This window comes from Carassius gibelio, chromosome B20, assembly GCF_023724105.1.
Source record: "Carassius gibelio isolate Cgi1373 ecotype wild population from Czech Republic chromosome B20, carGib1.2-hapl.c, whole genome shotgun sequence".
NCBI classification, from domain to species: Eukaryota; Metazoa; Chordata; class Actinopteri; order Cypriniformes; family Cyprinidae; genus Carassius; species Carassius gibelio.
In genome coordinates this window covers 2671002-2729776 of record NC_068415.1, presented here as the reverse complement: position 1 = coordinate 2729776, position 58775 = coordinate 2671002, and the positions used below count along the sequence as shown (strand labels likewise).

Here is a 58775-nt window from a genome sequence, read left to right as displayed (position 1 = left end):
AGCACTGAGGTTTGTTGCCAAACCAAAGAAAAACAACAGACATAAATAACAGTCTGTACTTCTGTTGAATAAATGAAAACACCTCGGCCTGTCAAGCTGACACAAAAAGAATTAGATTAGTTTGTCATGAGTTTGACTTTGACAGTTTAAAAAAGAAAACTTGGCGTTGATGTTTGAATGTTTTAGAGGACTTGTGTGCTTTGAATATATTGGATGAGGTCGATATTATAAGGAAAGAGTTTGAGTCAGATCAGTTAGATCAGAAAAATAAAGCATTCATGAAGTCTGTTCTGAGTTTAGCGGATGTAGCTACAAACGACAAGATGAAATTCACTTAGGATTTTTCATGAGAGGTTTTATGGATATGTTGTCAAGCCAATATAACAAATCCTAAAAAAGTGAAATGAGCAAATGCATTAGTCAGAAAACAGTCATAAAAAAGAACATGAGTAACCCGCCAACACTGTGTATCCTGGGAAAATATGAAACTTTCAAGAAATGAAATTTTCATAGGACTTTTTATTGCATTGAGCTTGGGTAGTACATTAACTTTAAGATGTTACTTTAGTTGAGTTTCAGGCTATTTACTATTTAGTAATCGTGTGATTTTAGTTAATTTAGTAGCTGTTAGCCAGCACCCCCCCATTATGGGACTCACAGCTGAAGTGCTCTACCTAACTTATAATTGTAACAGTGTCCTATACTTCAGTGTGTTACAAACATAATTTTGGTGTCTTTGGAAATAAGACCCTTTTGGCTTTACTTTTTATCAACCAGATTTGATAATGCTCAAATATATTAAAAGTTATAGACATTGAAGTGCCTTGAATTTTTTTTTACCACACTTAAATCTTTTTTTATTTGCTATAAAAATACATGAAATGAGTCCTGGAGCGATCTAGAAAAGTAATGGGTTGAAAGCCACATGTCTTGCGAGTTTCTATTTCAAATCTGAATAAGATTTCATGAAAAATGAGACTCCTGCAAATATTTTTTCTGAGACTATGTCTAGACCCCCCACCCCCCAAATATAAGAAAATATATTTCCTAATAGGATTGAAGGCTTCTACAAACTATTTAGTCAGTAAACATACCACGGCATAGTTTTTTTTCAATTATAAAACACTAGACAGAAACGTAGTTATCATATAAGTGATTTATTTGAGCACTAGAAACATACAAGAATAATTTGAGTAAAAAAATAAATAATTTAACTTTGTTTGCCAATTACAGAAAATCCTGAGATTGCTAGAAATGCAGCATTAACAATGAATTACGATGCAAATAAGTGCTGATGTCCACTTATACAGATGGTAATAACACAAATGTGCCTAAGTAAATAATTGACTCTCTCTATTCATATAGAAACGTTCACTTTGATAGCCGTGTTCATACAGTAATAGCGAGCTGATTTGGGCTGATTTGCACTCAAACAGATGGCAATCATGCAGATACATTCACATTCAACATAAAACACACTCTCACATACATAAAAACTGTTTAAAAATAAAACAAACAAAGAAAAGGTGATCGCTATAAATTGCCGCCTGCATCAGCTGACAGGTGCGTCAGAGCGCGTCACGAGAGAGCGCCAAATTCAAATAAACTATCTTCCGCCTATTTTACATTCATTGTTTTTTCCGTTGGACTAAACGTGATTCATGAGATATCGTTCAGTGGACCCTTACTTTTCTAACTAAACCGGGATTTACAGCTTTGGTTGTGTTTATGACTCGTTATTACGACGGATCTGGTATGTACAGCGTTTCTAATGTTCATGTTTGTATGTGTACTGCTTACACAAATGTAGCAAATACAGTCTTTATAAGCTTTCCATTGAAAAACAGCGATCTGTCGTCGATGCTTGAGGCTTAGATCTTTATAATGATACATAGATTGTCAAGTTTAAATTTGTCCCGTTTCATTTAATCTATTCATAAACACTGACACGTGCAAATTTAGTTGTTTTCAGACGAGGGAGTCGGAGTGGTTAAAAATATTTTTTTCTTTTTAAAATTATTTAAAGTTAAAATAAAATGTAATGTGTTGCCTTGGCTAAATAATTGAAATGTAAAAAATAAAATATAAAAAACATATTTTTTTTATTTAATTTCAGTTAACATTTATTTTATCTCATAACGTTAATATATGTTCTGGATGGTTTTTAACTGTTGCTTGAGTGGGTTTGTTTGAATCACGGACTCCACACATGATCAATAGTCAAATTAATTCTAGACTTAGTAAACACCACTAATGAATAAACGTTGTTTTAAGTAGCTCATTAATAAAAATCAGCAAGTTTAATTACGTTTATTTTTCATTTTAGTTCATGCTTCTCATCCAGACAATTATGTGCTAATTAGCTCTTCTGTACAGTCATTTCTGCTGGAGCAGCTTGAGTTGTGTGATTTATTTAGGAGCACAATGCTTGTACAATTAAAAATTAAACCTGTGATCTTTATGCTAACATCACATTCATATCAGATTGCCTAAGCTACTTGTCCATCAGGTATGCATTAATTAATTTATATATATATATATATATATATATATATATATATATATATATATATATATATATATATATATATATTTGTTTATTTTTGAAGATAAGTGAATAAAGATTTTTGGATATGAAAGTCCATTTCTGAAATGGGATTTTAAAATAAATAAAGGTAATTGTGGCTTTTTTTTTTTTTAAATCTCACAATTCTGACTTTATTTCTCAAAATTCTGAGAAAATTATATATATATATATATATATTGCTCTTTCTTTGTAATTATTTGTGAAATTTACTATCAATTTCTAGACTAAAAATATTTTCTAAATAAACTGTATACAGTAGTAAACAAAAATAAACAACAGCAGATTAATATGAACGTAAAAGCAACTGAGACGACTAACCCCTGAGAGCAAAGACATGATCTTTCTATCAGTCATTAATCAGTGTGCTGGATAAAGTGATGAAAGTATCTGCTCTGTATTCACCAAACACATCCAGCTCAGATAATCACCCTCCCTCGCTCTCCAGAGCCTCAATTAATGCGTGGAATTGTGATTATACCAATCTTTCCACCTTCAGCGCTCACAGATTAACTCAATCAAGGTGAAGACAACGTCAAAGGATCAGTCCATTCCTGATAGAGCCGTCAGATCTGGGACCTGATGTTTTTTCGGACACACTTTTTAATGCCAGATGCGTACACCAAACCTCATAAACCAAGTTGGGATTTATCAGGAATAGATTAATCCTGAACAGTTTGACAGCGTCTTCACTTTTGCAAATGCTTTTTCGAAAGTTATTTTAGATCATATTTGGGAAAAAACATTTACACTATTGTTCAAATTATTATTATTTTTTATGTTTTCTGAATGTCAGTTCAGTGTCAATGTTTTCAATTCTCCTCAGTTAATTTTCTTTTTATAAAAACATGAAATATTATGATTTAAAATACTAGCATTCTTTTTAAATATATAGTAAAATATAATTTATTCCTGTGATGCGCAGCTGTATTTTCAGCATCATTCCTCCAGTCTGCTCCACTAACATTTATTATCAACATTTTGTTGAATAAGTTTAGAATTTGAAACCCTGATATATCTATTTTTATTTATTCTTTTATAAATTGACACATCAAAAGAACATCATTAATTAAAAAAATTAAAGTTATGTAATACAAAAAGAAAAATACTGTCACTTTTGATCAATTTAATGCATCCTTGCCAATTAAAAGTATTAATTGATAAAAATAATAATAATAAAAAAGATTGTATAAAGAAAGATCAGAATTGTGTTATAAAAAACTGCAATTACCCATTTAAATATTTTTTTCTGTGGCAGAAGAAAACTCAGAATAAAAAAAAAAAAAAGAAGAAATTAACTTTTATTTTATTATCCCATGGCTTGCTTATAAAACTGCTTTTATTTGAAATGGAAATCTTTTGAAACATTATAAATGATCTTGCTGTCACTTTTGATCTATTTAATGCATTGCTGAATACAATTATTCATTTCTAATTAAAATAAACATGTTGTGTATAGTACATATGCAAATTGTATATACTGTAAAGTGTTGTAAGCCTCATTTATGATATTTGGGAAGGCGTTGCATGTATAACCTTTGCTAACTGACGAAGAATCTAACGCAACTATGATTTTGTAACTCATTCGTGTATGTTTTTAAGATATTCCGAGTTTTATGCACGAGGTCTCTGGAAATAATGGCAAGCGTTAACGTACTTTAGAGTAGCGCAGGAGCAGCTTTTCTCCAGACGTCATTACCACTCCAGCTAATCGAATCAGATCAAAGTTTAATGTTTAATTCACATTGAGGCTCACGCTGTGCCCATGACAGTGACGCAGCATTACAAATCACACATTTACACATTTATTAACATCAATGAGCAAACGTGTCTCTGGACGAGAATCAGAATGCTAAGCGCTGTGTGTTTTCAAGGTCATCGCTGATCGAAACCAATCCAGACTGATGTAGAATCATGCTTCAGGCTGAAAAAGAAGCTGCTCTAACATAATAGACATTAATGTGCTTGAAACCTAACCATCTGTGGCTACGAGTGAACACTAGTGAAAACCTATTGCTGAAAAATACCAAGAGAAAATCATAAGTGAATGACGTTGTGACTTGCATGTTAATATTTGATGGTAAAAGCACTCAAATGAAAACAATTTTAAAAAATTAAATATAAACATTTATTGCCAGCATCATTTAAGTTGAAAAAGTCACACTAGACGCTTTTCTGGCTTAAGATTTGGAACGACTTTCCTTCTGTCAGTCAGCTCAACTCTACACATCAGGATTAAGACCAGGTCAATTGATTATAGACAATTACTGTGTGTGTTCATCCGCGTCTTTCACTGCTGGTGACAACTGAGGTCAAACGGAGGGTGGCGAAACGTATCTTGTGCCAATTTTAAAAGAAACTGCGGAAACTTTGCCAGAAATGTCTTTGGACGAAACTATACTTTTATGGGTGTAAGGATCTGCCAACAGCTGAAGAGGCAAAGTGCAATGAAGACTAAGAAGTTCATTAGGCAACTGAGAAGAAACTCTGACGAGGGATGTGAACTCAAGACTTTGATTATGCAGTATTAAAGCTGTTCACCCAAAAATTAAAATTGGCTGAAAATATCCCCACTCTCAGGCCGTCCAATTTGTTTCTTCATCAGATATGGAGAAATGTAGCATTGTATCACTTGCTCAGCAATGGATGCTCTGCAGTGAATGGGTGCCGTCAAAATGAGAGTCCAAACAGCTGATAAAAACATCACAATGATTCACAAGTGATCTACATCACTATTAACTGATGGACTGAAGTGCTGTGGATTATTGTGATGTTTTTATCAGCTGTTTGGACTCTCATTGTGACGGCACCCATTCACTGCAGAGCATCCATTAAGTGATGTAATGCTGCATTTTTCCAAACTGATGAAGAAACAAACTCATCTGCATCTTGGATGACCTGAGAGTAAGTGATTTTTTTGCAAATAATTTTTTTTTTGGGTGAACTATTTTTATAAAGCTTGATAGATTGTCAAATAATAATAAATCATCTTGTTTCCACACACAGGGACCGTGGGCCTGCTTCGGGCCGAGCTGGCTGCCAGCCGTCCCATCACAGCAGAAGCACAGAGCCTGGAGGAGGAGACAGGAAACACGACCCAGACGCTGATAATCAGAGACGCAGATGTCTCTCTTCAGCTGGAATTACTGTGGCTTTAGAAGGAATCAAGGACGTATAGGGGTGAGAGATTAAATCTGCATTTATTTGCATTTGACAGGAGACTGACGAGTGAAAAAGACTGAATGACCTGAAACTACCTTTCAACATTTGTATTTGTATTTTTTTTACTGTACTATTTAAAGCAGCAAAACACAGTATAAAGTCATCATGAATAAAAATGCAATTATAAAAAATATATGTTTAAAAAAATTAAAATTGTATTTTGCATCTGAAACATTTAGGGACCATAAAAAATTAGGGTTTATGAATAATTTTGAACTATAAAAATAAAAAAATATACAATTATATTTATATAATATATGTATTTATATATAAACCCATTATATGAAAACTTTAATATAAATATAATATAATAATATAATATATATAATATAATATAAATAGTTCACTTTTTTTTTTTTTTTTAAATGTTAAATATCATTTTCTAATTTTTATTATAATATTTGATATTTAATATGACAATATTTTTTTATATATACAGTTTTTATAGAATTATTTATTTATTTATTTATTTATTATTTATAGTAATGGTTTTAAGTAAGTACATTTTTTATGTAAAACATTTTTTTCCATTCTTTTGAATAAATATGACCCAGATACATTCTTGACAGGTTTTGTGAGAATCACCCTTATAGAAAAAAAAAAAGGAATCATATTAACATATTTTTCAATCAGCAAGCGACTAAGTATCGTCTGTCTTTTTCACACAGGGACGTTATGCAGCTTCATTAAATGGCTCACACTCCGTCTTTGTTTTTGATAATTATCTAAGGCATCAGTCATTAATTACTCGCTCATTTCCCAATCAAACGACACAAGCTTTCACGCGCTGATTCCAGTCGAAGCTGCTGAATCTGTGACCGCTCACATGCCATTCAGTGAATGCAGATTCTCCTTTTCTTCACAAATCAGTGGCATAATGAGGTGAAAGAGTGCTATTGCAAAGCTTTAGATGAGAGGAAAAAACTGCATGGAACTGAAGATGATTTTATAGACAGACACCTTCAACATGTCAACATGAAATAGAGTTATTGTAGTGTGCTGTGTTTTCAAGTAAAACAGAGTATTCTGAGAGCAACTGTGTGTGTGACTTCATTTAACCACCAGGAGTGAACAGAATAGTGAAAACTACACACACACATATAATTATTACATTTTGATTCAAATGTTGTGGAAGTTCTTGGCAAAAACTTGCCTCAAAGGCTGTATTTTTACATTTCTTTTAGTTGTCATGTCACGCATAATCATGATCGATAATTATGCCAACAAATAAGAACAAGCGCTTAATAGACTTAAATCCAAATACATTATCTTGGATATATGCCACATACAAAAACATCCCAACATGCACCTGTCTACTTTATTAACTCCATAAACTAGAGCGCCAATAACAAGCTAACAGAAGCTTATAAACAGTGGACATGGCAACCCTTTGAGAGCACACTCTGCGAAGAAGATTATGTTTGTTAAATCCTTCCAAACATAAACAAAACAAAACAAAATCTTTTGTTGCAGAAATATTTCTTTGTTTAAAAATCACAGATATCTAGCATGCAAGACATTTCTATCACAATTTGTAGAGCAAGTCCTATTCTGTACAAACAACATTACAATTTATGGGATTCATTCTTGTATTTTAAATGCGGTTGTCCAAATGAAACTTTACAGTGTAGCTTTAAAGCCTTAAGGAGGTTATTTACAGACTTTTTTATTATTATTATTCTTTAGAATAAAATTCTTTAGAACGTGGCTGTAGAACAATCTCGAGAAGAAAGATTAGAACATTCTTAAGAAATGTTTTGGGGAATACAGTCTGTTTTCAGATTTTGTTTATTTATTTATTTTATTTGTTTGTGTGTCCATCAAAAAATAACAAAGTATTTTTTTATTATCTGTAAGTTTTGTTTATATTTTATAAATTTTAATAGCGGATTTTAAAAAGAATTTACAAATGGTTTTAAATGTATTATTTTTATAGTTAAATGTAAAAAATTTTTTTTACTTAAAATTGTTTCAATTAAAAGCATGTACACATCTGCCATGCATTGCATGCAACATATATTATAAATAAATATACAGGTATATTATAAATTATGCATACTATTATTTTTATTTATAATATATCTAATAATATAGTGGCATGCATGAAGTGTACAGTAACTGGAATATTCCACATTTTGATGAGTGAGTTATTTCAGCTCGTTTGAAGAAAGTAAATCATTCCTATAATGAAGACATTAGCCAGTGAAGATCTCTGGGAAGAAGACAACGCATCTCTCTCGCTTTGATCTCTGAATCTACAGACGGATCTGGAGATTAAAAATGTCTTTCCACGAATCATAAATTATGTACATTTCCCCAGGAACTGACTAACTGAGCCATTAGATCTTTATGGTTGTTAATACTTTTCCCTGTGTATTTATAATAATAATAATTTGCTCCTGTTGAAAGCTGCAGATGAAACATGGGCTGGTTAATACGGCATAGTGGAGCCGATGACATTTAATGTCGTACAGCAGCATGTTTAATGAGCGTTATTCAGGAAAAGACATCTCACGCTGTAAACGGATGCACACATACTGTACATACACTGGACCAAAGGAAATGTGCATTAAACAATGTGATTCAGTGCTGCTTGATCAGGATTCATAACTAAGAGTGAAGTTATGTGTTGAAAAGAGTATTCTGTGTTAGTCTGCCAGACTTTATTAAATTGCATGTTTAATTAAGTAAGTGATGTTCATTTAATATCATGGAAATGACTAGTGGATTTGCATTACTTCCTATACATTTCGGATTAATTTCAATTTGGCTAATTATTGCTTCCGTTTCTTTAGTATCATAGTGCAGTATACAGTGCGCTTTGATTGCATACTCCACATTTTATCATGTAGATGATATGAGTGTTGCATGAATTCAGAAAGAGAATTAAAGGCCAAAAATGCTCAAATTTAAGAACTAGCTTATCGGATATTATATTTTATTTTATTTTCACTGACTAATGAACATTTGCTGAACATTTAATCACCCTCGGGCCATCCAAGATAGTTTGTTTCTTCATCAGATTTTGAGAAATGTAGCATTACATCACTTGATCACCAATGGATGCTCTGCAGTGAATGGGTGCCGTCAGAATGAGAGTCCAAACAGCTGATAAAAACATCACAATAATCCACAAGTAATCCACATCACTCCAGTCCATCAGTTAACGTCTTGTGAAGCTAAAAGCTGTGTGTTTGTAAGAAACAAGTCCATCGTTAAGACATTTGTACGTATCTTAAAATCATTGCTTCCAGCTTAAAATCAAGTCCATAATCCATAATAACACTTCCTGTTGTGATGCCTCATCTGAATAAGGAGAGAAATATGCACAGATCAAGTAAAAATGGTCCAAAATAGTTTTAAACAAATATGTGGGTGCATTTGATGTGAGAGGACAGCACAGGATGGACATTTTCATTGGATGAAGCGTTATGAATATGAACTCCTATTTTGTCCAGGAGTGATGGTTTAAAATAAAAAAAAATGTCTTAATGATGGATTTGTTTCCTACAAACATGCATCTTTTCACTCGACAAGACGTTAACTGATGGACTGGAGTGGTGTGGATTACTTGTGGATTATTGTGATGTTTTTATCAGCTGTTTGGACTCTCATTCTGACGGCACCCATTCACTGCAGAGCATCCATTGGTTAGCAAGTGATGTAATGCTATATTTCTCCAAATCTGATGGAGACACAAACTCATCTACATCTTGCATGACCTGAGGGTGAGTAAATGTTCAGCTAATTGTCATAGTAGTTATTCTAGTAACATTCGAGCAGATGGATTTGATCAGAAAAACACATGCACTAACAATCAACTGTAAATTCCTCACAGATTCGGCCAATTACACACAATTCAGCTGACACTAACAAATCATTCATCATCACGGCAGCCATCTCACTTGAGCGTGAGACAAATGCATGCACACGTAAACCTGTCGCCTTGATTAAATCGGGTCATTTCAGTCTGAAATCCATAGTAAATTACGCAGCAGACTTCAGTGTAATGTCATTGATTCCAGCCGTATTGTGATAAACTACCTGCAGAGTGATACCTTTTCTCCGTTTCTAACCAGAAATGCATCCATCTGCTCTGAGAGCTAGCAAGATGATTAATTGTTATTGAAAATATCATCTCTTAGTTACTGATTGCACGGTATTATTTTAAAATATAGATGTGAATTCAGTAACTAGATGTAGCTCTTTTGCTTTTGATAGGCCCTTTATTGGGACTCTTGTCTCGTAATATTGCATTTATTTATTAATCTAATTAATCTCACAGATGAATAAGCAGGTTTATATACTGTAATTAAACTTCTTTGAGATCTGAACAGAAGTGCACTGAAAAGCGGTTCTCCAGATTCACTCTTTCCCAGACGCACAGTTTTAATAATGATGAAACAGTGATGCACTGCAATATAATATATCTTTATAGGTAGTTACAGTAGGTAGGCAATGCTCTAGTATAGCACTGCTTATTTATATTCTATGCAAATGAGGCTCATTCTTGAATGTGCTTTATTAGCAGGCTTAAGCGAGTTTCACTTTTGACGAGTGTGAATTTGAATCAAGTTGTCTAGAAATCACAGAAAGTTGACTTGGAGTGACAGGAATAAAATACTGATTTGTAATTCAGCACAGGTTTTGTATTCTGGGAAATTAAGTGTTACTCAGCTTTTGTCTGCAAATGAATGTCTGTAAAACCTTTTAAATTTGCATTCATGTTACAAAGCTGTCAATTCAACTCCAAACCAAACAGTTAAATGTATTAATTGAGCTGAATTAATTTGACTAATTTATTACTGAAAGTTTACTGCACTTAATAGAAAAGTAATGTCAACTCAAAAACTGATTACTTTCAACAAAATAAAATGGAGAGATAAAATGTTAATTGTATTTTAGTAAATATTCTTTAGTGAACTCAAATGAAATAGGTTTAATAATAACTATTAAAATAAATTAGAACTATTGGTATCTAAACTTAAGAAATAAAATTAAAATAAGTTATCATAACCGGTTTTAAAGAGCAGTAATTTGGCATTTTTAAATCATTACAGTATAAAAATTGCATTTTTGATTGATTTATTGATAAATAATTGATAATATTTTGAGCTGGAGTTTTTATTTTCTCTTTCCATTAGTTTTAGAAATTGTTTAGTAAATATATATTTTAATATGTATAGTGTTTATTAACCTTTATTTATTAGTTCTAGTTATTTTTATACTTTTGTTAAACTAAACAAAAATGAGAGATGTTGCCTTTACAACTAGAAACCAGAATAATAATGATAACTGATTTTACAGTATTCATATTCAAGTGTATTAGTTTATTACTTACAGTAGATCATCTTGCATGTGTACAGAACATGTGCAAAGAGTAGCGTGGTATTTCAGCCACATAATGACACTTTATTCAATTTAATTGTGATTTTAGATGCATTCTCAGCCCTGTAATATCACTATATGACTGGATTACAGTGGTGTGTTGTGTATTTCTGGGGTCATGCACCATTCCCTCGCTCTCCAGGTTGTCTATTACAGATGAACTTGATTAGCACTCATTTTGTGGGCGTGTTTGTGCCATTACCTGATTTGCATTAGTTCCTCCAGTGACACAGACAGTGCATGGAAATACACAGCACAATGAATTCCCCCAGCGTGTTGTGACATTACCCCAAACGCGTCTGTTTACTGCTTATGCTCTTCTTTCTGTGTTGTTGATGAATTTACAAAGCTAGGGTTTGACATCTTGAGACATGATCCTCAAACAACACCTCAACTCCACAGACTGCTATTATTTCTGCCATATATCTTGTGCATTCATACGTGCCACTTACGAGTTTAGAGATGCTAAAACGATACCAACAGAATTGATTGTGGTAAAACGCAATGCATTCTGGGTGTTTATTTTCCTTTTGTCAAATTCAGATACGGTTGCACTGCAAACTGATCTGTACTGAAGAAAACATGCGTTTGAGACTCAGAATAATCTGATTATTGAGCTGTGAGATGCTACAGTTTATGTATTAATGTTTGTCATTTTTCAGAGGATAATGAATGCATTTACTGTAAGATGTGGGAAACACACATTTATATAAAGCACATACGAGTTAAACTATGTGGAGTTTAGGAGTTAATTCAAATGCATTTAACACACAGATGTTTGGGGTCAGAAAGTCTCTTCTGCTCGCCAAAGCTGTGTTTGTGATCAAAAAACAAACACCAACATCAACCATAAAAACAGTACAATTGTGAAATAATATTACAATTTAAAATAACTGTTGCATATTTTAATATCTTGTCAAATGTAATATATTCCTGTGATCAGAGCTGCGTTTTCAGCATCATTTCTCCAGTCTTCAGTGTCACATGATCTTCAGAAATCATTTTAATATGCTGATTTGCTGCTCAGGAAACATTTCTGTAACTGTACAGTATTTAAAACTACTCAGCATTTTCAAATACATTTTTAGCAGATCAAATTAGAAATAACAGATTATATTGTTTCTATTTTATTAGATTTTTTATTATATAAAATTGAATCATTGGATACAGTCTTTGATGTATCATTTATTATCATTGATAGACTACATTAGTTTTTATTAAATATTTTTGATATTATTATATAGATTTTTAAATACATTTTTATTAAAATAGGGTAATAATGTAGTATAATACGAGATTTATTAGCAATTTTTGTAGGCGGGTCATTTTTGACCCAGGTCAAAAAAAGCTGTGGAAAAATACCAAAGTGATTTAGTTAATGAGTTAATTAATTTAATTATTTTTTATTTATTAGTTTCAGTTTCATTTATGAATTAACTTTCCCTTAAATTATTTTCTGCTTATTTAAATAAAAATAGCAGCAAACCAAGAGCAATACATGTATTAAAAAAAATTCTGGGTTTGGTAAGTCACATTTGCTCACCAAGGCTGCATTTATTTGATCAGAAATACAGAAAAAAATTAAATAAATTGTAAAATGTTTTTCAATATAAAATAACTATTTCCTATGTGAACATACAGTAAAATGTAATTTATTTCTGTGCTGCGAGGCTGAATTTTCAGCATCATTACTCCAGTCTTCAGTGACGCATGATTTTTCAGAAAGTTATCAATTTTTAGTGGAAATTTTGGTGCAATTTATTTTTCAGGATTCTTTGAAGAGAAGAGAATGTGTTTCTGACCAATCACAGTGAGCCGAGGCCACGGCTGACAGGATGTTAATTTACATGACAACACGAGCGGCCAAAGAAAGTGTTAGCTACAGGAAATCAGTTAATGCAGAGCCTCTGACCTGAGCACGAACAAATGTTCTTTTGAGAGACTCACATAATGCTTTTAGAAATCCCTGTGAATATAGTTGACCTTTTTACAGGAAGTGGAAGTGAATTATAAAAGGGACAGATCCATACACGATGCTATGGATTACAAAAGACTCTTATCTGCTTAAAGAGGAGCTTGGGATACATGTTCCCATTCCCAGTGGAAATCTGATGGCTTCCTCGTCTGCTGGATTTGCAAACGCACGCATGTCAAGATGATCGGTGGTGTTAAAGTTAGAGAGGACAGCAGGCTTCACCCCACAGAGAGTGCAAATGGAGCTAAAATTAAATCACACACTTACTGTGTTTTATTGCAAAACCTCCTTGTTTGCAAGCTTTTATATACTGTATATTACAAGTCATTTGTACCATTTTGGATTAATGTGTCCTCACTCGATAAAATTATTATTATAATTTTTTTCAATAATGTAGAACTGTATATACAAAGTAAGCGTCATGTATTTCTATGTGCAAATCAGAGTCATCTGCTAAAATGCTAAAATGCCAGAGTGCTTTGAAATGCTTGTAGCAGGTGTGTGTTATTCTTAGTGAAATCTCTCCTGACGGCTGAACTCATGATGTGCTCACACTCTTCACCTCTCACACTGTTCTCCTGTTTCTCGTTCAGCCAGAGGACTCGGTAATTGGAAAGATAAAATCAATAACAATTGAGGATAGGATATGTGTACACACACACACACACACACACTCTCAGTAGAGGCAGAAACGAGCAGCAGTAGAACAGGACAGATGCACAGCAGTCTCTCTGTTATTCTGCTCAGGTTTTTTTTATGTGGGATTGTGAAAATTTTATGAATGGGTTCAGATGTTGGTTTCAATCACTAACCCCCAAATATTAATAATACTACTACTCTTAACAAACCACAAAATAAATGGAAATAAGTAGAACAGTTTTAAGTTGGTATCGATAAACAATATTGTAATAAAAATGTTTTATATGGTTTATTCAATGTCTATAGTTTTTATTATTTTATCTTATCAAGATTACTAAAATGTGTGTGTGTGTGTGTGTGTATGTATGTATGTATATATATGTATGTATGTATGTGTGTATATATATATATATATATATATATATATATATACACACACACATTTTTTTTTTCTAAAACCACACAAAACTGCTACTTGAAATAAATCTATACATCTTTTACTTTTAATAAAAAAAACAACAACAGCAACAACAAAACTAACATTTAAAGTAAAAATGCAAAAATTAAACATTCCAAATGTTTAAAAAACTATAATAATATCTCAATTGTACAAAAATAAGACTGTGGAGATATGAGTCTTTGTAAAGCAATCAAAATCAGTCTCTGATGAGGTTTCATTGCGTTAAGAGGTTTTCATAAGTTAAGACACTCCCTTAGAAGTCAGCTTAGTCTTGTGCCTTAGTGTGTGTGTGTGTGTGTGTTGTAGATGTATCTGCTGCTCTCACCACTTGATCTGATTGATTTCACATCACACAACTAATTACTGTGTGCCTTCAGGAAACCAAGAACTCCAGTACATCACCACTAGCACTTCCTGAGGAGTGTGTGTGTGTGTGTGTGTGTGTGTGTGTGGTTAACTTGATATTAAAGCTGGTGTCTTTGATAGTTTTGATGGTAAAATACTGTCTCTGCAGAGTCACCTATAGCAGTTTGACTTGAGCTGACTGTGGCTCTTTCAGAAAGTCTGTTCATTTGGGCGTTTGTCATGTCAGCTCGTGCACTGCTCTGGTATACTGTAGAAATCTGCGTTTTGTATTGCAAATGTTGTTGTGAATTGCAAAAAGCCCTTCTTAATCATTGGTTGCTGTGGATAAAAGCATCTGCTAAATGAATAAATGTAACTTCTGATTCATCAAATGACAGTATATTCTTGTAAATACAGTAGTACAATCATATTTTATATATATATATACTGCAATATGTGCTGTACTTTATATTCTCTCTCTTTGTCTCTGCAATTTTACGTATAATATTAAACCTTATAAATCTATCTATCTATATCTCTGTCTGTCTATCGTTCCATCTATCATTCTATTTGTATATCGGTCTGTCTATCTGTCTATGTAGAATATAATTTTAGAATATAATAATTCTTAGATAAGAAAGATTCTGACATTATACACACACGCACGCACACACACACTGTTTATTATACTGTCTTGTTTGCTTTACATTTTGGCAAATGTAGTGGTACAGTATTGTGAGTGTAATTTGCTGGGATGCTAATCTAAAGAGCAGTTAATAGTGTAGAAATAATGCTGCAGCTTTAATGTTGCATGTGCTGCTTCTCATCCGTGTGTTTTACTGTTTAAGATCATTCCTAACTTTATTTTTGGTATATGGGAACCGTACAGAAATGTGAAACGGCTGGTCTGACTGCATTGGCCTCTCATCAGAGACTCAGTGCATGTTTCACCTCCCATTGATCACAGATGCCAGTCTGATATTGATTGAAATAGAAGTCATTATGTCTGTAGAGATTGGGCTTCATTTGAGAGCGAAAGAGACTGAAGGAGGAAAAATGAGCAGAACTATAAGAATGCAAGAGAGCGGGATTTTTACACTGTCTAAAAAAAGTTTGTGCAAGTGGTTGCATATATTGGATTTATCAGATGATGTCAGGTATTTTTTATATATATTTTAGCTTTATTTTCATATTTCATATTTTCAATTTTATTTTAATTTTAATAATTTAGTTTTTTTTATAAAAAACAAATTCATTATTTTTCTCAGTATATTTTCTATTTAGTCATCATTCGTTTATTTCAGTTTGATTTAGTAATTAAAATACTTCAAATTAAACCTATTCATTTTAATTTGTTGTGAAGTAAACATTTCTAGTTTTCCTTTCAAACATAACTGGTTTTCCATCTAATATTTATAATTAATTCTATTTCAGCTTCATTTTAATTACTGAAAATGATATTTAATAGTTTAACAATAACACCACTGGGCAGCATTTAATGATTTTATCAGTATTATGCATGCTGTTTTTATAGTTCAGTTTAATAAAAAATATAAATGTATAAAGATATATTTTTCATTCTGTACATTATAAGGTGATGGACTTTTAGTTGAATATTTAATTTATTAATTGAAAATAAACTATAAGTGGTATTTGTCATTTATAGTGAGGAACCACAAATGCTTTTGGTAGATTTTACACTCTAGATTTTAATGCTCAGTGGTTTGTTCATATCATTAACTCTAAATATAATCAGCAGCAGTAGTAATGCTTGACTTAACAAACACCTCTAAATATAGAAAACTGAGCTCAAGCATCTTCCATGAAGAAAAATGTATTTGTAGAGAGTGGTACAGCACAAATCATGAGCACTAACCAACCTTCACACCGCCGTTACAGGCCACTGCAAGGTGAAATTCAGAGCGCACACACACAGTAATTAAACACATTCATTACACAAGACACACAGAAGCAGAAAACAGCATTATTGGAGTGGGATATTTTCCCTGCCGGCCTGGCCATCGCTCTTCATGCAGCGGGTCAATACGACGGGGGATGCTCTGATGCTCTGTAACCCGTCTGACCGCTGCCATGAGCAGCATTATCTCAGGGCCAGCAGCAGGACTGATGGGATTTCATTCTGCTCTATTATCTTGCTCCGCTTTGGCTTCTTGAATTAATGCGACCTGTTTATTTATTCTTGTTTCTGCCGTGTAGTTTCCTGGATGATTATTGAGTTTCTTTGCCAGTGTCCTCAAATTAAAATGCTAAGTGTGCTATATATAACCAGATTTGTAGAGTTCTGGAGGTGTTTTTCGGGTGTTGTGGGTGGTTGTTAAAGGCTCTTAAAAGTGGTTGTTTGTCATTGTACTAAGCTGCTTTGAAATAATCTATATTGTGTGTTGTGGGCACATATTGGTAGGTTTTTAGGATGTACTTGTGACTGATTTTGAGGGTGTTGTGAGTGGTTTCGGAGTGTTGTGTGTTTTTTTTTTTTTATTTGTTGTGGGTGGTTTTTAGTGCATTGTGGGCAATTGTCTGGGGGTGGTTTTTAAAGCATCATGTATGGTGGTTAGGGCATTTGGTTTTAGATCAATGTGGGTGGTTATGGCATTTTGGTTAGTTTTAGTAGGATGTTGCTGTTTCTATGGACAATGTGGGCTATTGTTAGTGTATGGCATTTGGGGTGGTTTTAAGGTAGGATGTTGTGAATGGTATAAGGAGTCGTGGGTGTTATTAGGGTAGAGTACTGTGGGTGATTATTAGGGTGTTGTAGGCTGTTATCAGTGCATTGTTATTGGTTTTTAGGGTAGGGTGCTGTTGATGTTTGTTATAGGGTATTATGGGATGTGTTTGGTGTTATGGGTGGTTTTTAGGGCATTGTGAATTGGTTTTGAAGGTGCACTGAAGGTGGTTTTTAGGGTGTTGTGGGTGGTTTTTAGATCATTGTCGGTGGTTGTTATGAAATAATTATTAATTGGTGTCGCCATTTTTTAGGGTATTGTGAGATATTGTTAGGGAATAGCAATGTGGGTGATTTTTAGGGTAGGATGTTGTGAATGGTAAGGAGTCGTACAGTAGGTGTTTTTGGAGTACAGCACTGTGGGTGACTCTAAGGGTGTTGTAGGCTGTTATAGGGTGTTTTTTATGGTGTAATGGTTAGTTTTAGGGGCTTGTGGATGTTTTTTAGGGTGTTTAGTGGTTTTTAGAGCATTGTGGGTATTTTTACTGTGTTGTGGGTGTTTTTAGAGTATTGTGGGTGGTTTTAGGGCATTGTGGCTGATTGTTAGGGGTGGGTTTTAGAGCATTGTGGGATGTTTTTGGGTCATTGTGATTGGGTTTTAGCGTGGGAAGTTATGGGTGGTTACTATGACATTGTGGGCTGTTGTTAACTAATGGTTTTGTGGGTGATTGATGAGTGCATTGTGAGTGTTGTAGGTGATTTTTAGGGTTGTAGGTGATTTTGCAAGCTAGAAAAAAAGAACTTTGTAAATACAAAAGATTACATTTTCTCTCACATAACTATATTTTTAGGTTAGGCCAGCGTTTTAATTGTAGGTGTTGGTTGTTGTTTGGGTAAATGTGTTTTTTTTTAGGCTTTAAGGGTGTTGTGGTTCGTTTTTAGGGTGTTTTGAGAGCTTTTTGGGTACAGTATGTGGGTGGTTGTTTTTATAGTAATTTAGTAAATGCTTGTAAATAAAGTTACATCTAGTAAAGTTAAAATTGCAGTTCTTCTGAAGTAACCTGAGGTTAAATGCAACAGTCAGCAGTTATGGCTCATGGACATGCAATAAATCCAGATAGTAGTAGAGTTGTTTACTGTTGTATTGAGCGGAGGAAGATCACTCTAATTGAGCGGGTCAGGCAGTCGTTATGTCCGAGTGCGATGGTCTAGACCTTGAAATGGCTCATTGTGTAACTGTGGACGCAGGTTTAGTGCAGGTGCAGGATTGGCAGACGCTGTGACGGATGCAGTAAGCAGCAGTTATCGTGCTCCGCCAGCAGGGCTGCTTCTAATCTTTTAATGCAGATTTGGGTCGCTGTAGAACCTTCTCACAGACTGGAACCCTGTTTTGACTTTCTGAAAGCAGGTGCCATCGTCTCCGTGGGGGTCTGCAGTGTCTGTTTGCCTCTATTTGTGCAGAAGAGCCAGCAGCCCTGGAGGACGTCCTGCTACGCTGGCAGAGAAGCAGATCAGATGTGCTGGATTCACGTGTGGATGACACGCTGATCTGCACGCTCTACTAACTCTTCTGTCACCTGATTTACAGCGTCTTCTTTAGCTTGAGTGAGACTCACAGACTCTTGGATTCTGCTGAAGGGCATCAGTTATGGCTCTCTGAAATGATTATTCTGATTGATCAAACGTGACATTCTGTCTTCAGATATTTTATGTAATGATACTAAACTGTTAAATTTTGCTTTTCAATCTTTCATAGTATTTTTTTCTTCCTGTATCAATATTTATCACTATATTCATTTTATGTTTGTTACACCTTGAACATAAACATAACTTTTTAGTTTTAAAATCACAGATTAAGTTACCTTTTGTTTTATTTCTTTCCTCCTATTCTGTTTTGTTTTTCAAATTTAACCAATGTTAATATCATTTTAAAACCGAGAATTTTTGCTGAAATAAAAATATATACAGTGTATAAAAAGTGTGTAAATAACTTATACTTGAAATAACAAATGTTAAATTACGTTTTTTTTTATTTCAGCTAATTTCCAAGTAAAAATTTCTTATTGTAATTTAGTTTAATTTGAAGTTCTGAAAAAAAAAACTAAAACAAAAAAAAAATAAATCACAACAAAATTACTCAGTTTTGCTAAAATTTTAAAGAAAATGTAAAAATTGATTCAAAATATTAACAAAAACTATAAACGTATGGTGTCAATCTTTAAAAGAAGATTTGTCTTTTAAAAGGTAATTAAATAAAAATATTAAAATCAACATTCAGTTTATTATATATAAATTAGTTAATAAACATAATTTAATTTTTTTATATATATATATATGACTAGCTGTAGGCTACATTTCAGAAATCTAAAACTTTATTATCATTTATTGTGGATTTAAAAAAAATCTATCAGTTTGTTACCCAGCTCTACCTACCTGCTTTGTCAAGCAGTCTTATGATAACATGCATATTTGTTTTGTGTTGTGTTTCCAGCTCTGTGGTTCATTTAGTTTTAATGACCGACTGTATGTTCTCTCTCACTTATAAAACTCATCTGACTCTGAATTCTGACTGGAGGAGTCTGTGAATATGATCGCCCGTTTGTTTACTTCAATGTGTGTCAAGCATAGACAGTCTAAAGTAAAACTAATGAACCATATTACTTGGCTGAAGATTTATCATTTTAATTTATAGAACATTGGCATCATTTATCATATTGCTCGTGTCTCTCATGGCCACGATACGCTTCAGCTCGGTGTTTCAGTAGTGTGTGTGAAAGAATGATTGAACGAACACAGCTGCATTGTTTGAGGAGGCGAAAGGAATCATTGTGCTGCACGGATCTGTTCTGTCGATACAGACTCCTGGTCAGTCTGCTGGTTTCCAGCTTGTTTGAGCAGCTAATCAAGAGGCTGTTGCATTAGAGACCTCACGCTGGACTCGCCGCAGGCACTGACAGACACGAGGGTGTTGCCAGATTGGAATCCATTATGAGCGATTCTGCTCATGTCTCCACATCAGCCAGCAGCTGATTCCACTGCAGTCACTGCCTTTGATTCAGGACTCACATTTTGTGTTGCACATCATGTGAAATATTACTTAGGAGTGTTTATTGTACAAAGGAAAAAAAAAAGCAACCTCAAAATCAAACATATCCTAAAACCTTCAATTAAAATGTTTTTACTAATAATACAGTGAATCAACAATGTTCAAAATTATTAAAAAGAATAGGCACCTTGACAATTTTCTAAATGCATAAATTGCAACGTGTATTTATGATTCGTTTGTGTTTTTACTCATGCATATTTTTCCATGTATTTTATTCTTCTCTAATATTTTCTTTTAATTTTCATAATCATTTAATTTGGGGAAGACAATACTCAAAACCCTGCACAAAGAGGATAAGTCACAGAAGGTTATTACTGAAAGAGCTGGCTGTTCACAGAGTGCTGTATCAAAGCATATTGCATTCAAAGTTGACTGGAAAGAACAAATTGGGCAGGGCACAAGCAACATGGATGACTGCAAGCTTGAATACTGTCAAACAAAGCCAATTCAAAGACTTGAGAGAGCTTCACAAGGAGTGGACTGAAGCTGGAGTCAGTGCATCAAGAGTCACCACGCTCAGAAAAGAGGAATCTTCAAGGAAAGAGCTACCAAGCCACTTCTTTGGATGGAGACAGTTCACCACCTGTTGACATCAATGTAATTTGACTAGAATTTGATTGGACAGCATATATGAGAAGTTATTTTCCTTCCCTCTGAAACTTGATAAGCTTGTTTATTTATTTACTATTCTATGGTTGCGTTTTCATTTAGCACAGTTTTTCCCTGTTGTCCGCTGTTTAAATGGGTCACAAACCTCCTGTGACTGCTGAGTTGTGACCCATTTTTGGTCCGCGGCTGTAAAACAGCACTAGGGATGGTTTCTGTCTGCTACCATCAGATAAAATGAGCTCCTCTGTGCCGCCAAGAAATCTTCTGCTTTTTGCTCATGAAGAAAAAAATCCTCACTTTTTGAGCCGACAGCATTAACAGCTTGACACTTTGCATATTATGTTACACATAGAGCATGGCCTGTCTTTGAAGCATGGGGTGGGTTGCTGATTTCAATTAATTAGATATTTTGATTACTAAAATTTTATTTAACCACTAAAATTGGGTTGAGTAAAAAAAAAAAAAAAAAAAAAAATATATATATATATATATATATATATATATAAATATATATATATATATATATATATATATATATATATATATATATATATATATATATATATATATATATTTAAAAATAAATAAAAAATTGGAAAAAAAATGGAAAAAAACTATTATACAAAAATTGGAATTTGGGGGAAAAAAGTTAAAAATATTAATAAAGTGATTTTCTATTAAATATGCATGTTTTTTTTTTTATTACTGATATTGTATTTAATAATTAAATGGATTCCAAATAATTAAATGGGCCTTTATTTTAAGCTTTATTGTAGTGTCTGGACTGTGTTGTGTTGGGAATGTGTATTCCCCAAATTTATGTATTTGGGGATCTTTTGCCACAACAGTTTTTGATTTCTTAGCTTCTAGATCTAGAGATCAGCATTATCACAGGGTGTCATATCTGAATACACAAAAGCCTTCTCCTCTGCGAACGGCCCATAAACAAACACATAATAGAGAGCCATTCAATTATCAGCCTCCAGATAAACCACCAGTGTCAATAATGTTGATAAAAGAGATTCAGTATGTATCCGTCACACACATCAGACTACATAAAGAGAGGATGCTGAACGCAGCTGAAACCTATTCAGACCGAGCTGCAAGAAAACCATCTCTTCGGTTTTGGAACCACTTCGTTTGTGTGGCAATTTATACAGTTTATTTCCTTTTCAATTTGGAGAAGCTGGAAAAGGCACAAATTATCCTCAGGGAAAATGCTTTGTTTGTGTGGAATACAGTCTCATAGTCACACTATCCCTAATAAAATGATGAGTTTTTATATTTTTGAAACAAAGCGATCTTTCTAAGATCTTGCCGTTTATTTCACTTCCATTTGAGTTTTTTTTTTTATTTCAGTACCAGTCAGAGATCTGTCTGATCTCTTTACAGCTGATTAAATTTATTTTTATTTTTTTGGCAGTAAGAAAAGCCATTCCAGGAGAACTAATGATAGACCAGCTAAACCAGCTTGGATTGAAGTGAGTATCTGTGGTAAAGTGATTTGCCGTGTGACGGATCACAGCTCTGTTTGCTCGCGAGTCACAATTGGACGTAATGACATGTTACAGAATTGTATGTTTTCAACCTCGTAGCAACCGTTTTTCGAGAGACATTCTCCTTTTTTCAATGTCCTAACGTGAGCTCTGTATAAATATATTTTTCTGACTGACAAACCCCTTTGGGATTAATTGGGAGTCTGGCAAGTTGCAATTTTAACACAAAAAATTGTTTTGAATATAGCAGCATTTCCATCCCATGCGTTAAAAAGAACAAAATCATAAATTCTGAGTAAATTGGTGCAAAATAGAAATGGAAGTGAAAGCTGCGGCTCTTTTATTAAATGTAATAAATAACTTGTGGCTTAGAGTGTGTAGCCAATCATGTGAGCTAATTGTTTAGTCACATGGCTTGAAGAGATTTATTTAGTAAAGTATTTCCCATGTAGTTTATTTGCCTTATACCGAAAAAAAAACAAAAACAAATTTTTACTGTTTATTTTATTACACATGCTAAAAGTATGATGGGAACACTTTATCCAATAAATACCTACTGGAACAACTTAATAATATTTAGCTGTTTCTACTTAAAAAAGTTTAAATCTTTGTAATTGACTGTGAAATTCACTATCAATTTTTGAGTGAAAATTATTTCTTTTTTTTCATCAGTGTAGATCAAAAGTGAAGAAGATAAGCAAAAATTAAAAATTACTAACCAAAAAATAAATAAATATATATATTATTTTTCTTTTGTATGGCCTTTTTTGGTCTTTGTTTTTATGTACCTTTCCAAAGTCTCTGTTGTTATTGACTTAAAAACAGTTTGTAGTTGTTCCCAACAACGCACTTTAGATAAAACTCTTGTGCGATCTAAAAAACGTTACATTGGGTTGTGGCCTAATAAATTTGTTGAACACTGTAAATATACAGTACAGACCAAAAGTTTGGACACACTTTCTCATTCAAAGAGTTTTCTTTATTTTCATGACTATGAAAATTGTAGATTTATACTGAAGGCATGAAAACTATGAATTAACACATGTGGAATTATATATGGAATTATATACATAACAAAAAAGTGTGAAACAACTGAAAATATGTCATATTGTAGGTTTTTCAAAGTAGCCACCTTTTGCTTTGATTACTGCTTTGCACACTCTTGGCATTCTCTTGATGAGCTTCAAGAGGTAGTCACCTGAAATGCTCTTCCAACAGTCTTGAAGGAGTTCCCCGAGAGATGCTTAGCACTTGTTGGATCTTTTGCCTTCTGTCTGCGGTCCAGCTCACCCCTAAACCATCTGGATCGGGTTCAGGTCCGGTGACTGTGGAGGCCAGGTCATCTGGAGCAGCACCCCATCACTCTCCTTCTTGCTCAAATAGCCCTCGATGACTTCAGTGTGACTCTACAATTTTCATAGTCCCAACTTTTGGTCTGTACTGTATATATGAAATGTTAACTGAAACTCCAGAGAATCATTGAGGTCAGAGCGTCGCTGGGTGGTCTGGAGATCTCTCACTTGCTCTTCCACTTCATCAGATGGTCTTCATGTCTGGGTTTGTGCAGGACAATCAAGCTCTTTCCCACCAGAGTCAGAAACCCAAATAAAAAGAACTACTGCAGTGAAGTTGTAATAACAGAATTCTATAGAATTTCACTGTAGCAATGGTGTATGATTGGATTGGAATTACTGGAATAGCCAAACCCATTCATTAAAGAATGGATATGCTTTCAGCTGTATAGAGTGCAGATGAGATCCTGCCAAGAGCAAACCAGAAAACCCTTCTCCTGTCAACATGCATACGCTCAATAAACTAGTGAAGGTCTGTGCCCTTTGTTTTCCTCCTCGCACTTCTCAGAAGAAACAAACTCATCACAGATCCTATTTAAAGTAACTTTGTACCACTCACAAGGCGTGTTGTGTACAGGGTCATTCCCCAGAGGAGCAGCGGCTCAGTGGTTTCCACGACACTGAGGATTCATAAATCAAACGCTGGGCTGCATAATATCATAAAGTACTCTGAGAGGCTTGCATGGCTGCTGCTGCTGCTACGTATGTGTGTAATAAACATAACAAGCCAGCAGCAACAATCTACTGCAGCGGCTACAAACAGAAATGTCCACACACACCACAAAACAGGAGGAAAAGCACAGGAGCAGTCACTCGGAGTCGCAGGTCTGAGTTTGATATGATGGGTCACGAATAGCAAGGAAAAATGCAACTTGCTTTAAAAATGATCCATATTTAGGACATAAAAAAGTGTCTCTTATTTTTTGATCTTGACATCAGAATCAAATGAACTTTGATATTTTGGTGCAAATTCATCTGGTATTTATGGTGAATATTAATGCAATTTCACTTGTGTTTTTCCTGCAATAATACTATTATTATTTTAAATAAATGCTGTTTTCAGCGACCTTTGTGCTATTTTAATATTTTTGCATGCATTTTCATGTTTACTTTTAAAAACCTTCAATGCACTTCAGTTTGTTTTTAAAAACCGTTGTTCTTTCATAAAATGCATGCAACAACAGGCATATCATTTAATAAAATCTCTTATGCGTTGTTAAAAATGCTTTCAATCTTTGAGAAAAAATACATACAAAATATGTATGCACATTTTAGCTTGCATTTTCACTAAAAAGCATGCAAAAATATTCGAAATGTATCATTTTGAAGTGACCACACACTTTTGGTCATCACCTGATGTAAATCTAAAAATCTGAGTCCTGAAACAAAACCAGTTGAGAGCCACTGTGGGAGATACTTCTAGTTAGTTCAGTGACATGCTGAGCACAAATAGTAGTTATTGACCTGCGGTGTGATTAATGAAGGCTGAGAGCTTGTATGCACAGATGTGTGGTGTCATTGGTCATCTCACCTCAGCTCTCAGTGTCTGTCGTGCCGCTCATCTGACTGAATGATGCTTTTAATCCAGCTGGAGACCAAACCTGTCCGGCATCTGATTCCATGAGGCTTCACAGTATTAAAATCCAACTCATGTGGTGAGACAGAAAACACTGAAGTGCTGCACAAGGACGACTGCGAGAGGAAAAACAACCGTTTGCAAATAGAAAAAGCCTGTTTCCATTCCAGTGTGTCTTGCAGCTGCGCTTGGATGAAATCACGATGCAATTCACCTCGTTCCCGAATGCTTGCGCTCTCTCTCTCTCTCACTCGCTCTCTCACACACACACTTTTCTTTTTTTTCTGTCTCTCTCCCCACTTCTCCTTATCTCACTTTCCCTTTTTTCCACTCTCTCTCCATTTCAATTCAATTTATTGTGCTTTTATTGCCATGACTAAAACTGTGCATTTGTGTTGGCAATACACCGCAAAATAAAATTCAAATAACAAATGCAAATGAAGTAAACAAGTTGGATTATCAAATAAAATAGAAAAAAATGTAGTGTTTGTTTTATTATATGCATTGTTTATTCTGAAAAAATTCATTTTTTCTCAGATCACCCCAGGACTGATGAATATAGAACATTTCTCCTGGTTTCTGTAATTAATTAATTTAAATAACAAATGCATAGTGGCACTTTATGAAAAGTAGTTTGATGGATCTATTGAGATTGGTTGGGTTATGAACATGAAATATTTAGAGGAAAGGAAAACAGCCAACTCAGCGCTGATAATGACTTCATGCATTTATTTAGCTGTTCTGTCCAGGACTTCTATTTGAGATAAACAAACAATGCCAGTGGGATTTTCCTTCAGGATTATGTAATCAAAACTATTTATATAGAAGTATGATTTGGGCAGTAACTTCATAATTAGGTTTATGAGGATATGCATGATGAAGTTCACTAGCCATCCCAGATTTTTTGGTTGAAATAGCATACTATGGTGCTGCTCTTAATATCTGTGTAATATTGAATGTATGCACATTTTCCCGTGTGGACTCAGATGATGTAGTGCATGTGCGGCTCGAGCCAGAGCTCCCTGCGTGAGATGCAGTAGTTTGCTGATGTGGCTTCAGTTCACGCTGTGCTAATGTTCCTCATGTGTCTTCGACATCCAGAAAACGAGGCGCAGCATAATATTTGAGTATTGTGACAGCGAGACAGATGTGTGTGTGAAGTGTGTTTCTCCTCTGGCTCAGGTCAGAGTGTGTCTGCAGATACTGTCACGATCTGTGAGAGAAAGAGTGTGTGGTGTTAATATCTGTGTACTTTCTGTCCATTTGACTGTATTCCTTCATCCATCTCTCCTGTGTTTTACACCTCCATCTCTCTTCTGTCACTCTTCTCTCTCTCTGTAGAAACTCAGTCTTCTTTTAACTTGTTCTCCACAGAGGAAAATCAAATGGCTCTTGTGTATCAGGAGACTCAATGCTGGTTTTTATTGAAATTTCAACTTTCAAATGTTTATTCTCAAAATTGCTTAGAAGAAATAAAAATTATGGAATTCAGTAATTCAATTTCCACTGAATAATGTTGGTTATTTCACAAATAAAATTGTAAAAAATATTTTATTAATATAATATTATATAGTAGTTTAATAATTTAATATAATTTTTATACTATTGTAATTTCTATTAATCCTTTAAATTATTTTATTTTATATATTATTGTAATACTTTTTTTTTTTTTAGTAATTTTATGCTTTTGTAATTTAAACATTAAAAAAAAAATTAGTCAAATAGGTTAATTTTCAGTTCAGTCTTAATTCAGATGGTTACTTGGCACAGCATTTACAAATTTTCATTTAGTACTTTATGTAATATTTCTTTTATTTCAATTAAATAAAACAAATATGTATTTTATTTTTTTGTTAGCAATAACAATGCTTACTGACACTCTCTCTCTCTCTCTCTCTCTCTCTCTCTCTCTCTCTCTCTATATATATATATATATATATGTAGATTTATAATAAATACATGTGACCATGGACCACAAAACCAAAATTGAGATTAATTCATCATCTGAATAATAATAAATTAATAATAAGTTTTCCATTGATGTATGGTTTAATAGAATAGGACAATATCTGGCTGAGATACAACAATTTTAAAATCTAGAATAGGCGGATGCAAAAAAAAAAAAAAAACTAAATAATGAGAAAATCACTTTTAAAGCTGTCCAAAAAGTTCTTAGCAATGCATATTACTAATCAAAAATTAAGTTTTAATATATTAACGATAGGACATTTTCAAAATATATTCATGGAGCATGATCTTTACCTCTTTATCTTGGCAAACCTGACTACATTTTCACACATCATTCAGAATGGTTCTGAAAAAAATAGAGGACACTGAGAGATTACTTAAGAAGAAGAAGAAGAAGAAAAAAACATCAGAGAAGTAGGAAAATATTCAGCCAAACCTCTCAATTCAGTCTTGTTGCTTTCTAGGAGAAGAATATTTTAATGCTTTTTCCCTCACCCGTGTCCTGTCTCTCTCTTCCCACTCTCTTCCCGTGTGTTCCTCTTCAGATGTGTTGATCTATAAACAGCCTCTTTACCATTTCAAAGATGCACCTGAATATTTGGATCGTAAAGCTTCTCCATGAGCCGCCCTGCTGAACAAAGACGAGGGTTACTGCTGGTTTAACTTTTGTAGCCGTGCTATTCATATCAAAACTTGAAGGGCCAGTGAAGCATATGATTTCCTTGCCACTAATTGCATCAGACTGAATTGCAGAAATTGAAATGTGAGCAGTATTTACCTGTGCATAATGTGCTACCATGATGTTTATGTTGTGGAAGCTCAGGTGCTTTTTTACATTGTTCTGTGTATTAGTTTTTTATATGTATCTATTCTAAACATGTGGACAAATGATCAAATATGAAGTGAAATTATTTAAATTTCATATTTGTCAGGCGATGCATTAATATGATGATGTGATAAATTGTCTAAATTGTGATAACATAAAAATGCTTTTTAATATGTGAAAGTAAACATCACCTACTCTTATTTTTAAAAAATTTAGTATTATTGATTATTCTCGTTCCATTATAATTATCAAATGTTTTCTCTGACTAACTAATGTGGTGAACTTCCAGAGATATGTCATTTCATCGCAAGCCAATAGCGTTTTAAGGCTTGTTTGCACTGAGAACAATATCTATAAAGATAATGATAACTATCATCCACATCAGTACACTATAACATTGTTCATTATAAGCGTGGGATTATCGTCAGATACTTTACAGTCCAGAAGGAAGGAAAACAATGCAAAGCATCTTTATCCTTTGGTTTCTGTGTAGACCTGCGTTTGTCTCTCTCGTATACACTAGTCTACATGTGTGAAACGGTGGGCGGGGCTAAACAGACAGTGATGTCAATCATCTTCTGCGGAGGCGGTACTTCCACACACTATTACATCATAGCAGAACATTCCACAAGCTGTTGTTCAATATAAGCTGTTTTTACACTAATAACAAAGTTCTGAGTTCTGAAACGTACTGAATGTTTTTATAGTATTTTGACCACTTATATGTCAAAAGATCAAGTGAATATTGGTTTCTCAGTTCATGAGCCCTTTAGAAACAATCACTATAAAGAAAACGATATATAGGCTACTGTGTTTTTTATTTTTTTGCCTGCTGCTTTAAATAATCACGATCTTTAAAGCAGATTGGATTCTCATTGGTTGTTGTTTGTTTTTATCGTTCATCAGATTGAAAATATGTGCTGAAATTGATATATATATATATATATATATATATATATATATATATATATATATATATATTTTAAATCACAGTTGTCGTTTTTAATCGTTTTTTTATTTATTAATATTTATCTCAGTTGAAGTTATTCAAATACATCAAGTTAAAGTAAAACATTTCAAGAAAGTGAGAAATGTTGCTTGGGAATTCGCTGAAATAGTGGGAGGTTATTGTGTATTTCAGTTAATGTTTAGGCTTATTTATATTTACATTAAAAAAATTTTTTATAGATTTAGTTAACTACAACTCTGCATAGAATAAAAATAAATGATGGTTATAACTGGTGGGGCCTTTGGTCACATATGACCCTTATTAGAGCAAGAGAAAACACAGGCAAACGTTCAGACTCTGTACTCCAGGCTGAATCCCAAAACTCTGTTCCTCCTCCACACACATAGGCCTATTCCAACGACAGGTGGGTGTTTGTGAATCTATCTTTCACCTGTCTCATGCAGTCTTCATTTTCCTTTCCTCTCCTCCATCATGATCTTTCCTCTCCTCCTCTCAGCGTTAATGGAGAAACGGACGGAACGAGTGAGATGATGAGTGATGGTTATCTGCTCTGGAGTCCCTGTGTGTGAGAGTGTGTGTGTGTGTGTTAATGTGTTTGTCACAATGTGTTAAAAGCGTCTCTGGCACGCTCAGGTGCACGCAGTCCGTTCCAGCCTTGACTTTCGCCTTGAATCAGCAAAGCCCCGCCATATTTTTGGAAGACATCCCACTGCAATAAAAGAAATAAATACACACTGGCACTTCAAATATTTTAAACGACAGCGGACGGTGCTCGTAAATTAGAGCGTCTCTGTAAATAACAAAATAGTTCATCTACAGATGTCCTCCAGTCATTCCAAACCTGATTTTAATGCATAAATAATGACTTGAGGTTTCTTTTTTGGATGCACTATTCCCCCTGACCTCTTTCCAGGCGAAGTCTTGATCCATTTAGTTGATTCGCTTCCCCTCTTTACATCGTTTTAGTGTTGTACACTAATTTAATGGTTTACTGTGGACTGCTTCTTCATATGCGTCTGTAGGTTTATGGGATCAATTTATTTGTTATGTACATGCGCTGGCGAGATAAACGCCTCTGTGCTCCACCAATTTTGGCGGATAAATTGCAGACGGGGAGCGAGATGGAACGGGAGAGGTGGATATATCGGCTCACAGGAAAAATAAAGGATGGCTTCCGTTCGTGGTGTTCGTGGTGGTCCGAGATCAGCTGTTTGTTTCCATATCCTCCTGAGCGCTGACTCAGGATCAGTCGGAGTGATTTAGTGGCTGCGCTCTGAGGAATGACTGAGCGCTCGGATCAGTTTTGTTTGCTTGGCAGAATGCAGTGAGGGATGGAGAAGCAGGCCCTGGATCAGATGTTAGACTGATTTAGAGCTGAGAGAGCAGCGTTATACCTGGAAAGAGCTGTGTGTTTGTGTTCACGTTCATCTTGGTAGCAGTTGCTCGGCTGGTTCATGAAGCCTTGACAGTATGTGACCTGCAAGTCTTTCTTTAGCAGCTGCAAATTTCTTTAAAACATTTTGAAACATTACTGTTTAAAAGTTTGGGGTCAGTAAAGTTTGTGTTTGAAAAATGATTTTATGTTCTCCAAGACTATTTATATGGTCAAAAATACAGTAATTTTATTACAATTTAAAATAGCTGATATAAAAAAAATATATATATATAGTGAAATAAATACATTGTATTTTCAGCATCAGTCTTTAGTGTCACATGTTCTTCAGAAATCATTCTAATATGCTGATTTGCTGCTCAATAAACATTTCTGAGTACTATTCAATGCTGAAAACAGTTGTGCTGCTTCCTATTTTTATGGAAACCGTGATAAACAAAAATTTCCCCAGGATTCTTTAATAAAGAGAAAGTTCAAATGAATAGCATTTATTTGACTTAGAAACCATTTGTTACATTATACTGTACATTTCTTTAGTGACACTTTTGATCGACTGAATGCATCCTAATTGAATAAAAATAAATAAATAAAACTGCCACATTTTTGAATGATAGTGTCGTTAGACATGCAAAAATATAGCAGTGATGTGAGCAGAAATTGCTTGGAAGAAACTATTGAGATTAGCATAAATATCTACTCAAGCTTCTAAAATATTAATGTATCTTAAAACTAGGTAAGACAAGTTTTTTATGTAAGCATTGTTATAAATTCGAAATTTTTGTTAATATTGTATTAACATTTATGCATTTGTCAGTAGCTTTCAATTAAGCTTCAAGATGTGTGATTGCATCTTAAAAAAACTAAATGGCTTTGATATGCATCAGGTGTAAGCAAAAGCATCTCACTTTTAATAGTTTGCATGCTTTTTTTTTTAAATATTTTTCTTCTAAGGCCAATGAACTCGCATTTACATTCATTCATTTGATTTAAACAAGTGATCAAAGGTACATGTACAGAAGAAATACATTTTAAAATAGATTTAATCTTTCAAAATGAAATGAGAATTCAAAAATAATATTTGCACCATTTACGGTAAACTTACCGTATTTAATGGGAATCAAATTCAATTTAAACTCATTACATTCTGTATGATTCTTTGCTGTCACTTGATCTATAGAAGCATTTGCCTCAATCCTAAAATAAGATCAAGTATGAAGCTAGCTTTGCTCAATATAAGATTAGATTGATTTTGGTTTGTTTGAGTTTGCAAAGCAGGACTAAAATTAAAATGACTTGATGAAAATCCATTAATATTTTAGAAGCAAGATATTTATGCTAGAATTCTTTCCAGGCCATTTTTTTGCATATGCAGTTAACTTGACAGATTATTTTTTTTTTTTTTTTGCTTGATTTTTAGAAAAAAAATGCTACATTTAAATGTTTTGCTTGTTTCGACATATTTTTGAGCAGGTTGAGCCTCATGCGAGAGACGCAGGAGTGATTCTCTACATCTGTCTGTTGTCAGTTATCATCCCTTTCCTTGTATCGTTGCATCAGTCGAGAGCGGCACAATCACTTCTGCTGCTTTGTTGAGAAACGCCTCTAAAAAAGCCAAACAGAGTTGTGTCAGGAAAAATACTGCTTGCTGTGAGGAAATGCCACTTCTCGCAGGTAACAGCCGTGCACAATTGCTTTCAGCGCAATCTCAGGCCCAGATGTCTTCCCCAAGGTGTTTTTGTGCTCTTATACGAGCATGTGCTTTATTAGTCTGTCATTTCCATCCCAGACTCCAAATCTGCATTCGCAATCCAGTGAGCTTTAGAAATTTTAGTGCAGTCATAAAAACAAGCTCATTTTGATGAGGAAAAGTCACCTGATGTATAAATGTATATATGATGTATAAACCTGTTTCAGCTGTAAACTGGGAAGGTTAATGGTATACCTCCAGTTTATGGAAGTCATTTTTGTAGTTTGCAGGACTGTTGCTTGAATTCATAATGTGAGAAAAAATTGTTGATGCTAAGATGTTCTAAACAGTTGCTAGGGTTTTATGACTAGTTGCTAGTTGGTTACAAAGTCAGTTTTCACCATGAATTTGGAAATGAGTGAATTATTATTATTATTATTATTTATTTTTTTTTACTGTTAGATGATGCTACTAATATAGCTTTAGTCAATTCAATAATTCTACTAAATTAATAAAAATAAAAATGGTGTATTATTTTTTTTTTTTGCCATTTTCAAATTGTCAAAATTTGCAAATAATTACAAATAACTGGCAAGTTAAACGTTTGAATTTATAGTGTAATATTATGTTTTTTGGAATACTTCATGAAAATAACACGAAGTTTTTTTTTTTGTTTGTTCATGTTACTAATGTAATTAACTAATGTTTACAAATTTAATTTTATTGTAAAGTGATGCATTTTTAATTTGAAACTTTGTTTCTGAAATTGTAGTTTCTTGTAAATTGTGGTTAAAAAATCTGTTGTATTTACAACTTTGGGGGAAAAATACAGTATATTAGTATTAAGTTAAGAAATGCTTTAGAAGTATTTGTTAATTTTAGTTCAAGTTAACAAATGGACCCTCATTGAATTGTATATTCACTGAAAAAATATGGTAATTTTCACAATTAATTAAAAGTAAACAGCACTTATCACACTGTAACAAATGACCGTGATTTTAACGGTAAAAAACTGTGGAAATGCGACAGTACAAACCTGTTAAATGGTTAACAGTATCTGTTATGTTTATTAGGGTTGTATGTTACATATAATGTTGTTAAATGAATATTGCATATTTGAGTTTAATGAGTCTCAACATGATGGTGTTCAGTGCTTGTGTGAATCACACTGCACCTTCTGTGCATGTTATTATTTTAAAGCTGCTTGTGACGGGCTTTGGTTCATCAAGGGAGTTTCTCATCACCACCTGCAGTTGATGGTTATCAGTATATTACAAAAGTACAAAACAGATTTCAGTACTTCAATAGGATGGTATTCTAACAGTATATCAGTTAATGAAATTACGGTATTTAACTGTAAATTTTGTGCAAAACCATGACACCTAAAACTCTGTTACCGTATTTTTTTATGGTATTCTGGCAACCACAGCTGCCATTATTTTCAAGACAAGAGAGGACCAGGCCTGGGTTTTATTTTGTGTTTTTTTTGCGTCCCACTCACCACTACCACTAATTTCATCATAAACAGTGTCTGTAAATCTGAAATCGACACATGGACACACACAAGAGCTTTTGTTTTTAGTAAGTCTTTCTTTGCTGCATTGATTTCTGGACTAATTCTCCCTCGAGCTGCAGAAACGAGCTGAACTCAACATGAGGAGGAACAAACTCTGATGATTGTTTTACACCCCCTCCAAACACTGACCTTTTAATCTCACCGTTGTTCTGTTGCCAATGCGATGTGCCTGCGACCCTCTGAGGTCCGAACGGAGCCTTTGAGGAAATCCCAGCGCGTCCCGCCCACCGCTCAGCCGCTTTTGAGATGATTATGTGCTCGTTTGATCGAGTTTACCTGACCAGACCTCACTCAAGGAGGACAAGAGACGCCTGAAATGGATTTTTATACAGTTTCGGCCTGCAACCGTGGGTGTTGATTGACAGCTGCACTCTTAAAATATATATTTTTTCTAGGCATTTATGGTTCCGTGAAGAAACTTGAAAATCCATGGAGTCTTTCCATTGCACTCAAGGTCCTTTTATAGTCAGAAGAATTGACTGAGATTACAAAAATGTTCTTCACATTAGGAAAAACTTTTATATTATTTTAAGAACTGTTCACTGAAAGTTGGGTGGAAAACAAAGATAAAATCACGGAATCAGTCATAACAATGGAATGTACTATATATTGTGGAATGACGCAGAATTTGTCTTATTTTTTATGAATGAATCAAAATGTCAGGACACTTAAATTAAATAGTGAGCTAGTGTCTGTGAATATTAATATTATCGTCATAAAATATCATATATAAACAGGTCAAAACTTAATGATGTTTTGAATATCAGAATAAAAGTTTGGTTTAACTTGAAGAAATTGTGACAAGTATTGCACTATTGTAAAGTTGAATGTATTCTCAAAGTAGTAATATTATTAATTATAAGTAGTAATAGTGACATTGCATTCTCATAGTAATAAGAATAATACAATTATTGTTAAAACCTAAAACCGCACAATTTTGCATGGTTTAATAGAATTTGAACAGTGCTCATCTTTTGTGTTTGTAGCATTTTGTTATTGTATTATTAAAATATATATATTATTGTAAACAAAATCAATACATTAACTTGTTTTTATGATTTTATTTAGTCATGCTTTTGATTAGCAAGATGTAATTAAACCAGAAAAACTAAAACAGAAATCACAGAATTTGGTTAAAAAAATTTTTTTAAAAATTAAAAAAAAAAGCTGAATTTAGAAAAAATGTAAAAAATACAATAAAATACAATGAAATTTCATAGGGCCAAATAAAATGTTTTTTGGGGCACCAACAATGAATGTTGTTCTGTGGCACTGTTGCAGAAACTCTTTTGAAACCTTGTAGTGTAATGGGCCAGAGCTACCTGGTGTAGAGTTAAACGTCTTTTCTTTTTAGATTTCGCTGTGGTGAATAGGACTTAACAGTGAGTTCTGGAAATCTCCATCCAAATTCTCAGTGTTACATGTTTAAAGCCTGTTGCTCCTGTCAAAGCTGATGTGATAGGTCCTTTACTCAGTTCTATTCTTCTACATGATCTCTTTTCAAGGTTTTTGCTGTGATATAAATGTGACTGGTCTCAGAGCTGATTGGTTTGGTTCAAGGCTTCAAACGCAGAAGATCTCAAATAAGGAAAAAAGCACAGCAGGCAACCCTGGCTTTAATGTTATTATAAACTACATACAGCTGCAATGCTTATTTATTCATGTTGAAAATATCCCTTATTTAAATATTGTTTCTATCTATGCTCATGCTTAGAATGAAAACAAGGGACCCGTTTCATGCCCATGAGTCATATAAAAGTGATTAGAAGAGCATCCTGACTCATGACTCGTTATTATCTGTAGTCATATATTTTGTTCATGACACTTTTATTGTCTTGCTTAACCTGGTTGATTCCTGCCCTCGTTTCCCTTTCACACCTGTGCCTTGTTTTCCTTTTCCTATTAGTCAGTTTTTCATATACGTCAAAAAGGTTTCCTGAATATTAAATGCTCTTCATGGAACCACAGATGTCAGTACACTCTTAAAAAAAAGCCTCTTTCTTGTCATTAGTGGTTACATGAAGGACCATTAATATCCGATAGAAAACGTTTGGTAATACTTTATAATTATGCATTATAATTACAAATGTGTGTTATAATGCATTACATCTTGTAGTAAATAATTATAACTGAACTTAAAATATATAGTGTAAAAATTTATTGATAAGAGTTATAATGTATTAACTGTAGTTACATTTATAGAGATTGTACAATTCCTTACAAGGCATAATTAATGCATTCAAATTACCTGTACACTGAATTATATATAAAGGCTTTGAGTAAAGTGTTGCCAGAAGTTCTTGTAGATTATTAAAATGTTCTAAGAAAATATTAGTTATTTATTTTTAAAAACCTTATTTTGAAAAGGGTAAAATAACTTTTAATAGACCAAATAACCTTTTTCTCTATAAATAACCTTCTGTGCAATGAAAAGTTTCTATATACATAAAAATACCTTCAAAAAAGGGAAATCTTTAACCAGAGTTTTGCAAGCTTTTAATAAAAAGAATGATACTTTAATCATTGTTATTAGTAATTAAAATCATTATATTGAATCAGTCAAACGTTCTGAAAAACAAATTAATTTTATTTTTTGAGTGAATATGTCATTAGTTTTGCTCTGAAATACCATGATCTCAGTTTCAGTTTTGTGTTTAAATGCTGTTTTCAGGTTCTTCGTATTTCCTCAGAAGAGCTGTATAATCCTGTCGGTGTGTATTTAAAGTTTCATGTTTTCACGATCATCCACACTCTTGTATCTGTTATTTCTGTCTCTGTGTTATATTTCTGTGTTTGTGAAGTTAAGAAAGCCCAGCACAGACTCAGACAGTGACCCAATTACCCTGAACTGTTAAACCTCGCTGAAGGCTTTATTCCTACACCCTGAGACTAAAACACTCAAGGAAGCACATTCATCACGACTGGCACTGTGCTAATGTGATACATGATTTAGCCCATGGAAAAGTTCTGTATCGAACACTAGTGAGATGACTAGTTAGACAGCATGATAAAGCATCAAGACATGATCCTGACACACTTTTGGCCATATTCTGAGGCAGCATTACATCTAAATGCAGCAGAATGCATTGTGTATACACAACAGTCATGTTGTTATTTTGCCAACATTAAAAACTTTTATTCAGCAAGGACACACTGATTTGATCAAAAGTGACAAAGATATTTATAATGTCCCAAAATATTTAAATTCCAAATATTATTTTTTTTTACTTTATATTCATCAAAGAATCCTGAAAATTTTAATGTATCATAGTTTCCATAAATTTTAAAAAATAAAAATAAAAAAAATATATATGGAATCAGCACAACTGTTTTCATCAACGATAACAATCAGAATATATTGAAGCATATCAGATTGATTTCTGAAGATCATGTGACACTGAAGACTGGAGGAATGATGCTGAAAATACAGATTTACATCACTGGAATAAATTAGATTTTACAATATAAGATAAAAAACAGTTATTGGAATTTGAAATAATATTTCACAGTATTACTGTTTTTAATGTTTTTTTTTTTTATCAAATAAATGTAGCCTTGGTGAAAATGATTACTTCTTTTAAAAAAATGTTAAAATCTCACTGAACCCAAACTTGTATAATTTCATATAGGTGCCCAAAAATCCTCATATGATTATAAAGGCCAAAAATGTAACTTGATTAGGGGCTGTTGCATTATATTGATGTACAATATATTATTTTCAAACATATTATAAAAAAAAATAATAATAATAATAAAATGAATAAAAAAATGAAACAAAAATGTAAATCAATTTGTAAATTTGTAAATTAATTTTTAAATTTCGATGCAATATAAAACAAAAATTATACATAAGAGATGAAGATATGCTTTGCATGTCATATTTCAGAAATGCTTCTCTTCAAATCTCAGTTAGGATGCTGTTCATGTAGGCTGTATGCATCAGGGCGGCTCGGTTGGATTTGAAACAGCTGCTGTTTCACTAAAAGAAACTTCAGTGTGGTAGTTTTGTGAGGAGGTGTTTTACCTGAGTGCTGCTCGAGTAAACGGAGTAAACAATGGGGAGGAGCAAAATAAAGTTGAACTTGCCCGGAGCTGTGTGTGTGTGTGTGTGTGTTTGCATGCCGTCTTGTGTCTTGAAGCTGTGGGCAGTTCTTCTTCCACCTATGAACTCAACAATCAGACTCTTTCAGATCAGCCTGAAGGATTCAGAAGAGAAAGTACAATACGAAGAAAACAAGAGAGATGCACAGTAGCCACTATCAGTGTGTTTCTGTAGGCTTAAAAAAACAAACAAAAAAAACATAAAAAATCATTACTTGAAATCCTTCTAAGTTGTGAAGTCAACATTTCTTATATTAATTGGTTTAACCCAATGTAATAACATATGTATATGTATGTGTATGTGAGGGAGGGTGTGTGTGTGTGTGTGTGTGTGTGTATTTAATATATATATATATATATATATATATATATATATATATATATATATATATATATATATATATATATATATATATATATATTAATAATAATAATATAGTTCTAAATATCAACTAAAGCTGTAGTAATATATTAATCATAATACTGATTTAAATGATCATTAACATTAATTTTATTATTATTATTATTTTGTTATATATAACTTTAAACTGTTGTAACTGCAACTTTTGATAATGAAAAGTCACTCAATTGCAAGTGTAAGTATGTGAAACTTGTGATCAAACACTGTTTTGTGGGCAGTAAGTGAAGTTATAAACTATAATTCATTGCATCCAGCAACTGCAGAGCCTCTCCAGGAACATCTGTCAGAACACATGAAGACTCGAGCGTCAAACTGCTGTTTCTGATCCGTTGCATCATGAATCTGAAGATGTTCTTCTCCAGACTGCTGCATCATCACACACACATGCTGTGACGCCGTCCAGAGTCCTTCATCATGCTCAAACTCTCTCACTGCCTTTCATATCATTTCCACTTTCTTAAATTCACAGTGATCACAGCGGCACAGTGTTCTTCTGGTTCCTTTGAGCGGGATGTCAGGTGACAAACGACATCATTTCACTCTTTGAACACATGCAAAATAAGCTTTTATGGCTCATTACATCAGTTTGCTTAACATTTTCCCATAATGCACCTTGACAATGTAAATGCATCCTAAACGTAATGATTCCCTGGAAAGCTGGATTCCCTTGTTTATTAAATATTTTGGCTTATTTTGATTTTGGCTTTCTTTCTTTCTTTCTTTCTTTCTTTCTTTCTTTCTTTCTTTCTTTCTTTCTTTATGTCAACTTGGTTTAAAAGTCTGATCACTTAGTAAATCACGGGCACATCTGAATTCTGGACTCTTGAGATCTTAAAGTCTTGGAATTATTTGTTTTATTTAATTTAGTTTTATTCATGCTCCACTAACATATTGTTAATGTCTGGTCACGTCGATCACGTCGCTGAGGTTCTTCTGAAGATCTCCTCTGTTCTTTGCTTTGTTTGATTGATCGAATGCCTCAGCGCGAGTGTGAGTAACAGTGCTTTAACAAACACACTGATCTTTGCCTTTCCGCCTCAGTCTCACAGCAGTGCTGGTGTGAAATCTGCGTTTGTTTCAATAATATTCCATGCAGGTAGCAGCTGATTTCCAATGCATTGATTCACGATTCCTGAAGTGTGTCTGCAGATTTGCTGCTCGACTAGTCTTTGAGGGATTAAATGCAAAACATGATTATGAATCAGCAGCTCTCATCTGAAGAACATCATAAAAACATTCTGGACATATTGATTTTAGCCTCAGCACCTCCAGGCTTCACCTTGAAACGGGACGTCTGCATCTGACAAAAACTGATGCAACTCACTCCGTGCCAGGATGTGCGTTTATTAGTGCTGTTTACTGGGTGAAGCATCACTGGTACTGTTGCTCATGCTCAGGAGTTAGTGAATGGAACAAAACCATAACCATGTGAATGATTCATTAAATCATGCGTGTTGTTGAGGAAAGCTTCTGCACATTTCACGCTATTCTGAGGTTGTTTTTTTCGCACATAATTTTTTTTTGGCGCTATTTCTATTATTTTTTTGCTTTCTTTTTGCAGTTCTTTATTTGTTGCAATTTGGAGTTTGTGTATCGCAATCCTGCTTATTTCTCACAATTCTGAGTTTGTCTCACAGTTCTGTTTTTTTTTTTTGCAATTTATATTTTATTGCAATTGTGCATTTATTTAGGAATTCTGATTTATTTTTTTTTGCAATTCTGTTATTTTCTCACAAGTTTTTTCTTTCAGTTCTGATTTTGTGGTGATTCTTCGTTTATTGCTGATAATTTTGCATTTATATCCAACAATTCAGTTTTTTGTCACAATTCAGAGTTCATGTCTCATATAATTCTCCATTTATCTTGCAATTCTGAGTTCATATCTTGCATTTCTGTTTATTTCTTGCAATACAAAAATCTCACTTATATGCAGACTTTACAGTTTTATTCATGTCTATATTCTAAAGGTTTTAGGGGTTCATTTTCGGGCAGTTGACACCATTTTCTGACTTATGGAGTGATAAAAATAGACATTCATATAAAATTCAGAATCTTAAAATTTTGTTTTTATCCAAGTTTTAGATTTGTTTTCTGGAAATGTATGCATATCTTAATAAACAATGCATAATTTAATCATATTCCAAAAAAATATGTAATACAGATCTAAATGTGTACTAAGCATGGTGATATTCTCTGAAAAAAATATTTAATGCAGGATTTAACCATTTGCATTCAGTAATTGCTTAAAATAAATAAATAATTGTAATAGTGATTTAAACGTGACATTTTGAGGTAAAAAAAAATAAACTGTACAACTTTTTAAATGTTGTAAAATTTCTTCAGCAAAAGTGTATTTACTTTTTTATTTTATTTTTTTATTTTTTTACCCTATTTACACATTGTGTCTTGCCTTAATGGGCAAGCAAGCACTACATTTTCTTTATAAACAATAATTTTCCTCTGATTTCAAAGCTTTTAAATAAATAATATAGCTATAATTATTGATGTCTGTCTGTGTTAGAGGTTTATGATTGCAACACTGTTAAAGGGCTGGATATCAAACCTCAGACGTCTGTCAGTCGATCAGGTTTGCTCTCGCTGCCGTGAGACGTGAGACGCTTCATGTTCACGTCTCTCAGCATCATGTGATATGAAAGTGATGTGAGTACAGTAATGAAACATGCTGGCAGATGGCTGTGTTTGTAGTAAACGGTGTGTTTGTGCAGTTTGCTGTTTTGGCCAGCGGGCTTGTAAACAACATTTGTTCTCTCTCACCAGTGCCAGCTTTTATACAATTAACATCACATCTTGTTTATATTTGTTGAGTATTTCTGTCAATCTGAGCTTTATCGCTGTTTAAAGTTGTTGCATCCTCTTCCATTTGTTTTTCACTGCTAACCAAAGCCATAAGAAGCAAAAGAACTGGGTTAATGTTCCCAGGAAGATTAATACTCGTTTTAATGGGGTTATGTTTGTGGTTATGATCACAGTTCACTTAGAATAAAAGTTTTTATCATGCACACATTTAAAGGGATAGTTCACCTAAAAATGATCATTTTGTTATAATTTATTCACTCTCATATTGTTGCAAACCTGTGTTTCCTTCTTCTGTTGAATACAAAAGAAGATATTTTGAAGAATGTTGATAGCCATTGTATTTTATTTTTTTATGCTATGGAAGTCAATGGCTGCCAGCAACTCAGTACAGCTGTAATCGTGATCTACTTTTGATCTTGTATCCTTTTGCTCATGTATATATGAATGAGAATCACACTGCTTCTCTGTGTCATGCTGAGATCTGCTATTCAAATATAAATCAGAGGAATGTGTGAAATGTCAGTATCAGTGAGATGCACAGGAGATGGTAATATTAAAATGTACAATGCAATTTGGTGCAAAGGTTATTTGTGTAGTAACACTACCTCAAAATATGTAGTATGGCTAGTTGCTCCCCAAAATTGGATTTAACATGTTATTGTCATTGTGTTGTTTGTTCATTTGGCATTTACTGTAAGTGTCTCTGCATATACTGTTCAACTGCACTGTATTGTTTTCTATGTAAACACATGCTAAAAAGACGTGTTTGACCATGATAGGTCTTAAAGATAGGTCTTAAAGTGACACCAACCTAATAAAACCTAATGCGATTGTGTTTTAAAGATGCCTTTAAAGCTCATCTTTATTATTATTCAGCTGCAGTTAAAGAGCAAAATGAGATAAATGACTCAGAGAATTAAATAGATAGTCTGGAGGTTTGCATGAGTCAGACAGAAAGAGCAAGTGTGTGTGTGTGTGTGTGTGTGTGTGTGTGTGTGCTGTGTCACAAAGAGTGTATTCATCTGTTCAAATCTTCAAATGTGTGACTCATCCATTACATCTATTGCTATGTTCCAGTAGTGAGCTGTCTATCTAGACAACATCAAAGACTCCCAATGCAAGGTATAAAGCGACATTAATAAAACGTGCACCAGAAATCAGATTAAAATCATTTTATCATTTTATAAGGGGACGTAATAGCTTTATGAGAAAACATAAAGGCTTACAGGCAAATGTTATAGTTATATAGAGAAACACAATAGTTTTTCGAGCAAATGTACACTTTACAGGCAAATGCAATAGTTATATGAGTGAACATAGAATAGTTTTACAAGCAAGCATAACATTTTATGAGCAAATGTATCTTTTTACATAATAGTTTTTGAGCAAACGTAAAGGTTTACAGGTGAATGTAATAGTTTTATAGGGGAATGCAATATTTTAGTGAGCAAAACTTATGTTTTAAAGGAGAACACAACAATTGCATGAGAATAAATGTGAAGTTTTACAGTTAAATTAAATATTCTGAGAGAATCCACAATGTAAATGCATTGAAAAATTAGATATCCCCCTTCAATTTTTTACTTTTTTTCATCACCATGTCCCCTCCGGGGCTCTGTACTGTGTAGACAGCGAGTCAGCTAACTATGTTTGGGAACAGAGCCACAGACGCCACAGACGCCACATCCAGGACAGTGGTGAATTATTAAAATGCACTGGACAGCTGCTGTACGAAGAGAACCACATCCACAGGTATTGATTGCTTATTGTTTAATTCTATTCCATTCATTTCTATTATAGCTAATAATTATTGATAACAGATATTATTGGAAAGTGATCATTTAATACATCTGATTCACAAAATAGGTCTGATTGCACATGCTAGAATAATAACAGAGATCAGTTACATACAGGATAGTGTTCTTGAAAAATCAGAGGGTGATTAAAAAACGAAATCGGTTGAAGATACACTGACAAGCGTTATAAGAAAACCAATGCAGATTTCAGTTCAATTTGTTATATTTCTATAGCTTGTTTGAGTCAGCCTGGTTTAATCTGCAGGCTTGTTTTCCACACTGAAGCACACAGGAGATCCTCCGCTCTGTCTGACAGCGAAGCATCAGAGGAAAGATGCCAGAATACAACCGTGTCATCTCAACGCAGACCTTTTGTGAGTGTATGCCAAAAATAAAACATCCTCTCTTGTTGCCATTCCAGGAACAAACCAAGACGAGCTGACACAGACTGAAGCCTCGCAGGGTGTTCAACTGCTGCGTTTGACTCTTTAAAATAGAGTTTTATAACAACAACACACACTTTTAGACTACAGGAGTAGCTGGAAACAATGACTGAATTTTGCACTATTGTTCAAAAGTTTGGGGTCAGTAAGATGGGGTTTTATTTATTTATTTGAAAGAAATTTTTTATTATTTTTATTCAACAAGGATGCATTAATTTGATTAAAAGTGACAGTGAAGACATTACAACATTTATTTTACAAATAAAAAAAGTGCTTTTTAAACATTATATTCATCAGAGAGATTTAAAATTGTATTACAGTTTATACAAAATATATATTATTTTCATTATACTTGATGCACAGTATTAAAAAAACTGAAATAAAAATGTATAAAGTACATAGATAAATATATGTAATAATAATAAAAAAACACTAGAGATGACAAACACATAAAACAAAATTACTACAACATTAACTAAAATAAAAATATAAAATGCAAACTGTTTCAAAATATGAATAAAACGAGTTACTCAGTGATACTAAAATAATACTGAATATTGTTTGTTCCGCAGCTAGCCATATTTCAACCATATTACTTTTTCCTGAATTGTTTTCCCATTTAACAGATTTATGCTGATTCTGAGCAATTTGAATAAACACATTTTGAAAATCTGATTATTTAAATGAATCTAAATTGATGCAAATAGTTCATAAACTATCATGCCATGTTTTCTCTCTTTTTTTCACTGCTTTATTTATGATTGATTGACAAATATGCGTCACGTTATGTTTTTTTGTTGTTGTAAATAATCAGATAATTACGAAATAATCAGATGCACCATTTTCACCTGATCCCACAGACGCATGATGAAAGAAGGATTGTGTAAGTCTATGTGAGCGTCACCTTGAGTTTAGCACCACTTGTTTATCATGGTTCAACCGCAGAAAATCTGGCCCTGTTTATGTAGTTTTCCGTGTTTTTTGATGGATTTGTTGTTAAAACCCAAATAAAGACAGACACACAAACACGGCTGTTGCTATAGTATAGTAAAAAGCTCTTAATTAATTAGTAAAGGTTTATAAACTGACCATATTTTGGTGAACATGTTCGAATATGGTCATTTTTCACAGTTTGCTAAAGCTTAGTAGCCCAAAACATCACAAACATTAGTTGCTGTCACGTTATGATTAATTACCTCATACCTGACTATGGGTCCATAACAATATAAATGTTGATTAAATGATATTTTGGTAACTGTATAAGTTCACCCAAAATTTACAATTTTGAACATTTCCTTCCCATCAGGCCATCCAAGATGTAGGGTTTATTTCTTCACCAGAACAGATTTGGAAAAGTATTGCATTGCATCGATTGCTCACCAATGGATGCTCTGTAGTGAATGGGTGCCGTCAGAATGAGAGTGCAAACAGCTGATAAAAACATCACAGTAATCCACACCACTCCAGTCCATCAGTTAACATCTTGAGAAGCAAAAAGCTGTGAGTTTATGAGTCCATATTCAATAATGATGCTTCCTCAAGTGGAAAAGTTAATCTTCTGTGGTCTCTGTCACATCAAAATCCAGCCACTTATTTGTGTAGACCTGTTTTGGGGTGTTTTGGCTTGTAATCACTATGTGATCTGTGCTGATTTCGCTCCTGATTCAGGTGAATAAGTTTTTTTTTTTTTTTTGGGAGCAAGTAATGTTTTGGATTATGGACTTATAGAAACAATGGTTTAAAGACGGCACCCATTCACTGCAGAGGATCCACTGGTGAGCAAGTGATCCTCATCTACATCTTGGATGGCCTGAGGATGAATATATTTTAAGCAAATGTTCATGTTCATGTCCTTTAATTCATTAACCATAGCAACTGTATAGTTTAGCAGAATTTATTCATCTTTGTCAGGGAAAGATAATGGAAATGTTCATGTTAGTTCACAGTGCATTAACTGCGTTAACAGATGTAGCTATTGAGCCTAAAAATATATTAGTAAATGCACAGATTAAGATTGAGATTAAAGTATTGTAACTAATGTTAGCAAATGGAATGCAAACTGAAAACTTTCAGGAAAGAAAATGAGTTTGTGTAAAGCTTCATTAAACTTGTGCATTAAAATGAAAAGATGCCACAACACAAAGTCGAGATGATCAAAGAATTCACTTTGGGAAAGTTTATCCCAAACGAGCAGAACTGTTCTTCAAGTTCTCACACAAACGAATCATTAGCGGCGGGATAAATAAATCAATCTTTGTATCCAGTCACAGGTGATGCCTGCAAACAGACAAAAGCTTTGCACTTGTTAAAACAAACATTTTTCCTGTCTTTCCTTCCACAGATTTAATCACATTGTGTTTCTGGAGCAGCTCAACAATCTCATGTGAAGTGCCATCATAAGTGTTTCTCTCAGTTTAGACACAGACGTAAATTACAGTATGTACTTGAAGCAATGTATAATTTCACATTTTGTCAATTCAGTAAAAAAGAAAGTTTGCATTGCTTTGGTAACTTTGCATGTTGTGTGGAGTATGTTTTGGGCCTTAGGAAGAAATGGCTAACAAAAATCTTTTTTATACATATGCGTTAGCAGGTAAAAGTTTGAAAAAACTAGTAATTAAGATTTGGAATGTGTAAAAAAAAAAAAAATATATGTTTTTCTGCAAGTTAAAGAAAGTTAATTTTCAGCATCTTCAGCATCACATGATCCTTCAGAAATCATTCTAATGCTGATTTGCTGCTCAAGAAACATTTCTGATTATGTTGAAAATAATTATGCTGTTTCATTTTTTTTTTTTTTTTATGGAAACTTATTTGGCAAATCAGCATATTTTCATGATTTCTGAAGATCATGTGACACTGAAGACTGGAGGAATGATGCTGAGAATACAGCGTTGATCTCAGAAACAAATCACATTTTAAAATGCATTTAAATAGAAAACAGTTTTTTTTAATTGTAATAAAATTCCACAATGTTTCTGTTTTCACTGTATTTTTGATCCAATAAATGCAGCTTTGTTGAGAGTTAGAAAGATCTTTTAAAAACATTAGAAATCTTAGCAAGCCCAAGTCAAAAAGTTGCACAGTGAACTAGATTTACAGATGGATTGGTGATGTCAATAGACAATTAGACTGGCTCTTGCCCTGAAAGCTCATCAGAGAGCTGATAATTAGAACAAACTGAGCTTAAGTGCTCACAAATGAAAGAGCCGATGACTGCAAACAGCAGGTCAAGGGCTTTAGTCAGCGACACGCTCCCAGACACTCAGCAGTGAACCAGAAAATAAGAGCTCTACTGAGGGCACGTCTGGAGATGACTGACGTCTCCTTTGTGTTTCGATCAGTGTTATTTTATTTTGAAATATTTTGAAATGGATTTTATTATACATTTTTTTGAGTAACTGGTCTTTAATGTGTCAGTATATTTTTTACATGATATATTTATTTAATTTTCATATTCATTTTATCCATGAGGGTCAAAGACGAAAAAGTGTTTAAGCATAAAAAAAGTGTAATGCTGCTTTTAAACTGTTGTAGTTTACCGACCCCCCCCCCCCCCCAAAAATGCAAAAAGTTTTCTGTTTTATTTAATTGCAATTTTGTTTTTGTGTTTCTGAGCAAAAAATAAATATCATACATCTTCCCCTGATTTACAGAAGACACCCAGTAAAATGTCATTCATTGTAACAATCCAACACAGTCTCACTCTCTACTCGTCAAATGTCTGACGCATGGTCAAGTGATCTGGCGTCACTTTTTTGACGCACTGGGTATACCTTTGGCGTTATTTTTCAACGTGCAGGTTAGTCCGATAGACTTCTATAGAACTCAGCAGCGTTTAAATTTGACGTCTTGGTTCAGCACACCGCAACTACACTGAATAAATAAAAATAAATAATAGGCTACAAAAAAAATTATATATGACAGAGATCGTTTTTATCTGGCCCTCCAACTTGTTTTTAAGGGTTTAAATATTCTCGCAATCTGATATCAAAATGATCTCTGTGCCAAAGCTTAGCGCGTTCATCAGTGGTGAGTTTAACAACACTCAACTGCAGGTAAAACAGCACTCAGCGGTGAGTTTGACCAAAGCAACGCTCAACTGCAGGGAAAACGGCATAAAAAGGTGAGTTTAACAACGCTCCAAGGCGCGTGCAAGTAAGCAGTTTAACCGTTTTCTTACAACCCATTTCGCTTATCGCTTATTCATAGTTCATCATCTCTATGAAATCACGTTCAAGAAGTCTCATTCAGCACACATCGCGATACTTGCCATCAGTTTCCATGTGCCACAGGGTCGGTGAGTAGATATAATTACGCTCTTTTAATGCCTGTTATAAAATGTATTCTGTCTTTATTAATCAGATTAGCGCCATATTGTTTACTCGCTGTATTATATCAGTCATCCGCGGCTGTCTTTGAGTTTCATTGCGTTTAACTAAATGAACACACCTGCTAACTAGTGTGATTAAACCCTGTCGGTCACGTGACGTGCCATAGACTTTCAATATATTCATTTCATGTCAAAGATGTAAATTTGTAGTAAAATCATGGTAACCACGACACGTACAATAGCAACAAATTAAATTTGAAGTTAAAACCCAGGAACGGGACATTTACCATGTTTTTGCCACAGTAACTGTAGTTCTACTATGGTATATTAATAACCAATACAACAATACAATAATCATCAAACTAACTTTGGTTGTACAACTGTAATGGTCGTTTTTGATGTGCTTTTATATGACAGATATCACACATTTACTGTACCATGCTTTTGATACCTTTTTATGTAAATCCAAAAAAAGTAAATAAATAAAAGGAAACATTTTTCCCTTCCTGCAGTTCATTCATATCAGTTTATATTTTAAATATTTTGCTCACAAAACATTATTAAAATTCTGTTTATAATTCTATTTTATTGTACCCCTCTCCCTTTCTTATTTTTATTATTATGTATTTTTTTTTAGCTGAAAAGATGTAAAGGAAGCAGTCATCCCTGTGGTGTTTGTGGAGAGGTTTTCCTTCAGAAATGGAGAAGACCGAAAGCTGCGGAGGCAGACATTTGCAGCAGTAAGTCTGTGTTGTTTTTACCTTTTTATCAAACTGCTGTTATAAATTGCACACCATTTGTTGTTTCTTAAACTTTTGCACTGTCCAAATACCCACACTTGCCATCTTTGCACTTGACCAATCGATTATTTATTTGACGTCTTTCCTATGTTTAGGCCAAGTGTTCGAGTGAGCATGATGACCACAAGTGTGTGTCGAACTTTTCATGACCTGATGACAGTGGTTCCCAATCCTGATCCTGGAGAACCCCAGCACTGCACGGTTTTGGCGTCTCTCTTATCTGACAAACACACTTTTGAGGTCTTGGAGTCTTCACTGATGAGCTGATGAGTTGAATCAGGTGTGTTTGATCAGGGAGACATCTTAAATGTGCAGTGTTGGGCTTCTCCAGGACCAGGATTGGGAGCCACTGCCTTATGGGACACACTTAAGTGTTTACAGAGATTTTTAGTTTGATCATTCAACTTTGCATTTTAAAATAAATTAATTGAAAAATTATTTTCAATATCTAATTATTATTATTATTATTATTATTATTATTAATATTTTACATACATTGTAAAGGTTTCCGTGACCCCTTGTGAGATCTCGACAAAAGGTCTCACAATTTATTCCAAAAATTGATGCATGATGGGATACACTAAGCCTGGTATAGAGCTCCGGAGCGGTATTGGAGATAATGTGGGTTTAGTGTTCATTAAGGGCACTGCGCTTTGGCATTATTAAGACTTGCGCACTACTGATAACAGTCCTGTTAGCTTGTAATAATTTTTTTTAATATATATATGAATATAGCTGTATAATTACACACACACATACGCACAGTAATGTATAAGATGCATGTAATGTAGTAATATTTTTCTTTCTTTCTGTCTTACAGGATTGTTTGCAGATAATGCTGTTCAAGCTCAACAGCTCTTTTAAGAGCTAACCCTCACAAACCTTCCTAAAAACTAAAAGAGCTATTACTGAGTCTCAGCGAATTTTGCCATGATCAGCTCTTCCCAGGTACATTTGTTTAAAATATTTCTGAATCAACATTTACTCATCAAATGCTCTGGTCTGAATCTTATTTTAAATTAACTTAATTATATGTTTAATGAGCAGTGTTAATTGCACACAGAGTAAGATTATCTTGTTTTTCAGAAGAGAAGGAAGACCAAGGAAATGATTTGCTCATGAGGAATGAAGACGGCCATCTTGAGCCCAAACAAAGACAGAAGTCCTCTGGTATGTGTGTGTTGAAGCAATGCTGTGCAATGCTGTGTTATGTGTTACAGCACTTTATGATTTTATCTCACAGGACTGTTCATCTCAGCCGTAATTTATTCTTTCTATGTTTTTATTCTTAATAAAAAAAAAATTTATATACAGCTATTACAATTAAATCATGTAGGCAAAGTGTGACCCGAATATTTTTAAACTTTAAGTAAAAAAAAAAACAAAAAAACACCAACTGTTTGTCTTAAATAAAAGAATACAAGTTTTATGTAAGTGGTTTACATTATTTCATTGTTTCATAAATGTTGTATTATAAATTGTGGATTGATAGTTGATTGGTTTGAAGCCAGGCCTTACACTAAAACACATTTGTGAGAGAAGTCAGGAACTTTGAAGATAGATTAGAGAGGGGAAAAAAGACACATTTACTGCAACAATAGATGAATTATAGAGGCAAAAAATTCTGTCACATGCTAAGGGGTGTCTCATGAGCAAGTCCTTTGCCTTAATTCTTGCAGAATGAAATTTTTATTGCAGTATTTTAATTTGTACAGATGATCTCATCAGCCAAATGGGGGGTTTTGACCAAGTGATGCTCTTGAAAGGACTGAAAGAAGAGGATGTGGTAAATTGTCTTCAGAGAAAAACCTTCTCAAAAGGTCTTAAAACAGCTTGAAGAATGGTAAGTGTACAGTACTACAAGGGTCATAGTTGCTCACCCTGCTAAAATCACACAGAACATAAGCTGAGCTCTCTGTCAATTAAACAACTTAATCTGTATTGTGTGTTTCACTTTGACCAGGTCTGGGATCTTAGGACTGAGAGATCCTCTGGCTGAGAAAAGGCTACACCACACCAGTGCTGGATATCAACCACAAACTGTTTCCAGACACGAGAGAAGAAGAACACGATGGGGAGATGAAACCAGTTTAGATGTGATGATGGGAATCATTATTTTCTGGAACAGTATCACATGTCTTAAATGTATCACATGATCTGTATCACAGTTGACTGGATGGATTATTTTTACTTTTAAGGACATTTCATCACTCATCTGTGTGAACTGATTAATTTATGATATTAATGAATTTTTGATCCTTTATTATTTTCCTTGAACTGTGTTTGTCTTGAAGCTACTTTATCAACTTCATAGTCTATGCTTCAATAAAATTAATATGGTGAATATTGTGTGTTGAAAATTCTTGGTAAATTCATAATTTTACTAGATACTGTAGGCTACTATGGGTTTATTCTACACTTGAAAAACTACATATTAATTACCAGGATTATTTTTTGCTTAAACATTAATGACACCTGGAACAACAATACACCAGAAAGTTAGTATTGTATATATTTAATCACAAATATGCCTATATATATCTATATAAAGGGATTTACTAGATTAATTATTTTGAAAAGCCATTTACTTTATAGTTACAAACACTTGAGGGATAACTGAGAATGTAGCAGGAATGATCAACGTGGATCTTGTACTGCATTAAAACCAAGAGCACGCACATTACTGATGTCCAGTACCTGAGGAGCAAGATACGGGGGTGAGGAGGACATTTTTACACTGATTGTTGCTAATTAGTTAATATATATAGTATTCTGAGTACTCCATGAATTATTCCTTGTGGAATAGTGAAGTATCACAATGTGTATAAATTGTCCTTGATTATTGCTTAACAGTGGGGAATAGATAATGGCATGTTGTTGCAGGTTTATCCATTATATTTATTACTGTTAACTTCAAAAATAAAATAAATAATCTATAATTTTTATTATTAAATCATTTCTTTCTAATTTTGCCATGTTTCATCAGATGGCCTCACCATGTCCTGTCAAAAGCTTTACTGCTCATGACATAAGAATAAGAAAAGGTTAGTCTATGAAAACTGTCAGATATAAATGTGACTCAGCTCAGTTTGTTGTCCATTATGAGGAGAATACATACATGTAGGTTTTACTGCCCTTCTACCCCCAGGGGCCCAGTAGCACCCCCCGGAAGAGCCAAAAACTGTACATTTGAAATGGCTGTAAATCAGAGTCCAATTAATGAATCAAAGAGAAAACCAGAAGAATTTTTACTTATGCTATGCTGATAAAATAATGTCGGGCACAGTTTTCAGAAATAAATGGAAATGTTTCATAAAGCCATTTTAAATATTGCTCCCTCTAAAATACCAAATTTCACTCTGTCTTTCAATTATATCATAGAGGTTTACACAATGAAACTATTCATATATCCACTTTTCCATTAAATATATTATTTATTTCATTTCGTCAATAAAACGATTTAAACTACATTACCCACAAGCCTCCGTCGTTCTATATATGGAAAGGCGAAACTAGGGGCTGTTTTTTGTAGTTCATCGAAGTTATGATTAGGGTTAGGGTTAGGATCTCGCTAAAGAGGTAATTTTCCTCAACATAGCAACCCTTAATTGTTGACTTAATATATTACTAATGTAATAATAGTAGCAAAACGTTCTTTTGTAACACGATGCGCTGTTTAGTATGGGTTAAAGGATAGTCCAACCACAGACAACCCTGCGATGACAAGGGACATTGACAGCCAATGATATCAAAGCTGAGCAGCGGCGTCACGCTTCCTTATCCATTTATGACCGATGACCTTCCTCCAACAATAATGCAAATGCGCTAATTATTGTTTTCAGCTTGACAAAAATTGGGCAATATTGATGAGCACATGGCCAGCATTCGCAGTTCTATCGAACCGATTCCTCTCATTAAATCTTTTTTTTTTTTTCTAAGACAGGTGCATTTTCTAATCAAATGATTAGCTTGTAAAATTTAAATTGCATGTTATGTTTTGTTTTAAATCTATAAAAATTATTCACTTTTGTTTTTCTGTGATTTGCCATTCTTTACCAATTGAAATCTAGCAATAAAAACAGAGTTAAAAAAAACTGATTCAAAGACAAATTGCCCATATAACTGCACTGCATCCTCTGTCAATAAGTTGTTTTTGCCACTATGAAGAATAAAAATTCTTTGCAAATACTTTTATTTTAAAAAAAAAGTAAATACAGATAGTCTTTCAGAGAACACTGAAGAATTTATTTGACCAAAAAGTGATACAACACACTGTTTCAAACTCAGAAAATAAAGACCATGAAGACATGCATGTCAAGTGTGCAATATCATCTATAAACCTCCATCAGCACAGCATCAAATAAACACTGATTGTCCGAACAAAGGAAGAAAGATAACGTTCAGGAAAACAAACACCTGCTACATAAAAATGCAGAAATAAAACTGACAATAACATCATTCACTTCATGACTGGAACTAGGGGATGGCTGTGCATGAATACGTCCTTTACGAAAACTCCTGATGAGAACTGATGTTTGTTTTTTTATGATAAAAGCACCAGAAGTAAAGTTTACTGTATGAAGCTTGAAAAAGAGAACACAATGCTTTATCAATATAAAAATACTATTTTCAACCATTGTTTTGATCACTGGTTCTGTATACAATATATGGGTTGCTGGAAGGTCACAATGTATTCATTATAAGCTTAGAACTAAAACAAAACTGCACTGCAAAGTCTAAACACTAATCAAGGGAGCATTTCTGTGTGTGTTGGGAAGATAAAGAGTTAAAGAGGTGAGTCCTTGTGCATGATCGAGAAGAACATCATTATCTGCGAACAATCCTGAAAGACAGAAAGGAAGGAAATATTATTACATGCTACTTTTAGACCATAAAACCAGCCTCTGTAAAGATGCTGTATAATTATATATTAAATGCATCTATTATTAAAAGCTAGTCAATAATAGCAAGCTATATTCATATGAATTATAAAAAAATATATTACATGCTTAAAGGAATGTTATCAGTAGTGTAATTGATCTGCTCACGGAAACCTTTCCAATGTATGTGAAATATTATTAATAATAATAATAATAATAATAATTAGATACTGAGAATAATTTGGTAGTAAAACAAAGTGTTGCATGTTTTCTTGGTGTACAGAAAAGTATATTTATTTTGTACATCATTTGCAACTGCTTTTTTTTCACTTAATTAGAAGCCCCCAAAATTAAATTGTCCTCTGTAATAGGGACTAATGAAAAGAGAATTAGAATTTATTTTAAAATGCAAAGTTGAATAATAATCAAAAAACACTTAAGTGTGTCCCATAAGGCAGTGGCTCCCAATCCTGGTCCTGGAGAAGCCCAACACAGCACATTTGAGATGTCTCCCTGATCAAACACACCTGATTCAACTCATCAGCTCATCAGTGAAGACTCCAAGACCTCAAAAGTGTGTTTGTCAGATAAGAGAGACGCCAAAACCGTGCAGTGCTGGGGTTCTCCAGGATCAGGATTGGGAACCACTGTCATCAGGTGATGAAAAGTTCGACACACACTTGTGGTCATCATGCTCACTCGAACACTTGGCCTAAACATAGGAAAGACGTCAAATAAATAATCGATTGGTCAAGTGCAAAGATGGCAAGTGTGGGTATTTGGACAGTGCAAAAGTTTAAGAAACAACAAATGCTGTGCAATTTATAACAGCAGTTTGATAAAAATGTAAAACCAACACAGACTTACTGCTGCAAATGTCTGCCTCCGCAGCTTTCAGTCTTCTCCATTTCTGAAGGAAAACCTCTCCACAAACACCACAGGGATGACTGCTTCCTTTACATCTTTTCAACAAAAAAAAAAATACATAAATAATAAAAATAAGAAAGGAGGAGGGGGGTAAAATAAAATAGAATTATAAACAGAATTTTAATAATGTTTTGTGAGCAAAATATTTAAAATATAAACTGATATGAATGAACTGCAGGAAGGGAAAAATGTGTCCTTTCATTTATTTACTTTTTTTGGATTTACATAAAAATGTATCAAAAGCATGGTACAGTAAATGTGTGATATCTGTCATATAAAAGCACATCAAAAACGACCATTACAGTTGTACAACCATAGTTAGTTTGATGATTATTTTATTGTTGTATTGATTATTAATATACCATAGTAGAACTACAGTTACTGTGGCAAAAACATGGTAAATGTCCCGTTCCTGGATTTTAACTTCAAATTTAATTTGTTGCTATTGTACATGCCGTGGTTACCATGATTTTACTACAAATTTACATCTTTGACATGAAATGAATATATTGAAAGTCTATGGCACGTCACGTGACCGACAGGGTTTAATCACACTAGTTAGCAGGTGTGTTCATTTAGTTAAACGCAATGAAACTCAAAGACAGCCGAGGATGACTGATATAATACAGCGAGTAAACAATATGGCGCTAATCTGATTAATAAAGACAGAATACATTTTATAACAGGCATTAAAAGAGCGTAATTATATCTACTCACCGACCCTGTGGCACATGGAAACTGATGGCAAGTATCGCGATGTGTGCTGAATGAGACTTCTTGAACGTGATTTCATAGAGATGATGAACTATGAATAAGCGATAAGCGAGAATGGTGTGTAAGAAAACGGTTAAACTGCTTACTTGCACGCGCCTTGGAGCGTTGTTAAACTCACCTTTTTATGCCGTTTTCCCTGCAGTTGAGTGTTGCTTTGGTCAAACTCACCGATGAATGCTGTTTTACCTGCAGTTGAGTGTTGTTAAACTCACCACTGATGAACGCGCTAAGCTTTGGCACAGAGATCACTTTAATATCAGATTGCGAGAATATTTAAACCTCAAAAACAAGTTGGAGGGCCAGATAAAAACGATCTCTGTCATATATATATATTTTTTGTAGCCTATTATTTATTTTTATTTATTCAGTGTAGTTGCGGTGTGCTGAACCAAGACGTCAAATTTAAACGCTGCTGAGTTCTATAGAAGTCTATCGGACTAACCTGCACGTTGAAAAATAACGCCAAAGGTATACCCAGTGCGTCAAAAAAGTGACGCCAGATCACTTGACCATGCGTCAGACATTTGACGAGTAGAGAGTGAGACTGTGTTGAACAATCTTGTCAGGCATATTTACAACAAAAATCAATGTATGACATATTAAAAGACTAATTAATTTCACCCCAAATACTAATGAGTTGTAATTTTACATTTTTAACATTTGCCACTATCCTAGGTTTTGCCCATTTGTCAGTAAGAATTTTCTACTAATTTAAAACACAATAAAATTTAGTATGCTCCATTATTCTTTTAGGTATTTTAATATGTAAATGTCAGAATGAGCATGTTGTTTGAATTTTTGCATAAATATTGTGTTGTACAATATATATGACATTGTAACATTATTTCAACCAAATTTTGACATTTTATTCTCCAAAAACGTATTTGAAACCTTAAAAGTAGACATTTTACTTACATTTAATATGCTTTCTATGAACACAAAATGACTTTTGTACATTTCTTTTGATGCGGACATCTTAACGTCTTTGACCCATGAACTAAAATAACAAAAAATAATCCATGGATAATTAAAGTTTTATTTTTTAGTTATTTTAGTAGATTGGAGATCAACTAAATTAAAATGAGAAAGGGTGCCTTCACTGGCAGCTTAAATAAAATAGTATTTCACTTAAAATTAATTTTATTTCAGCTAGTGCCGTCAAATGATTAATCGTGATTAATATCATCTAAAATACAAGTTTTTGTTTACATAATATACGTGTGTGTGCTGTGTACATTTATTATTTATACATAAATACACAAATACAGTGTTTGAAAATATTTAAACGTATGTACATGTATATCTTTATGTTCATATAATTTCTATTATATTAGTAAGTGAAGCTATGACAGTGGAGTTGCTTTATGCAGTATATATTTATATACATAATAAATATACACAGTACACATACACATATATTATGTAAACAAAAACTTTTATTTTGGAAGCAATTAATCATGATGACAGCACTAATTTCAAATTATTTTAGTTTTATCTTGTTTTTTTCTATGAAATAAAATATGACTTTCAAAGTTATGAATTAACTTTAAATATGAATCTCATGTTCTATTGCTGAAGTCTAGTCTGTGACAGTTTGAGATTATGTGAAGCTTTTATGCTGAATATACTGAAGATTGCAGTCAGAGAAGATGTTAAGATTTTAATGTTATTATGAAAGGAAGTTGAATTCACTGAATTACAAGAAATTCAACACATCTTGTTCCCAATTTTATTCAAAATGTAAGTTTTTGTTGTTGTTAATTTTCTTATGTTTTGTCATCCTTTTAAATATAACTATTTAGGTATATTTTATTGTTTATTTAGATAAAACAGTGGTTAGGTTTAATAATTTAGGTTAATTATTTCTAAAATTATATTTATTTATTCCATTCATATATATATATATATAATTTTGTAGTATAGTTTATATCAATATTGTGAATTAGCTTTCATTTTAACTTAAGTTTTGTAAAGTCATTTCTTTGGTGTTTTTATGTTATGTATGTATCTGTCTATCTGTCTGTAAGTTTGTATTGCAATCCTGTTTGCTTCCTCGATTCAATGGCTCTTGAAGTGCAGTGTGTGATGTAGGGTGCTTTGAGTGTGCTGTGTGTGTAAGTGTGTGTGTGTGTGTCAGTGCGTTGCAGCTTGTTTTTGCAGTCGAGGGTCTGTCAGATTGATGGTCATTGAGACGGGCAGAAATAGAGGGATAGAAAACCCAGGAACCAGAAGAATTGAGCTGTCAGTGTCTTTAAGAGACCTGCTGTGTGTGTGAGTGTGTGTGTGTGTGTGTGTCAGCAGAAAGCTCATCTGTGTTTCTGCATATGCGTGTGTCAGTGTGTCTCTTTCTCTGACACAGACAGATGATAGTCTGCCTGTGATGTTATTGGTCCTAGGATGGAGCACACACACACACACACACACACACACACACACACACCGTCTGTCTCTCCATAATGCCTTCAGTCTCATATTTAGCTCTCAAAACCAAATTATACACAGATTAATGGAGTTTGACATGTAGAACTGACTTATACATTATTTCCAAGCCACACTGTAGCTGTCTGAAATCATTAACATGCTTATTTTTCACAAACAAAGATATAAATATACAAAGCTAATTTAAAGAAATTTAGAAATGTATTTCATTATATATGTTATGCCATTTTTATAATTGCTTATTTATTATAATATATATAATGCTTTTTGGTCTGAATTTGTTGAACTTATTGTTTCCAAACAAAGAAATAATTTTGGTGACTGAAGCCTTTAAAGGATTTCACTATAAATATTGAAATTGATTTTATTATATACTGTATGTACTGTCATACTTTCATAATTGAAAATAATTCATGTAATATCATGTATGTTATATGTATCTTTTTTGCAGTGAAATGTAATAGTGGCCTATTTCGAACATTTCATAAAGGAAATATTTAAATAAATAAATTAGGGAATATACAGTCTTTTATATGAATTAATGTAAATTTTATATTTATTTTAAAAAATATCAATTTATATTAAACTAAATAGGCTGAACTGATATTGAAAGATTTCTTTATCAAAACTTTGAAGCATTAATTGTGTTTTTATTCTGTAATTTTATTTATATAAAATATAATTATAGGATATTTGATAACTATATTTGTATTATATGAATTATTATGAATTGTTTCTTATGCAAATCATATATGAATTACTCATTCTGTATGTTCTATGTATGTTGCTTTGGATAAAAGTGTCTGCCAAATGCATAAATGTTAATTTTACATCATTTAGATATCATTTACATGCATTTTTGAACTGTGATAAGAAAATCATGAAACAATTACACAAGGCATAATGTTAAAGAATGTTATGGTTCTCTAGAAATGTGATGAGGTGATGCTGTATGATTGGGTTGAGTTTGGTTTCAGATCTAGGTTTAATGCATCATTTATTGTGTAGACTGAAGCAGAAAGAAGATCTGTTGCTCTTCATCTCTCACTCATCAGTTATGAATGATGGACGTACAGTCTCTTCACAAACTCAGGGGTTTCGATGATGCACTGAAGCCTTCGGTCAATTGATTTCCTTATATAAACAACAACAGTCTGTTCCAGTCTGTAACGTCAGGACAGAAGCAGAC

At 33.5% G+C, this 58775-nt stretch overlaps 3 long non-coding RNA genes across 9 annotated transcripts; 2 read left to right on the top strand and 1 right to left on the bottom strand.

Moving 5' to 3' along the window:
* Window positions 1–1610: 1610 nt before the first annotated feature.
* Window positions 1611–13581, top strand: LOC127984393 (uncharacterized). The gene is made up of 3 exons (XR_008160586.1): window positions 1611–1753; window positions 5591–5764; window positions 12964–13581. It is a non-coding gene; the product is annotated as an uncharacterized LOC127984393 (long non-coding RNA).
* A 33544-nt stretch (window positions 13582–47125) lies between these two features.
* Window positions 47126–50910, top strand: LOC127983674 (uncharacterized). Of its 7 annotated transcripts, none has more exons than XR_008160483.1 (8): window positions 47126–47559; window positions 47646–47733; window positions 48412–48506; window positions 48662–48846; window positions 49387–49514; window positions 49653–49736; window positions 50282–50409; window positions 50530–50910. It is a non-coding gene; the product is annotated as an uncharacterized LOC127983674 (long non-coding RNA). The 7 variants fall into 7 exon arrangements; XR_008160484.1 differs by having other exon boundaries at window positions 48404–48506; XR_008160482.1 differs by having other exon boundaries at window positions 47126–47733.
* A 1879-nt stretch (window positions 50911–52789) lies between these two features.
* LOC127983624 (uncharacterized) lies at window positions 52790–55707 on the bottom strand. Its single transcript, XR_008160467.1, has 3 exons — window positions 55091–55707; window positions 54314–54408; window positions 52790–53409 (listed from the first exon to the last, which is right to left on the bottom strand). It is a non-coding gene; the product is annotated as an uncharacterized LOC127983624 (long non-coding RNA).
* Window positions 55708–58775: the final 3068 nt, after the last annotated feature.